At 45.3% G+C, this 72,089-nt stretch overlaps 1 protein-coding gene across 1 annotated transcript; it reads right to left on the bottom strand.

Annotated features, from left to right (window-relative positions):
• Positions 1 to 18,495: 18,495 nt before the first annotated feature.
• Positions 18,496 to 71,405, bottom strand: ca12 (carbonic anhydrase 12). Its single transcript, XM_090230811.1, has 9 exons — positions 71,159 to 71,405; positions 67,213 to 67,233; positions 40,104 to 40,283; positions 35,645 to 35,787; positions 29,136 to 29,231; positions 28,666 to 28,729; positions 25,589 to 25,746; positions 24,591 to 24,717; positions 18,496 to 21,095 (listed from the first exon to the last, which is right to left on the bottom strand). The coding sequence occupies exons 1-9, from the start codon at positions 71,226 to 71,228 to the stop codon at positions 20,233 to 20,235; spliced, it is 1,722 nt and encodes a 573-aa protein (XP_090086937.1). The 5' UTR covers positions 71,229 to 71,405; the 3' UTR covers positions 18,496 to 20,232.
• Between the last annotated feature and the right edge of the window lie 684 nt (positions 71,406 to 72,089).

Raw genomic sequence — 72,089 nt, 5'->3', positions numbered from 1 at the left:
TAGGAAATTTGTAAAACAATTGAAATGTTACGTCTATTTCCTCAACTCACTTTTGACATCTTAACAGACAGCAGAGCAGAGACAGGATGGCAACCAGCCCCAGTCCTGACGCCATCAGGATGGACAGCAGCACACCTGCAGGGAGAAAACACCAGCACCACTTCACCACAGCATACACACAACGTGGCCAGTTAGACCATGACATTGGAGAGAGGGTGCTTGACAACCCACCAGTTAACTAATGTCACGTCCTGACCATAGAAAGACTGTATTTTCTATGGTAGAGTAGGTCAGGGCGTGACTAAAGGGGTTAGTCTAGTTTATATTTTCTATGTGGGGTTCTAGGTTTAATTTTCTATGTTGGTGATTTGTATGATTCCCAATTAGAGGCAGCTGGTAATCGTTGTCTCTAATTGGGGATCATACTTAAATTTCATTTTTCCCACCTGTGGGTTATGGGATGTTTGGAGTTAGTGCACATAGCACCTCAGCAGTCACAGTTTGTTCGTTTATTGTTTTTTGTTTTAAATTTGCCTAATAATTCAGTGTGTGGTTTCCCTAATAATTCAGTGTGTGGTTTCCCTAATAGTTTCCCTAATAATTCAGTGTGTGGTTTCCCTAATAGTTTCCCTAATAATTCAGTGTGTGGTTTCCCTAATAGTTTCCCTAATAATTCAGTGTGTGGTTTCCCTAATAGTTTCCCTAATAATTCAGTGTGTGGTTTCCCTAATAGTTTCCCTAATAATTCAGTGTGTGGTTTCCCTAATAGTTTCCCTAATAATTCAGTGTGTGGTTTCCCTAATAGTTTCCCTAATAATTCAGTGTGTGGTTTCCCTAATAGTTTCCCTAATAATTCAGTGTGTGGTTTCCCTAATAGTTTCCCTAATAATTCAGTGTGTGGTTTCCCTAATAGTTTCCCTAATAATTCAGTGTGTGGTTTCCCTAATAGTTTCCCTAATAATTCAGTGTGTGGTTTCCCTAATAGTTTCCCTAATAATTCAGTGTGTGGTTTCCCTAATAGTTTCCCTAATAATTCAGTGTGTGGTTTCCCTAATAGTTTCCCTAATAATTCAGTGTGTGGTTTCCCTAATAGTTTCCCTAATAATTCAGTGTGTGGTTTCCCTAATAGTTTCCCTAATAATTCAGTGTGTGGTTTCCCTAATAGTTTCCCTAATAATTCAGTGTGTGGTTTCCCTAATAGTTTCCCTAATAATTCAGTGTGTGGTTTCCCTAATAGTTTCCCTAATAATTCAGTGTGTGGTTTCCCTAATAGTTTCCCTAATAATTCAGTGTGTGGTTTCCCTAATAGTTTCCCTAATAATTCAGTGTGTGGTTTCCCTAATAGTTTCCCTAATAATTCAGTGTGTGGTTTCCCTAATAGTTTCCCTAATAATTCAGTGTGTGGAACTCATTTCGCGCTGCGTCTTGGTCTGACCATTATTACGAACATCGCGACAGCTAAACAGAAGCATGGCATGGTTACTTGTATGTTTTGTTTTACTCCATGTGTAACTCTGTGTCGTTGTATGTGTCAAACTGCTTTGCTTTATCTTGTCCAGGTCACAGTTGTAAATGAGAACTTGTTCTCAACTAGCCTACCTGGCTAAATAAAGATGAAATAAAAAAATTATTAGCTTATGCCAAAAAATGACATCTCTAAGTACAGAGCTTTCATTTTTTTAAACATTTTTTTAAAACATTTTTTTATATAGCCCTTCGTACATCAGCTGATATCTCAAAGTGCTGTACAGAAACTCAGCCTAAAACCCCAAACAGCAAGCAATGCATAAAACATAAACATAACATCATCACATAAAACACGATGTTGTTTAACGTAGCCTAGTTCCAGATCTGTTTGTGCTGTTTTGTCAACTCCTCATTGTCGTGGTCATTGTCACGCCATGCTATGTCTTAAAGACATAGTGGCTTGACTTGAGCTACGGGTCAGAGAGACGGGTCAGAGAGACGGGTCAGAGCGACGTGCATCTCATGCATCATCTATGTGTTAGTTACTCATTAGTTAGAATAAGAATGTCAGACGTCAGCATGAGAAAACACACAACAGAGAGAAACATACACACTCACTCATGCAGACACACACACACACACACAAATAACATACCGAGGCTCATCCAAGCGAGGTCATCTTCTAGGTAATGGTGGAGAAAGGAAAGAGTAGAACAGAAATAACCTTTAGACCCAGAAGAGCAGTATGAAAACAGACAGAAATAACCTTTAGACCCAGAAGAGCAGTATGAAAACAGACATAAATAACCTTTAGACCCAGAAGAGCAGTATGAAACAGACATAAATAACCTTTAGACCCAGAAGAGCAGTATGAAACAGACAGAAATAACCTGTCTATATAAGGTCCACAGTTGACAGTGCATGTTAGAGCAAAATTCTTAAATGGAAGAAGTTTAGAACCACTAAGACTCTTCTTAGAGCTGGCCGCCCGGCCAAACTGAGCAAACGGGAGAGAAGGGCCTTGGTCAGGGAGGTCACTCTGACTGAGCTCCAGAGTTCCACTGTGGAGATAGGAGAATCTTCTTGAAGGACAACCATCTCTTCAGCACTCCACCAATCAGGCCAAAGGCACCTAAACGACTCTCAGACCATGAGAAACAAGATTCTTTGGTCTGATGAAACCAAGATTTAGCTCTTTGGCCTGTCTGAATGCCAAGCGTCATGTCTGGAGGAAACCTGGCACCATCCCTACGGTGAAGCATGGTGGTGGCAGCATCACACCATGGGGGATGTTTCTCAGCGGCAAGGACTAGGAGACTAGTCAAGATTGAGGGAAAGATCCTTGATGAAAACCTGTTCCAGAGCGCTCAGGACCTCAGACTGGGGCGAAGGTTCACCTTCCAACAGTACAATGATCCTAAGCACACAGCCAAGACAATGCAGGAGTGGCTTCAGGACAAGTCTCTGAATGTCCTTGAGTGGCCCAGACAGACCCAGGACTTGAAATTGATCAAATATCTCTGGAGGGACCTGAAAGTAACTGTGCAGCAACACTCCCCATTCATCCTGACAGAGCTTGAGAGGATCTGCAGAGAAGAATGGGAGAAACTCCCCAAATACAGACGTGCCAAGCTCGTAGCGTCATACCCAAGAAGTCTCAGACAATCGTGGAGATGGATGGATATAAATTCCTAGACACAATGAAACGACAGCACATACATTATCCCAACATGGTGTCAGCTTGTCACATGACCACAGCATATGTAATAGGGTTCTTTTGTGGGGTTTTTTGTATCTCCAAAAGAGATGACACATTTCTGTCAGCATTACATACATTCTGGCAGGACTGTAGTAAATCGTATGGATTATTTTGAATTGCAGTAGTTTATGTTTAAAGTTGTAGGAGCAGGAATGAACATTTCTACAGATCTGTGGTTCTCCTCAATTTCTTACTTTAGATTTGTTTCCCCTTTTTCCTTATTGGTTCTGAACTATCGAGTTGAGTTTCAAATTAATCCTTGATATAATTTAGCAATCAACTTATTTGGCGTTGCAGCTACTTTCAGTATGTTTTCAGTGCTAGATGCTTTAGGTTCATCCAGATTCTGTTGAAGAGATTTAATAAGATTTCTTAGAATGTAAAGAAATGGGTATTGTAGTGAGCCATCACAATGTGTGTGCTGAACATTCATGATGCCACGTTGGAACCAGGACTTAAAGGTGATGTCATTACCTTTAATGTGGGGTTGTTCTAAGTAGGGGTGCCACATTAGGTAGTCCAAGACCTCCAGCTTTATAGGGGAAGTGTAAAACAGTCAGCTTTATAGGGGAAGTGTAAAACAGTCAGCTTTATAGGGGAAGTGTAAAACAGTCAGCTTTATAGGGGAAGTGTGAAACAGTCAGCTTTATAGGGGAAGTGTAAAACAGTCAGCTTTATAGGGGAAGTGTAAAACAGTCAGCTTTATAGGGGAAGTGTAAAACAGTCAGCTTTATAGGGGAAGTGTAAAACAGTCAGCTTTATAGGGGAAGTGTGAAACAGTCAGCTTTATAGGGGAAGTGTGAAACAGTCAGCTTTATAGGGGAAGTGTGAAACAGTCAGCTTTATGGGGAAGTGTAAAACAGTCAGCTTTATAGGGGAAGTGTGAAACAGTCAGCTTTATAGGGGAAGTGTGAAACAGTCAGCTTTATAGGGGAAGTGTGAAACAGTCAGCTTTATAGGGGAAGTGTAAAACAGTCAGCTTTATAGGGGAAGTGTAAAACAGTCAGCTTTATAGGGGAAGTGTGAAACAGTCAGCTTTATAGGGGAAGTGTGAAACAGTCAGCTTTATAGGGGAAGTGTGAAACAGTCAGCTTTATAGGGGAAGTGTGAAACAGTCAATTTGACTCTTTCCATTCCCAAAAAAGTTGAGGCCATTTATTTGATAAAAAAGTTGAAGGGAATTGAAACGGTCTTGTTATACAGTAAATGCACAAACCTTGGTAATATATTAATTTTGATCATGTTGACCCTACCTAACATTGAAATAGGGAGAGTTCTCAGTCTCTGAACATCGGATTAATTCCTATCTATTAAAAAAAAGTAGTTGATTTTATAGGCCCTCTCCAAATTGCATGGTATCAATATAGCCAGGTATTTCATACGTATGTCTTTGTCCATTTCCACTGAAATCTGCTTTCCAAGCTTGAAAATTCCTAATTCTCCTTATTTACAGTGAATCCTGATATAGCACCATATGTGTCTAACAGTTACAAAATAAATGACAGAGAACGTTTTGGTTCAAATAAATGATTATTGATGCTAAGGGTTCTGAATACAATACCACATGTTGTTCTCCACCAATTTCTATTCCCCAGATTGAGCCACGAGTTCTGATTATTGATGCTATGGGTTCTAAAGCAAATAAATAACTGGACAGAGGGCATCCATGTCTAGTCCCTCTTGTTAACTGAAATAGATCAGGGATTTGTTCATTTGGTTTTATAGCCACTTTGGGGGGATTTATACAATAGCTCAATCCAGGAAATAAATACAAGACCAAAACCAAAACTTTTTAAGACAGCCATCAAATATGCCTATTCCACCCTATGGAAAAAAATTTCAATATCTAATAATACTGCCACTTTGGGAACGTTCCAGTTCCTGGTATGATGGATTATATCTTTAAAAAATTGGCATAGATTGTCTGAAGACATCCTGTTCCATATAAACCCTGTTTGATCTGAGTGGATCAACTTTTGTATTACTGTTTCTATGTGAAAAGCCAAATACCTTAGCAATGATTTTGTAATCCACATTCAACAGTGATACTGGGAGGAAGGATCCTTGTCTTTCTTTTGAAGTAGAGTCGATTGTAGCCAAACATAGTGACTGGGGAAGTACATTTTTCTCTACAGCTGCTGTGAGCGTAAGTAACATGGGCTTTAGTCATATAGGACGAAACTGTCAATAACAGGTTCCAAAATTGGGGAACGCGCGATGCCGTTGGGGGTATGCCAGATAAAAATGTGATTCACATTTAAAAACATATCTATATATTTTTATTTTGCATTTTTTGTTTACAAAAATATTTCTTCACATTTACAAACAGTCCATTTATATTTTCCAGTGGGGATATACATCTGGGTGAGTTTTTTTTCCTCGCCCGAGTAGCCTCGTTTCACTGACAAAAATACAATGAAACCATCTAGTGTTCAGTGAAATAACAACACAATGCCAAATACAGGAAGCCTAGTCAAATAATTAACATCCAATCACATTAACCATTACTCTCTCGCGGGAATTCCACTAACAGCCAAACGTAGCTGCTGTTCATGTTGGTATCTGTACTGATGGGGCAAAAGCCATGACAGGGAGACATAGTGGAGTGGTAACGTGTGTGCAAGCAATTGCTCCCGATGCCAGTTGGGTACACTGCAGCATCCACCGAGAGAATCTTGCTGCCAAGGGAATGCCTGACAGCTTGAAAGACGTTTTGGACACTACAGTGAAAATGGTTAACTTTGTTAAAGCAAGGCCCCTGAACTCTCATGTATTTTCTGCACTATGCAATAATATGGGCAGCGACCATGTAACGCTTTTACAAGGGGCAAAGGGGCAAAGTATTGACACTTTTTTTTAATTGAGAGACGAGCTTAAAGTTTTCTTTGCTGAACATAATTTTCACTTGTCTGACCGCTTGCATGATGACGAGTTTCTCACAGGACTGGCCTATCTGGGCAATCACCTGAATAATCTGAATCTAGGATTACAGGGACTCTCCGCAACTATATTCAATGTGTAGGACAAAATTGAGGCTATGATTTAGAAGTTGGAGCTCCTCTCTGTCTGCATTAACAAGGACAACACACGTCTTTCCATCATTGCATGATTTTTTTGTGTGCAAATCAATTCAAGCTATTCGTTATCCCTTTCCTGCCCTGCCTCCAGTACATTTAGCGATATCTGAACAAGAGAACCTTGTCAAAATTGCAACAAGTGGTTCTGTGAAAATTTTCTTTAATCAGAAGCCACTGCCAGATTTCTGGATTGGGCTGCGCTCAGAGTATCCTGCCTTGGTAAATCGCACTGTTAAGAGGGGTACTATGGAGGGGTACTATGACCCTGGTGCTAGAGGGAGGGGGTATGCTGACCCTGGTGCTAGAGGGATGGGGTATGCTGACCCTGGTGCTAGAGGGAGGGGGTATGCTGACCCTGGTGCTAGGGGGAGGGGGTATGCTGACCCTGGTGCTAGAGGGAGGGGGTATGCTGACCCTGGTGCTAGAGGGGGGGTACGCTGACCCTGGTGCTAGAGGGGGGGTACGCTGACCCTGGTGCTAGAGGGGGGGGTACGCTGACCCTGGTGCTAGAGGGGGTACGCTGACCCTGGTGCTAGAGGGGGGGGGGGGGGTACTCTGACCCTGGTGCTAGAGGGGGGGGGGGACGCTGACCCTGGTGCTAGAGGGGGGGTACGCTGACCCTGGTGCTAGAGGGGGTACGCTGACCCTGGTGCTAGAGGGAGGGGGTACTCTGACCCTGGTGCTAGAGGGGGGGGGACGCTGACCCTGGTGCTAGAGGGGGTACGCTGACCCTGGTGCTAGAGGGGGGAGGTACACTGACCCTGGTGCTAGAGGTAGAGGGTACTCTGACCCTGGTGCTAGAGGGGGGGGGGGTACTCTGACCCTGGTGCTAGAGGGGGGAGGTACGCTGACCCTGGTGCTAGAGGGGGTACGCTGACCCTGGTGCTAGAGGGGGTACGCTGACCCTGGTACTAGAGGGGGTACGCTGACCCTGGTGCTAGAGGGGGGGGGGGGGTACGCTGACCCTGGTACTAGAGTGGGTATGCTGACCCTGGTGCTAGAGGGGTTATGCAGCTGGAGGTTGAATGTTTGAAGGGGTACGGGACTATAACACTGGTCTAGAACACTCCACTGGGAATTCATCATTACCAGGACATTTCCCAATTTGCAGATTATTGATGGCTTCCAACAATTAATTATGTAAATTGTCTAAATCCTCCTTTAAACTCCTTTAAACTTTTTTTTCCTCTGGTTTATACAGTTTGTGATACATTTCAGAAGGATCCACCATTATGTTAGCATCTGGGGTTTTAATAGTGTGGATGGTACGTTCCTCTTCCTCTTCCTCTTCCTTAATTTGCTAAGCATTTTCCCTGCTCTTTCACCCTGCTCAGCATATTCTTGTTTGGATTTCAATGCAGCAATCTCTGCTGGGTCAGGTTGTCCGTCAGGGTGTCAACATTTCAATCTCTGCTGGGTCAGGTTTTCAGTCAGGGTGTCAACATTTCAATCTCTGCTGGGTTAGGTTTTCAGTCAGTATGTCAACATTTCAATCTCTGCTGGGTCAGGTTGTCCGTCAGGGTGTCAACATTTCAATCTCTGCTGGGTCAGGTTTTCAGTCGGGGTGTCAACATTTCAATCTCTGCTGGGTCAGGTTGTCCGTCAGGGTGTCAACATTTCAATCTCTGCTGGGTCAGGTTGTCCGTCAGGGTGTCAACATTTCAATCTCTGCTGGGTCAGGTTGTCCGTCAGGGTGTCAACATTTCAATCTCTGCTGGGTCAGGTTGTCCGTCAGGGTGTCAACATTTCAATCTCTGCTGGGTCAGGTTTTCAGTCGGGGTGTCAACATTTCAATCTCTGCTGGGTCAGGTTGTCCGTCAGGGTGTCAACATTTCAACCTCTGCAAATCAGGGGTTTAATTGTGTTATAGTCGAGCTTCAAAGTGTTCCTTACAACTGGCCCTCATTGGTTTAAAACGTATCCTTACAACTGGCCCTCATTGGTTTAAAACGTATCCTTACAACTGGCCCTTATTGGTTTAAAACGTATCCTTACAACTGGCCCTTATTGGTTTAAAACGTATCCTTACAACTGGCCCTTATTGGTTTAAAACGTATCCTTACAACTGGCCCTTATTGGTTTAAAACGTATCCTTACAACTGGCCCTTATTGGTTTAAAACATATCCTTACAACTGGCCCTTATTGGTTTAAAACGTATCCTTACAACTGGCCCTTATTGGTTTAAAACGTATCCTTACAACTGGCCCTTATTGGTTTAAAACGTATCCTTACAACTGGCCCTTATTGGTTTAAAACGTATCCTTACAACTGGCCCTTATTGGTTTAAAACGTATCCTTACAACTGGCCCTTATTGGTTTAAAACGTATCCTTACAACTGGCCCTTATTGGTTTAAAACGTATCCTTACAACTGGCCCTTATTGGTTTAAAACGTATCCTTACAACTGGCCCTTATTGGTTTAAAACGTATCCTTACAACTGGCCCTCATTGGTTTAAAACGTATCCTTACAACTGGCCCTCATTGGTTTAAAACGTATCCTTACAACTGAGCCTCATTGGCTTAAAACGTATCCTTACAACTTCTTCAATACTTCCTGTGTACTCTATTAACTTCCCCTAAAGAGATGACAAAATCTCCAACCGGTCATAACTTCCCCCCTCATAGAACAGTGTCATCGTCATAATAAAAATTAAACTCTGAAAATATGTGTATTTATTTTACCTTTATTTAACGAGGCAAGTCAGTTAAGAACAAATTCTTATTTACAATGACAACCTACCTCGGCCAAACCTGGACGGCGCCAGACCAATTGTGCGCCGCCCAATGGGACTCCTGATCATGAACAGTTGTGATACAGCCCAGGATTGAACACCTCTAGCACTGCAATGCAGTGCCTTAGACCGCTGCGCCACTCAAAGAACCCTAATCATCAGGAAATGTCTCTGGTTTTTAATGTGTTGAGATTCCACTCTGTTGCTTGTGTTTAGCCTCTAAGTCTGGTATCAGAGATTAGCTATCAACACTCTTAGAAAAAAGGGTTCCAAAAGGGATCTTCGACTGTCTCCTAGGAAAACCGTTTTTTTGGTTCCAGGTAGAACTTATTTGAGTTCCATGTAGAACCCTCTGTTATCCAACGGGGACAGCTGAAGAACTCTTTTAGGTTCTCTTATGTTCACATTTTGCTAAAAATGGATTACATTAGATTTTTCCCCCCTACAGATCTACACAACCTTCTCCATATTTTCAAAGTTAAAGAAAGTTATAGAAAAATGTTTCAAATAAAAAATATATATATATTTTTTTGTCTTGATTGCATGTCTTCACACTCAGAGTTAATACATGGTTTAAGCATTGGCAGCCATTACAGCTGGGAATCATTTGGAATAACATTCTACCAACTTTGCACAGCTCAAGGCAACATACAGAGTCTTCAGAGAGTATTCACACCCCTTGATTTATTCCACATGTTGTTGTGTTACAGCTGAATTCACAATGGATTATATCGATTTTTTTTCCTCAAAATTGATTGAAAATGAAATACAGAAAAATCGAATTTATATAAGTACTCACACCACTGAGTCAATACTTTGTAGAAGCACCTTTAGCAGTGATTACAGCCGTGAGTCTTTCTGGGTAAGTCTCTAATAGTGATTACAGCTGTGAGTCTTTCTGGGTAAGTCTCTAAGAGTGATTACAGCTGTGAGTCTTTCTGGGTAAGTCTCTAAGAGTGATTACAGCTGTGAGTCTTTCTGGGTAAGTCTCTAAGAGTGATTACAGCTGTGAGTCTTTCTAAGTATGTCTATAGGAGTGATTACAGCTGTGAGTCTTTCTAGGTAAGTCTCTAAGAGTGATTACAGCTGTGAGTCTTTCTGGGTAAGTCTCTAAGAGTGATTACAGCTGTGAGTCTTTCTGGGTAAGTCTCTAAGAGTGATTACAGCTGTGAGTCTTTCTAAGTATGTCTATAGGAGTGATTACAGCTGTGAGTCTTTCTGGGTAAGTCTCTAAGAGTGATTACAGCTGTGAGTCTTTCTAGGTAAGTCTCTAAGAGTGATTACAGCTGTGAGTCTTTCTGGGTAAGTCTCTAAGAGCTTTGCACACCTGGATTGTACAAAATTTGCACATTATTCTTTTTAAAATTCTTCAAGCTCTGTCAAGTTGGTTGTTGATCATTGCTAGACAGCCATTTTCAAGTCTTGCCATGTCTTGTCTTGCCTTGATTTTCAAGCCGATTTAAATCAAAACTATAATTAGGTCACTCAGGAACATTCAATGTTTTCTTGGTAAGCAAACAATGTAGATTTTGCCTTGATTTGTAGGTTGTTGTCCTGCTGAAAGGTGTATTTGTCTCCCAGTGTCTATTGGAAAGCTGAACTGAACCAGGTTTTACTCTAGGATTTTGCCTGTGCTTATAGCTGTATTCCCTTTATTTTTATCCTAAGAAAAGCTCTAGTCCTTACTGATGACAAGCATACCCATAACATGATGCAGCCACCACCATCTCGAAAAGATGAAGAGTGGTACTCAGTGATGTGCTGGATTTGCCCCAAACATAACCCTTTGTATTCAGTACAAAAAGTTAATTTCCTTGCCACATTTTTAGCTGTATTACTTAAGTGCCTTGTTGCAAAGTTACTTTAACTCGACCTCCATGTACATATTACCTCAATTACCTCGACTAACCGATACCCCTTCACAATGACTCTGTACCGGTACCCCCTGTATATAGCCTCCACATTGACTCTGTACCGTAACACCCTGTATATAGCCTCCACATTGACTCAGTACCATAACACCCTGTATATAGCCTCCACATTGACTCAGTACCATAACACCCTGTATATAGCCTCCACATTGACTCTGTACCGTAATACCCTGTATATAGCCTCCACATTGACTCTGTACCGTAACACCCTGTATATAGCCTCCACATTGACTCTGTACCGTAACACCCTGTATATAGCCTCCACATTGACTCAGTACCATAACACCCTGTATATAGCCTCCACATTGACTCTGTACCGTAACACCCTGTATATAGCCTCCACATTGACTCTGTACCGGTGCCCCCTGTATATAGCCTCCACATTGACTCAGTACCGGTACCCCCTGTATATAGCCTCCACATTGACTCAGTACCGGTGCCCCCTGTATATAGCCTCCACATTGACTCTGTACCGGTGCCCCCTGTATATAGCCTCCACATTGACTCTGTACCGGTACTCCCTGTATATAGCCTCCACATTGACTCTGTACCGTAACACCCTGTATATAGTCTCCACATTGACTCTGTACCGGTACCCCCTGTATATAGCCTTCACATTGACTCTGTACCGGTACCCCCTGTATATAGCCTCCACATTGACTCTGTACCGGTGCCCCCTGTATATAGTCTCCACATTGACTCTGTACCGGTACCCCCTGTATATAGCCTCCACATTGACTCTGTACCGGTACCTCCTGTATACAGCCTCCACATTGACTCTGTACCGTAATACCCTGTATATAGTCTCCACATTGACTCTGTACCGGTACTCCCTGTATATAGCCTCCACATTGACTCTGTACCGTAACACCCTGTATATAGTCTCCACATTGACTCTGTACCGGTACCCCCTGTATATAGCCTTCACATTGACTCTGTACCGGTACCCCCTGTATATAGCCTCCACATTGACTCTGTACCGGTGCCCCCTGTATATAGTCTCCACATTGACTCTGTACCGGTACTCCCTGTATATAGCCTCCACATTGACTCTGTACCGGTACCCCCTGTATATAGCCTCCACATTGACTCTGTACCGGTACTCCCTGTATATAGCCTCCACATTGACTCTGTACCGGTACCCCCTGTATATAGCCTCCACATTGAGTCTGTACCGGTACCCCCTGTGTATAGCCTCCACATTGACTCTGTACCGTAATACCCTGTATATAGCCTCCACATTGACTCTGTACCGGTACCCCCTGTATATAGCCTCCACATTGACTCTGTACCGTAATACCCTGTATATAGCCTCCACATTGACTCTCTACCGTAATACCCTGTATATAGTCTCCACATTGACTCTGTACCGGTACCCCCTGTATATAGCCTCCACATTGACTCTGTACCGTAATACCCTGTATATAGCCTCCACATTGACTCTCTACCGTAATACCCTGTATATAGTCTCCACATTGACTCTGTACCGGTACCCCCTGTATATAGCCTTCACATTGACTCTGTACCGGTACCCCCTGTATATAGCCTCCACATTGACTCTTTACCGTAATACCCTGTATATAGCCTCCACATTGACTCTCTACCGTAATACCCTGTGTATAGCCTCCACATTGACTCTGTACTGGTACCCCCTGTATATAGCCTCCACATTGACTCTGTACCGTAATACCCTGTATATAGCCTCCACATTGACTCTGTACTGGTATACCCTGTATATAGCCTCCACATTGACTCTGTACCGGTACCCCCTGTATATAGCCTCCACATTGACTCTGTACCGTAATACCCTGTATATAGCCTCCACATTGACTCTGTACCGTAATACCCTGTATATAGCCTCCACAATGACTCTGTACCGGTACCCCCTGTATATAGCCTCCACATTGACTCTGTACCGGTACCCCCTGTATATAGCCTCCACATTGACTCTGTACTGGTATACCCTGTATATAGCCTCCACATTGACTCTGTACTGGTATACCCTGTATATAGCCTCCACATTGACTCTGTACCGGTACCCCCTGTATATAGTCTCCACATTGACTCTGTACTGGTATCCCCTGTATATAGCCTCCACATTGACTCTGTACCGGTACCCCCTGTATATAGCCTCTACACTGACTCTGTACCGGTACCCCCTGTGTATAGCCTCCACATTGACTCAGTACCGGTAGCCCCTGTATATAGCCTCCACATTGACTCTGTACCGTAATACCCTGTATATAGCCTCCACATTGACTCTGTACCATAACACCCTGTATATAGTCTCCACATTGACTCTGTACCATAACACCCTGTATATAGCCTCCACATTGACTCTGTACCGGTACCCCCTGTATATAGCCTCCACATTGACTCTGTACCGGTACCCCCTGTGTATAGCCTCCACATTGACTCAGTACCATAACACCCTATATGTAGCCTCCACATTGACTCTGTACCGTAACACCCTGTATATAGCCTCCACATTGACTCTGTACCGTAACACCCTGTATATAGCCTCCACATTGACTCAGTACCATAACACCCTGTATATAGCCTCCACATTGACTCTGTACCGGTGCCCCCTGTATATAGCCTCCACATTGACTCTGTACCGGTACTCCCTGTATATAGCCTCCACATTGACTCTGTACCGGTACCCCCTGTATATAGCCTCCACATTGACTCTGTACCGGTACTCCCTGTATATAGCCTCCACATTGACTCTGTACCGGTACCCCCTGTATATAGCCTCCACATTGACTCTGTACCGGTACCCCCTGTGTATAGCCTCCACATTGACTCTGTACCGGTACCCCCTGTATATAGCCTCCACATTGACTCTGTCCCGGTACCCCCTGTATATAGCCTCCACATTGACTCTGTACCAGTACCCCCTGTATATAGCCTCCACATTGACTCTGTCCCGGTACCCCCTGTATATAGCCTCCACATTGACTCTGTACCAGTACCCCCTGTATATAGCCTCCACATTGACTCTGTACCGGTGCCCCCTGTATATAGCCTCCACATTGACTCTGTACCGGTACCCCCTGTATATAGCCTCCACATTGACTCTGTACCGTAATACCCTGTATATAGCCTCCACATTGACTCTCTACCGTAATACCCTGTGTATAGCCTCCACATTGACTCTCTACCGTAATACCCTGTGTATAGCCTCCACATTGACTCTGTACCGTAATACCCTGTATATAGCCTCCACATTGACTCTGTACTGGTATACCCTGTATATAGCCTCCACATTGACTCTGTACCGGTACCCCCTGTATATAGCCTCCACATTGACTCTGTACCGTAATACCCTGTATATAGCCTCCACATTGACTCTGTACCGTAATACCCTGTATATAGCCTCCACATTGACTCTGTACCGGTACCCCCTGTATATAGCCTCCACATTGACTCTGTACCGGTACCCCCTGTATATAGCCTCCACATTGACTCTGTACTGGTATACCCTGTATATAGCCTCCACATTGACTCTGTACTGGTATACCCTGTATATAGCCTCCACATTGACTCTGTACCGGTACCCCCTGTATATAGTCTCCACATTGACTCTGTACTGGTATCCCCTGTATATAGCCTCCACATTGACTCTGTACCGGTACCCCCTGTATATAGCCTCTACACTGACTCTGTACCGGTACCCCCTGTGTATAGCCTCCACATTGACTCAGTACCGGTAGCCCCTGTATATAGCCTCCACATTGACTCTGTACCGTAATACCCTGTATATAGCCTCCACATTGACTCTGTACCATAACACCCTGTATATAGTCTCCACATTGACTCTGTACCATAACACCCTGTATATAGCCTCCACATTGACTCTGTACCGGTACCCCCTGTATATAGCCTCCACATTGACTCTGTACCGGTACCCCCTGTGTATAGCCTCCACATTGACTCAGTACCATAACACCCTATATGTAGCCTCCACATTGACTCTGTACCGTAATACCCTGTATATAGCCTCCACATTGACTCAGTACCATAACACCCTGTATATAGCCTCCACATTGACTCTGTACCGATACCCCCTGTATATAGCCTCCACATTGACTCTGTACCGGTACCCCCTGTGTATAGCCTCCACATTGACTCAGTACCATAACACCCTGTATATAGCCTCCACATTGACTCTGTACCGGTACCCCCTGTATATAGCCTCCACATTGACTCTGTACCGTAACACCCTGTATATAGCCTCCACATTGACTCTGAACCGGTATCCCCTGTATATAGCCTCCACATTGACTCTGTACCAGTACCCCCTGTATATAGCCTCCACATTGACTCTGTACCGTAACACCCTGTATATAGCCTCCACATTGACTCTGTACCAGTACCCCCTGTATATAGCCTCCACATTGACTCTGAACCGGTATCCCCTGTATATAGCCTCCACATTGACTCTGTACCAGTACCCCCTGTATATAGCCTCCACATTGACTCTGTACCAGTACCCCCTGTATATAGCCTCCACATTGACTCTGAACCGGTATCCCCTGTATATAGCCTCCACATTGACTCTGTACCAGTACCCCCTGTATATAGCCTCCACATTGACTCTGTACCGGTATCCCCTGTATATAGCCTCCACATTGACTCTGTACCAGTACCCCCTGTATATAGCCTCCACATTGACTCTGAACCGGTATCCCCTGTATATAGCCTCCACATTGACTCTGTACCAGTACCCCCTGTATATAGCCTCCACATTGACTCTGTACCAGTACCCCCTGTATATAGCCTCCACATTGACTCTGTACCAGTACCCCCTGTATATAGCCTCCACATTGACTCTGTACCGTAACACCCTGTATATAGCCTCCATATTGACTCTGTACCGTAACACCCTGTATATAGCCTCCACATTGACTCTGTACCGGTACCCCCTGTATATAGCCTCCACATTGACTCTGTACCGGTACTCCCTGTATATAGCCTCCATATTGACTCTGTACCGTAAAACCCTGTATATAGCCTCCACATTGACTCTGTACCGGTACCCCCTGTATATAGCCTCTACATTGACTCTGTACCGGTACCCCCTGTATATAGCCTCCACATTGACTCAGTACCGGTAGCCCCTGTATATAGCCTCTACATTGACTCTGTACCGGTACCCCCTGTATATAGCCTCCACATTGACTCAGTACCGGTAGCCCCTGTATATAGCCTCCACATTGACTCTGTACCGTAATACCCTGTATATAGCCTCCACATTGACTCTGTACCGTAATACCCTGTATATAGCCTCCACATTGACTCTGTACCGTAATACCCTGTATATAGTCTCCACATTGACTCTGTACCGTAACACCCTGTATATAGCCTCCACATTGACTCTGTACCGTAATACCCTGTATATAGCCTCCACATTGACTCTGTACCGTAATACCCTGTATATAGCCTCCACATTGACTCTGTACCGGTACCCCCTGTATATAGCCTCCTCATTGACTCTGTACCGGTACCCCCTGTATATAGCCTCCACATTGACTCTGTACCGGTACCCCCTGTATATAGCCTCCACATTGACTCTGTACCGGTACCCCCTGTATATAGCCTCCACATTGACTCTGTACCAGTACCCCCTGTATATAGCCTCCACATTGACTCTGTACCGTAATACCCTGTATATAGCCTCTACATTGACTCTGTACCGGTAGCCCCTGTATATAGCCTCCACATTGACTCTGTACCGGTAGCCCCTGTATATAGCCTCCACATTGACTCTGTACCGGTACCCCCTGTATATAGCCTCCACATTGACTCAGTACCGTACCCCCCTGTATATAGCCTCCACATTGACTCTGTACCGGTACCCCCCTGTATATAGCATCCACATTGACTCTGTACCGGTACCCCCTGTATATAGCCTCCACATTGACTCTGTACCGTAATACCCTGTATATAGCCTCCACATTGACTCTGTACCGGTACCCCCTGTATATAGCCTCCACATTGACTCTGTACCGGTACCCCCTGTATATAGCCTCCACATTGACTCTGTACCGTAATACCCTGTATATAGCCTCCACATTGACTCTGTACTGGTATACCCTGTATATAGCCTCCACATTGACTCTGTACCGGTACCCCTGTATATAGCCTCCACATTGACTCTGTACCGGTACCCCCTGTATAAAGCCTCGCTATTGTTATTTTACTGATGCTGTTTAATTATTTGTTACTTTTATTTTCTATTTTTTACTTATCTATTTTTTACTTAATGTTTTTTTCCCTTAATAACTTCTTAAAGCATTAGATTTGATTTGAAACAGGATACATGTTTGGAATATTTGTATTCTGTACAGGCTTCCTTCTTTTCACTCTGTCATTTAGGTTAGTATTGTGGAGTAACCACAATGTTGTTGATCCAGTCTCCTATCACAGCCATTAAACTGTGTACCTGTTTTAAAATCAACATTGGTCTCATTGTGAAATCCTTCAGCTCCGGCAACTGAGTTAAATAAACATTTTATTTGTCCCATTTTATTTATTTTATTTCACTTTTATTTAACCAGGTAAGCTAGTTGAGAACAAGTTCTCATTTGTAACTGCGACCTGGCCAAGATAAATGCGCCAAATACAACAGGTATACAACCTTATCGTGAAATGTGAAATGCTTACTGACAAGCCCTCAACCCACAATAATGCAGTTCAAGAAATAGAGTTAAGAAAATATTTACTAAATAAAATAAAGTTAAAAAAAAAATCAAAAGTAACACAATAAAATAACAATAATGAGGCTTTATACATGGGGTACCGGTACAGAGTGAATGTGGAGGCTTTATACAGGGGGTACCGGTACAGAGTGAATGTGGAGGCTATATACATGGGCTACCGGTACAGAGTCAATGTGGAGGCTATATACAGGGGGTACCGGTACAGAGTGAATGTGGAGGCTATATACATGGGCTACCGGTACAGAGTCAATGTGGAGGCTATATACAGGGGGTACCGGTACAGAGTGAATGTGGAGGCTATATACAGAGGGTACCGGTACAGAGTCAATGTGGAGGCTATATACAGAAGGTACCGGTACAGAGTCAATGTGGAGGCTTTATACATGGGGTACCGGTACAGAGTGAATGTGGAGGCTATATACATGGGCTACCGGTACAGAGTCAATGTGGAGGCTATATACAGGGGGTACCGGTACAGAGTGAATGTGGAGGCTATATACATGGGCTACCGGTACAGAGTCAATGTGGAGGCTATATACAGGGGGTACCGGTACAGAGTCAATGTGGAGGCTATATACAGGGGGTACCGGTACAGAGTCAATGTGGAGGCTATATACAGGGGGTACCGGTACAGAGTGAATGTGGAGGCTTTATACAGGGGGTACCGGTACAGAGTGAATGTGGAGGCTTTATACAGGGGGTACCGGTACAGAGTGAATGTGGAGGCTATATACAGGGGGTACCGGTACAGAGTGAATGTGCCGGGGTACAGGTTATTCGAGGTAATTTGTACATGTAGGTAGGGGTGAAGTGAATATGCATAGATAGTAAACAGCGAGTAGCAGCAGTGTAAAAACAAGGGGGGGGGTGGGGGGTCAATGTAAATAGTATGGGTGGCCATTTTATGAATTGTTCAGCAGTCTTATGGCTTGGGGGTAGAAGCTGTTAAGGAACCTCTTGGTCCTAGACTTGGTACTCTGGTACCGCTTGCTGTGCGGTAGCAGAGAGAACAGGCTATGACTTGGGGGTAGAAGCTGTTAAGGAACCTCTTGGTCCTAGACTTGGTACTCTGGTACCGCTTGCTGTGCGGTAGCAGAGAGAACAGGCTATGACTTGGGGGTAGAAGCTGTTAAGGAGCCTCTTGGTCCTAGACTTGGCGCTCCTGTACTGCTTGATGTGCGGTAGTCTATGACTTGGGTAACCGGAGTCTTTGACAATTTTTTGGGCCTTCCTCTGACACCAGCTAGTATATACAGTACCAGTCAAAAGTTTGGACACACCTACTCATTCATGGGATTTTCTTTATTTTGACTATTTTCTACATTGTAGAATAATAGTGAAGACAACAAAATTATAAAATAAGACTAAGAATAATTTTAGATTCTTCAAAGTAGCCACTCTTTGCCTTGTTGACAGCTTTGCACACTCTTGGCATTCTCTCAACCAGCTTCATGAGGTAGTCATTCAAAAATCATGTTAACCACTATTATTGAACACAGAGTGAGTCCATGCAATTTCGACCCCATCTCTTGCCAGCAGCATACCACCCTGCAGTCTTGCTTCTTGAAGCTAAGCAGGGTTGGTCCTGGTCAGTGCCTGGGACTGGGAGACCAGATGCTGCTGGAAGTGGTGTTGGAGGGCCAGTAGGAGGCACTCTTTCCTCTGGTCTAAAAAAGATATCCCAATTCCCCTGGGAAGTGATTGCCCTGTGTAGGGTGCTGTCTTTTGGATGGGACGTTAAACGGGGTGTCCTGACTCTCTGAGGTCACTAAAGATCCCATGGCACTTATTGTATGAGAAGGGGTGTTAACCCCGGTGTCCTGGCTAAATTCACAATCTGACCATCATGGTCACCTAATTATCCCCGGTTCATTTATCCCTGTAACTATTCCCCCAGGTTGTTGCTGTAAATTATGCAATTTGTTAAGCACATCTTTACTCCTGAACTTATTTAGGCTTGCCATAACAAAAGGGGTTGAATACTTAATGACTCGAGACATTTCAGCTTAAAAAAATGTGGGATACAAAAATTCCACTTTGCCGTTATGTGGTATTGTGTGTAGATCGGTAAAACAAAACATGAACGTAATACATTTTAAATGCTGTAACACAACAAAATGGGGTGTGAATATATTCTTAGAGGTTTGACATGCTGCCCAAACAGTTGTGCTGGTTGGTAGAATCATATTCAAATTTATTCACACCTGTGATTTCTGCCAAATATGTGTCCCCACCAAGTATGGGGTGTGAAGACATACACAATCAATACGTCCTCATTTTGTATTTCTTAGTCATTTTGAACATTTTCTATCATTTTTATTTCACTTTCAAAAATGTGGAGAAGGTTGTGTAGATCGATAGGTGAAAAAAAATCCCTTGAATCCCGTTTTAGATACAATTTTAAGGAAAAAAAATTGAAGACAGCACAAAGGTTGTGTCATTTTTTCACTCGCGACTGTAGATTGAGCTGAGGGCGAGGCTGATGGTGGTTACACTCGTTATAAATTCAGGGTCTAAAGGTTACACATCTGGCTGGACTCTAGTCCTCCCACTCCATAGGCTGGAGCCATGGGATTGGCTGATTGGGTTTCTTAGGCACGGCAGCAGGGGCAGGAGCGAAGCCTGTTTGGTGCTTGGAGAGAGTGTTGGTCTGCTGCTGTGCTGTGGAGCCCCTCTGCCCTGTCTCCCCCAAGGCCTTGACAATGGCCTGGTCCAGCTCCAGGGCCTCATCTGTGGCTGATCTCCCCCGGAGGAGCTGTCTGATGGTGAACAGAGCCAGGTCAGACTTACAGCCCAGGTAGCTGCGCAGGTTGAGCTCTGGGAACAGAGTTTCTCTGAGAGCCTGGACCAGCTGGGTGTCTGTATGGGTAGGGGATCTCCCTCTGCTCAGCTGGCGAGACACGTCCTGCTCCAAGGAGACGTAACACAGCATGTCCTCGCTCAGACCTGACTTCCACACAGGTTGCCTGTTCTGTTGGTTCTTCCAGGAAGATGGGACTAATCTGGCAGCTCCTGCCCCCCCGGATGGCACCTTATTGGGCTTCGAGCGCTGCTGCTGGAGGCTGTTCTGGGTCTGAGACCCGGTGTTCTGGTAGTGCTTGGACCCAATATGGCTCTGAGTCCAGACTTTCTGGTAGTTTTTGAGGTCATTCCACTTCTTGCCCGGTGCTCTGGGCTTCTTGGGCAACAGCTTGTTAAGCCCATCCTGGTCTACCAGGTCTGCCAGATCTCCATCTAACAGCTGGTTGAGCCCATCCTGGTCTGCCAGATCTCCATCTAACAGCTGGTTGAGCCCATCCTGGTCTGCCAGGTCTGCCAGGTCTCCATCTAACAGCTGGTTGATGACCTGCCTCCTCAGGAACGGAGAGGTGACCGTCTGAGTAGCACCCTGTAGTCCTCTGCCTGAATCAGATGCAGAGCCAAGTACAATAGAGTTTAAGTCCCAGAGGGACATGTCCTATACGGTGTGGCGTTGGCCTGGTGCATGCATCGGCATGGCCAATTGGGAGACATCGAAAGTAAGATTCAGATTCCCCTTCTGAAGGCAGACGGGCCCCCCACCCCCACCCCCCCAGGCAAGCTAGAGGAAGAGGACATGCAGCACTGCCATGCCAAAGAGGAGCCATACTCAAGAGAGTCCTGCTATTATAAAGAAGCGTACAGCCGTTGGAAATAGAAAGTGAATTTGAGGAGATGAGAACAACATGCAGATTCCTGTCATACTGTCAAGACCACAGAGCAGAGCATGGTATGTCATACAGACTGTATTATGGTATGTGGATCTATAGTGTGTGGTGAACCGCCACAGAAGAGAGGGCTGGCAAGTCACATTTATGAGCTAAGGGAGAGCATCTCATTTCATCCCGTTCTGAAGCGGTAGCGTTTACTTTCTACAGACATGAAGCCCCGTCTTTTAAAAGCTCGTTGATGACGTCAGAGAGAAAGTCAGGAAGAAAGTGGAGAATAATAAATGATCAACTTGAAAAGTGAAAGCCGGGAAAAGCATCCAAGAGGACAGAGAAGCACCAAGCAGACACCCAGAAACCATAACCAGGTGATAGCAGACGAGCTACAGACAGGTTGACAGCCCTGGTCTCTACCCCACAGATCTCATCCACCCACACCAACCCTAGTTCATCCCACCCTAATCTAACACCAACCCTAGTTCATCCCACCCTAATCTAACACCGACCCCAGTTCATAACCACCCTAATCTAACACCGACCCCAGTTCATCCCTCCCTAATCTAACACCAACCCCAGGTCATCCCTCCCTAATCTAACACCAACCCCAGGTCATCCCTCCCTAATCTAACACCAACCCCAGTTCATACCACCCAGCACCAACCCCAGTTCATCCCTCCCTAATCTAACACCAACCCCAGTTCATCCCTCCCTAATCTAACACCAACCCCAGTTCATCCCTCCCTAATCTAACACCAACCCCAGTTCATCCCTCCCTAATCTAACACCAACCCCAGTTCATCCCTCCCTAATCTAACACCAACCCTAGTTCATCCCTCCCTAATTTAACACCAACCCTAGTTCATCCCTCCCTAATCTAACACCAACCCCAGTTCATACCACCTAGCACCAACCCCAGTTCATCCCTCCCTAATCTAACACCAACCCCAGTTCATCCCTCCCTAATCTAACACCAACCCCAGTTCATCCCTCCCTAATCTAACACCAACCCCAGTTCATCCCTCCCTAATCTAACACCAACCCCAGTTCATCCCTCCCTAATCTAACACCAACCCTAGTTCATCCCTCCCTAATTTAACACCAACCCTAGTTCATCCCTCCCTAATCTAACACCAACCCCAGTTCATCCCTCCCTAATCTAACACCAACCCCAGTTCATCCCTCCCTAATCTAACACCAACCCCAGTTCATCCCTCCCTAATCTAACACCAACCCCAGTTCATCCCTCCCTAATCTAACACCAAACCCAGTTCATCCCTCCCTAATCTAACACCAACCCCAGTTCATCCCTCCCTAATCTAACACCAACCCCAGTTCATCCCTCCCTAATCTAACACCAAACCCAGTTCATCCCTCCCTAATCTAACACCAACCCCAGTTCATCCATTAAAGCAAAAACATTAGGTAGTTGATACCAGATGACCTTGACAGCCCTCGACCCCACAGAAATCAACCCCCAGCCCCAGGCCCCACCCCAATCTCAAGCCCCCCAGCCACAGGGCCCACCCCAATCTCAAGCCCCCCATCCACAGGGCCCACCCCAATCTCAAGCCCCCCAGCCACAGGGCCCACCCCAGTCGACCCCAGCCAACCCCTTTAAAGCTGCTTTTTAAAGTGCTGCAGAAAAAGAAGAAGCTTCGCCATTCATCATTCAGGCTGACTTTAATCATCATGCTCCAATAATAGATCTAACCCATTGGGCCAGTTTCCCGGAAAAAGATTAAGCCTAGCCCTGGACCAAAAATACTTTTCAATAGAGATTCTTAAATCCATCGAGAATGCTTATTAGTCCAGGACTAGGCTTAATCTGTGTCCTGGAAACTAGCCCATAGAGTATTAATAGTACTGTGGTGGTATTGTAGTAGTAATGTGGTAGTACAATAGTATCACTGTGGTAGGACTGTAGTAGTACTGTGGTAGTGCTGTGGAGGTACTGTGGTAGTGCTGTGGAGGTACTGTAGTAGTAATATTCTAGTACTGTAGCAGTACTGTGGTAGTACCGTTCTAGTACTGTAGTAGTACTGTATTAGTACTGTGGTAGTACTGTGGTAGTACTGTACTAGTACTGTGGTAGTACTGTAGTAGTACTGTGATAGTACTGTACTAGTACCGTGGTAGTGCTGTGGTAGGACTGTTCTAGTACTGTAGTAGTACTGTGGTAGTACTGTGGTAGTACTGTGGTATGGCTGTGGTAGTACTGTAGTAGTACCGTGGTAGTGCTGTGGTAATACTGTGGTAGTGCTGTGGAGGTACTGTAGTAGTAATATTCTAGTACTGTAGCAGTACTGTGGTAGTGCTGCGGTAGTACTGTGGTAGTACTGTGGCAGTACTGTGGTATGGCTGTGGTAGTACTGTAGTAGTACCGTGGTAGTGCTGTGGAGGTACTGTAGTAGTAATATTCCAGTACTGTAGCAGTACTGTGGTAGTACTGTACTAGTACTGTGGTAGTACTGTAGTAGTACTGTATTAGTACTGTGGTAGTGCTGTAGTAGTACTGTAGTAGTACTGTGATAGTACTGTGGTAGTACTGTGGTAGTGCTGTGGTAGTGCTGTGGTAGGACTGTGGTAGTGCTGTGGTAGTACTGTGGTAGGACTGTTCTAGTACTGTGATAGTACTGTGGTAGTACTGTACTAGTACTGTGGTAGTGCTGTTGTAGTACTGTACCAGTACTGTGGTAGTACCGTTCTAGTACTGTAGTAGTACTGTATTAGTACTGTGGTAGTGCTGTGGTAGTACTGTGGCAGTACTGTGGTATGACTGTGGTAATACTGTGGTAGTGCTGTGGTAGTACTGTGGTAGCGCTGTGGTAGTACTGTAGTAGCACTGTGGTACTACTGTAGTAGTACTGTGGTAATACTGTGGTAGTACTGTGATAGTACTGTGGTAAAACTGTGGTAGTACTGTGGGGTAGTACTGTAGTAGCACTGTGATAGTACTGTGGTTGTACTGTAGTAGTACTGTGATTGTACTAGTACTGTGGTAGTACTGTGGTAGTGCTGTTGTAGTACTGTACCAGCACTGTGGTAGTACCGTTCTAGTACTGTAGTAGTACTGTGATAGTACTGTGATAGTGCTGTGGTAGTGCTGTGGTAGGGCTGTGGTAGTACTGTAGTAGTACTGTGGTAGTACTGTGGGGTAGTACTGTAGTAGTACTGGGGTAATAATGTGGTAGGAGTGTAGCACCATACTCACCCCCCTGGAAAGAGCAGAGCACAACTCTGTTGTCCGTGTACTGTGGTTTCCTGTAGTTGCTGTTCATGGCCACTGGGGCCGACTCCTGTTGGTGGGAGGAGTAGATGGCCGTTGCTAGGGCCAGAAACTAAGGGGACAACAAAACAAAACATCTCAGTCACACAGCGACGTTTCAGACAGAGACAGAAACTAAGGGTAACTAAGAGACATTTGGTTTATTGTGGTTTCAGATACAGTTATAAATCCATATATGTAATTGTTTTATGTTGCAGGGATAGTCGATAAAATGAACAAGCGTGACTGACATCAAACCAAGGCCCTTACTAGCAGAAATCTTCAGTAAGGGCATTAAGATGCTTTTGATGTAACTCTGACCCCGATGTTAAAACCCTCAGTGGAGGAGACTAGATAGGCCGGCTCCAGTGTGAAACTAAACCGGTCTGAGTGAGATGGACTAACCTGTTTGAGTGAGATGGACTAACCTGTTTGAATGAGATGGACTAACCTGTTTGAATGAGATGGACTAACCTGTCTGAATGAGATGGACTAAACTGTCTGAATGAGATGGACTAACCTGTTTGAGTGAGATGGACTAACCTGTTTGAATGAGATGGACTAACCTGTTTGAATGAGATGGACTAACCTGTTTGAGTGAGCTGGACTAACCTGTTTGAGTGAGCTGGACTAACCTGTTTGAATGAGATGGACTAACCTGTTTGAGTGAGCTGGACTAACCTGTTTGAGTGAGATGGACTAACCTGTTTGAGTGAGATGGACTAACCTGTTTGAATGAGATGGACTAACCTGTTTGAGTGAGATGGACTAACCTGTTTGATTAAGATGGACTAAGATGGACTAACCTGTTTGAGTGAGATGGACTAACCTGTTTGAATGAGATGGACTAACCTGTTTGAGTGAGATGGACTAACCTGTTTGAATGAGATGGACTAACCTGTTTGAGTGAGATGGACTAACCTGTTTGAGTGAACTGGACTAACCTGTTTGAGTGAGATGGTGACAGGGTTTTTGAACACAGTCCAAAGCACGCTGGGATAGCAGGGGGGAGTGGTCAACGAGCCATCATAACGGTAATATTCATCCAAGAGTACAGGCAGCAGACTGCGGATGTTGAAGGCTGGGACCTGCACCCTCTGATCTACAGTGGGGCAAAAAAGTATTTAGTCAGCCACCAATTGTGCAATTGTGCAAAATCCAGAAAATCACATTGTAGGATTTTTAATGAATTTATTTGCAAATTATGGTGGAAAATAAGTATTTGGTCACCTACAAACAAGCAAGATTTCTGGCTCTCACAGACCTGTACCTTCTTCTTTAAGAGGCTGCTCTGTCCTCCACTCATTACTTGTATTAATGGCACCTGTTTTAACTTGTTATCAGTATAAAATACACCTGTCCACAACCTCAAACAGTCACACTCCAAACTCCACTATGGCCAAGACCAAAGAGCTGTCAAAGGACACCAGAAACAAAATTGTAGACCTGCACCAGGCTGGGAAGACTGAATCTGCAATAGGTAAGCAGCTTGGTTTGAAGAAATCAACTGTGGGAGCAATTATTAGGAAATGGAAGACATACAAGACCACAGATAATCTCCCTCGATCTGGGGCTCCACGCAAGATCTCACCCCGTGGGGTCAAAATGATCCCAAAATGAACGGTGAGCAAAAATCTCAGAACCACACGGGGGGGCCTAGTGAATGACCTGCAGAGAGTTGGGACCAAAGTAACAAAGCCTACCATCAGTAACACAGTACGCAGCCAGGGACTCAAATCCTGCAGTGCCAGACGTGTTCCCCTGCTTAAGCCAGTACATGTCCAGGCCCATCTAAAGTTTGCTAGAGAGCATTTGGATGATCCAGAAGAAGATTGGGAGAATGTCAGTGTAACAGTATAACTTTCGCCCATACCCGGGCGCGAACCAGGGACCCTCTGCACACATCAACAACAGTCACCCACGAAGCATCGTTACCCATCGCTCCACAAAAGCCGCGGCCCTTGCAGAGCAAGGGGAACTACTACTTCAAGGTCTCAGAGCAAGTGACGTCACCGATTGAAACGCTATTTAGCACGCACCGCTAACTAAACTAGCCGTTTCACATCCGTTACACTCACCCCCCTTTTGACCTCCTCCTTTTCCTCAGCAACCAGTGATCCGGGTCAACAGCATCAATGTAACAGTATAACTTTAGACCGTCCCCTCACCCATACCCGGGCTCCTCTGCACACATCAACAACAGTCACCCTCGAAGCATCGTTACCCATCGCTCCACAAAAGCCACGGCCCTTGCAGAGCAAGGGGAACCACTACTTCAAGGTCTCAGAGAAAGTGACGTCACTGATTGAAACGCTATTTAGCGCGCACCACCAATAACTAAGCTAGCAGTTTCACATCCGTTACATCAGATGAAACCAAAATATAACTTTTTGGTAAAAACTCAACTCGTCGTGTTTGGAGGACAAAGAATGCTGAGTTGCATCCAAAGAACACCATACCTACTGTGAAGCATGGGGGTGGAAACATCATGCTTTGGGGCTGTTTTTCTGCAAAGGGACCAGGACGACTGATCCGTGTAAAGGAAAGAATGAATGGGGCCAGCCCCAAAACATCACTGCTCTAGAGGAGATCTGCATGGAGGAATGGACCAAAATACCAGCAACAGTGTGAAAACCTTGTGAAAAAACGTTTGACCTCTGTCATTGCCAACAAAGGGTATATAACAAAGTACTGAGATAAACTTTTGTTATTGACCAAATACTTATTTTCCACCATAATATGCAAATAAATTCATTAAAAATCCTACAATGTGATTTTCTGGATTTTTTTTCTCATTTTGTCTGTCATAGTTGAAGTGTACCTATGATTAAAATTACAGGCCTCTCATCTTTTTAAGTGGGAGAACTTGCACAATTGGTGGCTGACTAAATACTTTTTTGCCCCACTGTACATGTTCCAATAGAAAGGAATTAAATGGAACATAATAGAATGGAATAGGATGGAATGGAATAGGATGGAATAGAATTGGATAGAATGGAATGTAATAGGATGGAATATAATTGGATAGAATGGAATGGAATAGGATGGAATAGGATGGAATAGAATTGGATAGAATGGAATGTAATAGGATGGAATAGAATTGGATAGAATGGAATGGAATAGGATGGAATAGAATTGGATAGAATGGAATGGAATAGGATGGAATAGAATTGGATAGATTGGAATGGAATAGGATGGAATAGAATTGGATAGAATGGAATGGAATGGGATGGAATAGAATTGGATAGAATGGAATATAATTGAATGGAATAGGATGGAATGGAATGGAATGGAATAGGATGGAATATAATGGAATAGGATGGAATGGAATAGGATGGAATGGAATGGAATAGGATGGAATGGAATGGAATAGAATGGAATGGAATAGAATGGAATGGAATGGATAAGGATGGAATATAATGGAATGGAATAGGATGGAAGGGAATAGGATGGAATGGAATGGAATAGAATGGAATGGAATGGATAAGGATGGAATATAATGGAATGGAATAGGATGGAATGGAATGGAATAGGATGGAATGGAATAGGATGGAATGGAATGGAATAGAATGGAATGGAATAGAATGGAATGGAATGGATAAGGATGGAATATAATGGAATAGAATGGAATGGAATAGGATGGAATGGAATGGAATGGAATAGGATGGAATGGAATGGAATAGGATGGAATGGAATAGGATGGAATGGAATAGGATGGAATGGAATAGGATGGAATGGAATGGAATAGGATGGAATGGAATGGAATAGAATGGAATGGAATGGAATAGGATGGAATGGAATAGGATGGAATGGAATGGAATAGAATGGAATCGAATAGGATGGAATGGAATAGGATGGAATGGAATGGAATGGATAAGGATGGAATATAATATAATTGAATGGAATGGAATAGGATGGAATATAATTTAATGTAGTGGAAAATGATGGAATATAATAGAATTGAATGGAATAGAACAGAATGGAATAGAATATAATGGAACTAATGTAGTCTAAAACGCACCTCTGTATTTAATACCATTGATGTACTTGAGGAACTGAGCGAACGCTGGGTTGAATTCCCCGACCTGCAGCAGAGGCACAGTTAGTTAGTGATGCTCACTAATAGACAGTCCCAAATCACTCCCTGTCCCTCCAACTGGCACTATCCCCTTGATGTTTGCAGACTTGTAAGGTGTAAGAATCCAATAATTATGACCAAGGGGAAAGGGTAAGGAGCAATTTTGGGACTGTCTGAGAGTCTGTAGTGAGTCTCTCCTCTCCTCTCCTCTCCTCACAATCTCCACTCTTCTCTTCTCCTCTCTTCTTCTCTCCTCTCCTCTCCTCTTCGCTCTTCTCCTCATCTCCCCTCCCCTCCTCTCATCCTGCTACTCTCCTCTCTCCTCCTCATCTTCTCTTCTCCTTTCGTCCCTCCTCTCCTCCACTTACCTCCCCTCTCCTCGATGCCCCTACCTCTACCTCTACCCTACTCACCTCTATCAGAACTCCCAGTACAGCCAGGCCGTCTGACTTGTCTGCTGCCACAGAGATGTTGGGGTACTTGTCTGAGTTGAAGAGCACCATATGCATCTGAGGAGAGACATTGGGAGAGATAAGTCAGGATACCCTGTAGCTACAAACACTTATGTTACCATCAGTCACAGGGTAGTGTAATTATATATACCCTAACTCTATCTAGTCTAGTTTATCAGGGTAATGTCAGTAGGTATAAATCGATGAACCTAGCCTGGCATGCAGGTGATGGCCCATACATCTGCACTATATACAATGCATTCAGAAAGCATTCAGACCCCTTGACTTTTTCCACATTTTGATACGTTGCAGCCTTATTCTAAAATGTATTAAATTGTTAGTTTCCCTTATAAATCTACAAACAATACCCCACAATTAAAAAAGCAAAAATAGTTTTTTTAAAATGTATATACATTTTTTTTTACAAAAATTACATATCATATTTACATATGTTTTCAGACCCTTTACTCAGTACTTTGTTGAAGCACATTTGGCAGTGATTACAGCCTTCTTGGGTACGACGCTACAAGCTTGGCACTCCTGTATTTGGGGAGTTTCTCCCATTCTTCTCTGCAGATCCTCTCCAACTCTGTGTGTCGCTGCACAGCTATTTTTGGGTCTCTCCAGAGATGTTCGATCTGGTTCAAGTCTGGGCTCAGGCTGGGCCACTCAAGGACATTCAGAGTCCTGAAGCCACTCCTGCATTGTCTTGGCTGTGTGCTTAGGGTTGTTGTGCTGTTGGAAGTTGAACCTTCGCCCCAGTCTGAGGTCTTGAGCGCTCTGTAGCAGGTTTTCATCAAGGATCTCTGTGTACTTTGCTCTGTTCATCTTTCTCTCGATCTTGACTAGTCTCCCAGTCCCTGCCGCTGAGAAACATCCCCCATTGTGTGATGCTGCCACCACCATGCTTCACAGTGGGGATGGTGCCAGGTTTCCTCCAGATGTGACACTTGGCATTCAGGCCAAAGAGTTCAAACTTGGTTTCATCAAACCAGAGAATCTTGTTTCTCATGGTCTGAGAATCTTTAGGAGCTTTTTGGCAAACTCCAAGTGGGCTGTCATGTGCCTTTTACTGAAGAATGGCTTCCGTCTGGCCAATCTACCATAAAGGCCTGATTTGGTGGAGTGCTGCAGAGATGGTTGTCCTTCTGGAAGGCTCTCCCACTTCCACAGAGGAACTCTGGAGCTCTGTCAGAGTGACCATCGGGTTCTTGGTCACCTCCCTGGCCAAGGCCTTTGTCCCCTGATTGCTCAGTTTGGCCGGGCGGCCAGCTCTAGGAAGAGTCTTGGTGGTTCCAAACACTGTGTTCTTGGGGACCTTCAATGCTGCAGAAATGCATCGGAAATGCAACTGCTTCTGGATGCAACGTCAGCACAAGAACTGTTCGTAGGGAGCTTCATGAAATGGGTTTCCATGGCCGAGCAGCCGCACACAAGCCTAAGATCACCATGTGCAATGCCAAGCGTCGGCTGGAGTGGTGTACATTTTGCCGCCATTGGTCTCTGGAGCAGTGGAAAGCCTTCCCAGAAGAGTAGGGGATGTTATAGCAGCAAAGGAGGGACCAACTCCATATTAATGCCCTTGATTTTAGAATGAGATGTTTAACGAGCAGGTGTCCACATACTGTTGGTCATGTAGTGAATCTTCTCCTTCCTCACTATAAATAGTCTTGGAGAGAACTATCCATCTTCTCCTTCTCAACTAGTACCTCTTTCCTGCAGACCATCAACATAGTCTTGGAGAGGACTATCCATCCATCTTCTCCTTCTCAACTAGTACCTCTTCCCTGCAGACCATCATCATAGTCTTGGAGAGGAACTGTGAGATTCAGGTTAAGGTTAGGGACAGTTTGGTTCAGGTTAGGGACAGTGAGGTTAAGGTTCAGGTTGGAGCATCAGCATTTGTAGGTTCGATTACAGGCTCAATATGGCCAGAAACAAAGATTTTTTTTCTGAAACACGTCAGTCTATTCTTGTTCTGAAAAATGAAGGCTATTCCATGAAAGAAACTACCAATAAACGGAAGATCTCGTACTACTCTCTTCACAGAGCAGAGCAAACTGTCTCTAACCAGAATAGAAAGAGGAGTGGGAGGCCCCGGTGCACAACTGAGCCAGAGGACAAGTACATTAGAGTGTCTAGTTTGAGAAACAGCCGTTTCCAGCTAGAATAGTCATTTACAACATTAACAATGTCCACACTGTTATTGTAATTAACACAAAATGTTTTCTAAGTGACCCCAAACTTTTGAACTGTAGTGTAGGTAGGGGTAAAGTGATAGTCAATCAGGACAGATAATAAACAGAGTAGAAGCAGCGTATGTGAAGTGTGTGTGTGTGTGTGTGTGAGTGTGTGTGTGTGTGTGGAGTCAATATGCATGTGTGTGTGTGCTTTGTGTGTGTAAATGTATGTAGTGTGTGTAGTATGTGTCAGTGTGTGGGTAGAGTCCAGTCGGTGTGTGGGGGTAGAGTCCAGTCGGTGTGTGGGGGTAGAGTCCAGTCGGTGTGTGGGGGTAGAGTCCAGTCGGTGTGTGGGGGTAGAGTCCATTCGGTGTGTGGGGGTAGAGTCCAGTCGGTGTGTGGGGGTAGAGTCCAGTCGGTGTGTGGGGGTAGAGTCCAGTCGGTGTGTGGGGGTAGAGTCCAGTCGGTGTGTGCGGGTAGAGTCCAGTCGGTGTGTGGGGGTAGAGCCCAGTCGGCGTGTGGGGGTAGAGCCCAGTCGGCGTGTGGGGGTAGAGTCCAGTCGGCGTGTGGGGGTAGAGCCCAGTCGGCGTGTGGGGGTAGAGCCCAGTCGGCGTGTGGGGGTAGAGCCCAGTCGGCGTGTGGGGGTAGAGCCCAGTCGGCGTGCGGGTAGAGCCCAGTCGGCGTGCGGGTAGAGCCCAGTCGGTGTGTGGGGGTAGAGCCCAGTCGGCGTGTGGGGGTAGAGCCCAGTCGGTGTGTGGGGGTAGAGCCCAGTCGGCGTGTGGGGGTAGAGCCCAGTCGGCGTGTGGGGGTAGAGCCCAGTCGGCGTGTGGGGGTAGAGCCCAGTCGGCGTGTGGGGGTAGAGCCCAGTCGGCGTGTGGGGGAAGAGCCCAGTTGGCGTGTGGGGGTAGAGCCCAGTCGGTGTGTGGGGGTAGAGCCCAGTCGGCGTGTGGGGGTAGAGCCCAGTCGGCGTGTGGGGGTAGTCCAGTCAGTAGAAATAGTCTGGGTAGCCATTTGACGAACTGTTCAGCATTTGGCTTGGGGGTAGAAGCTGTTCAGGAGCCTTTTGGTTCCAAAAGGTTGAGAATACCTCTAGATTTTTGTAGCTTTCCTAACTACGTGACACAATATGCTAATTCACAAACAGTAGTTAACGAGATGTCATGAGAAACCACCAGTTCTGTAGTTACTCATCTGATTCACATTTGGAGGTCCTACCTCCATTCCCTTATTTCTAATTACATTGCATTTAGACATGACAATGAAAAGCAAACATTTTAAAAATACTTCACAGTGAACCCGCCCATTGCAGTCTCTCATTTTCCACCAAAGATTAACTGAATCATAAAAGAGTTCTACATTCTGTTATTCATGGTTCTCATCTACAGACATTATGTCATTCATGGTTCTCATCTACAGACATTCTGTCATTCATGGTTCTCATCTACAGGCATTCTGTCATTCGTGGTTCTCATCTACATACATTCTGTCATTCATGGTTCTCATCTACAGACATTCTGTCATTCATGGTTCTCATCTACAGACATTCTGTCATTCATGGTTCTCATCTACAGACATTCTGTCATTCATGGTTCTCATCTACAGACATTCTGTCATTCACGGTTCTCATCTACAGACATTCTGTCATTCATGGTTCTCATCTACAGACATTCTGTCATTCGTGGTTCTCATCTACAGACATTCTGTCATTCGTGGTTCTCATCTACAGACATTCTGTCATTCATGGTTCTCATCTATAGACATTCTGTCATTCGTGGTTCTCATCTACAGACATTCTGTCATTCGTGGTTCTCATCTACAGACATTCTGTCATTCATGGTTCTCATCTACAGACATTCTGTCATTCATGGTTCTCATCTACAGACATTCTGTCATTCATGGTTCTCATCTACAGACATTCTGTCATTCATGATTCTCATCTACAGACATTCTGTCATTCGTGGTTCTCATCTACAGACATTCTGTCAATCATGGTTCTCATCTACAGACATTCTGTCATTCATGGTTCTCATCTACAGACATTCTGTCATTCATGGTTCTCATCTACAGACATTATGTCATTCATGGTTCTCTGTCTTGAACCACAGAGCTAGACGATACATCTTCTAATGGTTCTCTGTCTTGAACCACAGAGCTAGACGATACATCTTCTGATGGTTCTCTGTCTTGAACCACAGAGCTAGACGATACATCTTCTCATGGTTCTCTGTCTTGAACCACAGAGCTAGACGATACATCTTCTCATGGTTCTCTGTCTTGAACCACAGAGCTAGACGATACATCTTCTCATGGTTCTCTGTCTTGAACCACAGAGCTAGACGATACATCTTCTCATGGTTCTGTCTTGAACCACAGAGCTAGACGATACATCTTCTCATGGTTCTCTGTCTTGAACCACAGAGCTAGATGATACATCTTCTCATGGTTCTCTGTCTTGAACCACAGAGCTAGACGATACATCTTCTCATGGTTCTCTGTCTTGAACCACAGAGCTAGACGATACATCTTCTCATGGTTCTGTCTTGAACCACAGAGCTAGACGATACTTCTTCTAATGGTTCTCTGTCTTGAACCACAGAGCTAGACGATACATCTTCTCATGGTTCTCTGTCTTGAACCACAGAGCTAGACGATACATCTTCTCATGCATATTGTTTCTCCCTGTTTACTGTTTATTTAAATTGTAATGTTCTGAGAGTCTAAAACCAGAACGGAGCACAGATTCCTTCACCGGAATCGAGATATAGATAGTGATGATGTCATCCAAACCACACAGACCAGACTCTAACTGAGTGTTCAATTATACTATAAAATGGAAGATGCACAATAAGCTGGTTTTCTAACTGTTGAATGGGGAAAGGGTGTGTTCCTCAAAATGCACAGCTGACTACCACTTGGGCCACTTGATGTTGAGAGAAATAGGACAGAGATTTACAGACAGACAGGCGGTCAGCTCTCTGAAACTCCCTCAACTGTAGTCTGGACAGAAGGCCAGTGTGTGTGTTGCCCTGTGTTAAGTATATTATGGGAAGACTTCAAAGGGCTGACCAGGGTGTGTGTGTGTGTGTGTGTGTGTGTGTGTGTGTGTGTGTGTGTGTGTGTGTGTGTGTGTGTGTGTGTGTGTGTGTGTGTGTGTGTGTGTGTGTGTGTGTGTGTGTGTGTGTGTGTGTGTGTGTGTGTGTGTGTGTGTGTGAGGGTGTGTGTGAGGGTGTGTGTGCTGTGAGGGTGTGTGTGTGTGTGTGACCCTGTGTTAAGTATATTATGGGAAGACTTCAAAGGTCTGACCAGGGTGTGTGTGTTGTGTGTGTGTGAGGGTGTGTGTGTTGTGAGGGGGTGTGTGTGTGTTGTGAGTGGTGGTGTTAATGGCTCCAGTCTCTGTACCAATTAAATGTCACCAGCTGAAGTCACTGGCTTTCACATAATTAGTCTGAGCCATCAAACTTCTATAACTTATCCAGAACGCTGAAGGCCACTTGCTGGTCAACTTTCCAAAGGTCCCCCGTGTCACCCCGCTCCTCTGCAAACTCCACTGGCTTCCAGTCGAAGCCCACATCCACTTCCAGACCATGGTACATGCCTACGGAGCAGCAAGAGGCGCGGCCCTTCCCTACCTGCAGGCTATGCTCAAACCCTACACCCCAACCAGAGCCCTCCCCCCCAACCAGAGGTGGCTCCCTCTCAACCCAGTCCAAGCTCTCATTTATCCTGCCACCCCAATGGTGGAACCATCTTCCCCCTGAAGCTAGGAAAGCAGAGTCCCTTCCCATCTTCTGAAAGCATCTGAAACCTCTTCAACGTGTATCTTAAATAAGATCTCAGTCAGTCTTATCCCCTGTAGGTCACTAAACCAACTGGACATCTACCCCAGCTGTAGGTCTCTACCCCAGCTGTAGGTCTGTCCCAGCTGTAGGTCTATACCCAAGCTGTAGGTCTGTCCCAGTTGTAGGTCTCTACCCCAGTTGTAGGTCTGTCCCAGCTGTAGGTCTCTGTGTAACAGTGAGTTAGTGTGTTAGTGTGTAGCAGTGAGTTAGTGTGTTAGTGTGTAGCAGTGTGTGGCAGTGTGTTAGTGTGTAACAGTGTGTTAGTGTGTTAGTGTGTAGCAGTGTGTGTTAGTGTGTAACAGTGTGTTAGTGTGTTAGTGTGTAGCAGTGTGTGGCAGTGTGTTAGTGTGTAACAGTGTGTAGCAGTGTGTAACAGTGTGTTAGTGTGTAACAGTGTGTTAGTGTGTAACAGTGTGTTAGTGTGTAACAGTGTGTTAGTGTGTTAGGTTACCTCGGCAGCAAACTGCCTGCCGTTGACGGTGTGTTCTGATCCGACAGGCAGGTGTTCTGAGCCCCAGTGGAAGTGGAGTTGAGCAGCAGTGTAACGGTGAGGCAGGCTGGACAGATACATCCTCCTGGGTAGGGACAGCTGAACTGGAGAGAGAGAGAGAAATGAACTCTCTTTAGAGATGTACTCTAGAGACAGCTGAACTGGAGAGAGAGAAATTAACTCTTTAGACTCTCTAGAGACAGCTGAACTGGAGAGAGAGAGAGAAATTAACTCTCTTTAGACTCTCTAGAGACAGCTGAACTGGAGAGAGAGAGAGAGAAATGAACTCTTTAGACTCTCTAGAGACAGCTGAACTGGAGAGAGAAAGAGATTAACTCTCTTTAGAGATGTACTCTAGAGACAGCTGAACTGGAGAGAGAGAGAGAAATTAACTCTCTTTAGACTCTCTAGAGACAGCTGAACTGGAGAGAGAGAGAGAAATTAACTCTTTAGACTCTCTAGAGACAGCTGAACTGGAGAGAGAAAGAGATTAACTCTCTTTAGAGATGTACTCTAGAGACAGCTGAACTGGAGAGAGAGAGAGAAATTAACTATCTTTAGAGATGTACTCTAGAGACAGCTGAACTGGAGAGAGAGAGAGAGATTAACTCTCTTTAGAGATGTACTCTAGAGACAGCTAAACTGGAGATAGAGAGAGAAATGAACTCTCTTTAGACTCTCTAGAGACAGCTGAACTGGAGAGAGAGAGAAATGAACTCTCTTTAGACTCGCTAGAGACAGCTGAACTGGAGAGAGAGAGAGATTAACTCTCTAGAGACAGCTATACATTCACGCCTTTAGACCATTCAATCCCAACCTTATCCTTTACAGGGAGCTTTCGAGAACCACAACCTGTACATTGCACCATAAACCTATGGCAGCTACGCCAGAGGCAGAGATGTAAACATGCCGAGAACAATAACACATTTTTCAGCAGCATATCTCATCCAAGTTTAAGTGACTTTTTAAAAGTCAGAGTCAGCTGGAGATGTCTGAATCCCTGACTAAAGATGCAGAGCAACCTGTTCTCTGCTGTCAAACGTTCGTCTGATAATTAGCTTGGTGAAGGATGATGATGATGATGATGATGATGATGTAACAATGTCTCCGGCTGTGTTGGTCGTCAGGACAACAAGACATCGCATTACACTAACCGTCAGTGACATCGGAGTAGTTTAAAGGCTAATCGGCCTAATCCTAAATGCCACCCTATTTACTATGTAGGCATGGAATGGCACTATGCAGGGATGGAATAGCACTATGTAGGCATGGAATAGCACTAAGTAGGCATGGAATGGCACTATGCAGGGATGGAATAGCACTATGTAGGCATGGAATGGCACTATGCAGGGATGGAATAGCACTATGTAGGCATGGCATAGCACTATGTAGGCATGGAATGGCACTATGCAGGGATGGAATAACACTATGTAGGCATGGAATAGCACTATGTATGCATGTAATGGCACTATGTAGGCATGGAATGGCACTATGCAGGGATGGAATAGCACTATGTAGGCATGGAATAGCACTATGTATGCATGTAATGGCACTATGTAGGCATGGAATGGCACTATGTAGGAATGTAATATCACTATGTAGGCATGTAATGGCACTATGTAGGTATGGAATGGCACTATGTAGGCATGGAATAGCACTATGTAGGCATGGAATAGTGCTATGTAGGCATGGCATGGCACTATGTAGGCATGGAATAGGACTATGTAGGCATGGAATAGCACTATGTAGGCATGGAATAGCACTATGTAGGTATGGAATGGTACTATGTAGGAATGTAATATCACTATGTAGGCATGGAATAACACTATGTAGGCATGGAACGGCACTATGTAGGCATGGAATAACACTATGTAGGCATGGAACGGCACTATGTAGGCATGGAATAACACTATGTAGGCATGAAACAGCACTATGTAGGTATGGAATAGGACTATGTAGGCATGTAATAGGACTATGTAGGAATGGAATGGCACTATGTAGGAATGTAATATCACTATGTAGGCATGTAATAGCACTATGTAGGCATGTAATAGCACTATGTAGGCATAGGATGGCACTATGTAGGCATGGAATAACACTATGTAGGCATGGAACGACACTGTAGGCATGGAACAACACTATGTAGGCATGGAATAACACTATGTAGGCATGGAATAGCACTATGTAGGACGTAGGGTGTCATTAGAGATATTTATCGCCTACCTCCTCATGCCTTTTGCACACACTGTATATAGACTTTCTTTTTTCTACTGTGTCATTGACTTGTTTATTGTGTTATTGGCTTGTTTATTGTTTATTCCATGTGTAACTCTGTGTTGCTGTTTGTGTCACACTGCTTTGCTTTATCTTGGCCAGGTTGCAGTTGTAAATGACAACTTGTTCTCAACTGGCCTACCTGGTTAAATAAAGGTGAAATAAAATAAAATAAAAATAAATAGTTCCACTATATAGGAGATAGGGTGTCATTAGAGATATATAGAAGATAGGGTGTCATTAGAGATATATAGGAGATAGGGTGTCATTAGAGATACAGCTCCACTATATAGGAGATAGGGTGTCATTAGGGTGTTATTAGAGATACAGCTCCACTATATAGGAGATAGGGTGTCATTAGAGATATATAGGAGATAGGGTGCCATTAGATACAGCTCCACTATATAGGAGATAGGGTGTCATTAGAGATATATAGGAGATAGGGTGTCATTAGAGATATATAGGAGATAGGGTGCCATTAGAGATACAGCTCCACTATATAGGAGATAGGGTGTCATTAGAGATATATAGGAGATAGGGTGTTATTAGAGATACAGCTCCACTATATAGGAGATAGGGTGTCATTAGATACAGCTCCACTATATAGGAGATATGGTGTCATTAGAGATATATAGGAGATAGGGTGTCATTAGAGATACAGCTCCACTATATAGGAGATAGGGTGTCATTAGAGATACAGCTCCACTATATAGGAGATAGGGTGTCATTAGGGTGTTATTAGAGATACAGCTCCACTATATAGGAGATAGGGTGTCATTAGAGATATATAGGAGATAGGGTGCCATTAGATACAGCTCCACTATATAGGAGATAGGGTGTCATTAGAGATATATAGGAGATAGGGTGTCATTAGAGATATATAGGAGATAGGGTGCCATTAGAGATACAGCTCCACTATATAGGAGATAGGGTGTCATTAGAGATATATAGGAGATAGGGTGCCATTAGAGATACAGCTCCACTATATAGGAGATAGGGTGCCATTAGATACAGCTTCACTATATAGGAGATAGGGTGTCATTAGAGATATAGAGGAGATAGGGTGTCATTAGAGATATATAGGAGATAGGGTGTCATTAGAGATATATAGGAGATAGGGTGTCATTAGAGATATATAGGAGATAGGGTGTCATTAGAGATACAGATCCACTCTGTAGGAGATAGGGTGTCATTAGAGATATATAGGAGATAGGGTGTCATTAGAGATATATAGGAGATAGGGTGTCATTAGAGATATATAGGAGATAGGGTGTCATTAGAGATACAGCTCCACTCTGTAGGAGATAGGGTGTCATTAGAGATATATAGGAGATAGGGTGTCATTAGAGATATATAGGAGATAGGGTGTCATTAGAGATACAGCTCCACTCTGTAGGAGATAGGGTGTCATTAGAGATATATAGGAGATAGGGTGTCATTAGAGATACAGCTCTATTCTGCACTCATCATCATTTGGCTGCAGAACGTTGGACCAGCCTTAGGCCACTGTTTCACCACCTATCATCAACCAATAAGGACCAGAGAGGTGATTATGCTAGCATGTCTAATAGGGGTTTCTATGCTGTTGGCTAAACGGCAATGTCAGTGTGAGTGGTCAGTATGTTTGAGACTTGCTGACACTGCTATCGCCATCCCTGCATCCCATAATGATACGGGTCCTGACAGTGGCAGGTATCTGCGTCATCCAGCCTTGTGATCACTAAACAGCCGTGGGGTTTAACGAACATACAATTTAAGTTGCCTCTGTAAAATAAAGAATTGTGTTATATTTTCAGAAGGCTGTTTTAAGACGAGTTATTCTATCTAAGAGCATGTTTACAAAGAATTTAAAAATAACACTGGGGATTGTTGTCATGTGATTATGTTAGATTACTGTGGCCGATCCAGTCAGAGGATAATCCATAATTTTCCTCAAACTGACCCAGGTCACTAAGAAGAAGAGAGTGTTTTATACTACCAATGTCAGGTATGCTCGTTCAATGTCATATGTGTGCTACGTTGTGGGTATGGCACACATATGACATGGTTCTGGCACCAGGATCAGCCTGCTCAGTCGCAGCAGGACCCACAACATCAAGACATCTAAAGCCTGTAAAGATGACATCATCTTCCACGCTTCACTCACTGGAGTGTCCATTGTTCCCGAGGGTCAGCTGCTCATTGGCTGAGAGGTTGTAGTTCTGGAGCTCGATTGGACGTAGTGTGGGGTCAAACCTCAGCAGCTGGGTCTGGATGTCTATGGGTGACTGGAATGTTCCGCCACAGAATGGGTAGTGCTTGGACCAGTGGTGCTCACCGTCGGGACCTAAATAACATATAACTATAGTATATAATACGATATAACACAGTGAAACAATATAAAACAGAACCCCACAGAATGAGTAGTGCTTGGACCAGTGGTGCTCACCATCTCGTCCTAGAGAAGGTAACAGTTTAATCAATTCAATTTGACCAATTTAAATCAATACAACTTAATTTGTCCCTTAAGGCAATTCCATCCCTACATGATGCAAACTGTTTTATCAGATGACATCACAACCCAGGAGGTCTCTCTGGTGACATCACAGCCCAAGAGGTATCTCTGGTGACATCACCGCCCAGGAGGTATCTCAGGTGCCATCACCGCCCAGGAGGTATCTCAGGTGCCATCACAGCCCAGGAGTTATCACAGGTGCCATCACAGCACAGGAGGTATCTCAGGTGCCAACACAGCCCAGGAGTTATCTCAGGTGCCATCACAGCCCAGGAGTTATCACAGGTGCCATCACAGCACAGGAGGTATCTCAGGTGCCAACACATCCCAGGAGTTATCTCAGGTGCCATCACAGCCCAGGAGGTATCTCAGGTGCCATCACAGCCCAGGAGTTATCACAGGTGCCATCACAGCACAGGAGGTATCTCAGGTGCCATCACAGCCCAGGAGGTAGCCCAGGAGGTATCTCAGGTGCCATCACAGCCCAGGAGGTATCACAGGTGACATCACCGCCCAGGTGCTATCTCAAGGTATCTCAAGTGTATGTAGTGTACATGACCAATACATACATGTGAAATATTGTACAACAGGTGTATCTCAAACCCAGGTGCTTCAAATCAGCTTCAGTCCAAGTCAGCCTTGGACCTGACCGGTGCTGAACAATCTCTCATGGACAGATTCTGAAAGTTACCGAAAAATCTGTCGGGACGGAACAGGAAGTGTAGGATAACGAGCAGCAGTAATTTAGATATTTGGTAGCATTTTTCAAAGGGGGAGGGGACATTTGGGCCGTAACCTGCAGAGTGAGAGGGTGGAGCTCCTCATCTTGGTTCCGAGTGGTATACTGATATAGTGGTATACTGATATAGTGATATACTGGTATAGTGATATACTGGTATAGTGATATAGTGGTATAGTGGTATGGTGGTATAGCCATATACTGGTATACTGATATAGTGATATAGTGATATACTAATATAGTGATATACTAATATAGTGATATAGTGATATAGATAGTGGTATAGTGGTATAGCCATATACTGGTATACTGATATAGTGATATAGTGATATACTAATATAGTGGTATACTGATATAGTGATATAGTGATATACTAATATAGTGATATACTAATATAATGATATAGTGTTATAGTGGTATAGTGGTATAGCGGTATAGTAGTATAGTGGTATAGTGGTATAGTGATATAGTGGTATAGTGGTATAGTGATATAGTGATATACTAATATAGTGATATACTAATATAATGATATAGTGTTATAGTGGTATAGTGGTATAGTGATTTAGTGGTATAGTGATATAGTGTTATAGTGGTATAGTGATATAGTGGTATAGTGATATAGTGTTATAGTGGTATAGTGGTATAGTGGTATAGTGATATAGTGTTATAGTGGTATAGTGGTATAGTAGTATAGTGGTATAGTGATATAGTGTTATAGTGGTATAGTGGTATAGTAGTATAGTGGTATAGTGGTATAGTGGTATAGTGATATAGTGTTATAGTGGTATAGTGGTATAGTAGTATAGTGGTATAGTGGTATAGTGGTATAGTGATATAGTGTTATAGTGGTATAGTGGTATAGTAGTATAGTGGTATAGTGGTATAGTGATATAGTGTTATAGTGGTATAGTGGTATAGTGGTATAGTGGTATAGTGGTATAGTGGTATAGTGGTATAGTGATATAGTGGTATAGTGGTATAGTGGTATAGTGGTATAGTGGTATAGTGGTATAGTGGTATAGTGGTATAGTGGTATAGTGGTATAGTAGTATAGTGGTATAGTGGTATAGTGTTATAGTGGTATAGTGGTATAGTGTTATAGTGGTATAGTGGTATAGTGGTATAGTGGTATAGTAGTATAGTGGTATAGTGGTATAGTGTTATAGTGGTATAGTAGTATAGTGGTATAGTGGTATAGTGTTATAGTGGTATAGTGGTATAGTGGTATAGTGGTATAGTGATATAGTAGTATAGTGGTATAGTAGTATAGTGGTATAGTGGTATAGTGATATAGATAGTGGTATAGTGGTATAGTGTTATAGTGGTATAGTGGTATAGTGATATAGTGATATAGATAGTGGTATAGTAGTATAGTGGTATAGTGGTATAGTGTTATAGTGGTATAGTGGTATAGTGGTATAGTGGTATAGTGGTATAGTGGTATAGTGGTATAGTGGTATAGTGTTATAGTGGTATAGTGGTATAGTGGTATAGTGGTATAGTGGTATAGTGGTATAGTGGTATAGTGATATAGTGGTATAGTGGTATAGTGGTATAGTGGTATAGTGGTATAGTGTTATAGTGGTATAGTGGTATAGTGGTATAGTGGTATAGTGGTATAGTGGTATAGTGGTATAGTAGTATAGTGGTATAGTGGTATAGTGGTATAGTGGTATAGTGGTATAGTAGTATAGTGGTATAGTGGTATAGTGTTATAGTGGTATAGTGGTATAGTGGTATAGTGGTATAGTGGTATAGTAGTATAGTGGTATAGTGGTATAGTGGTATAGTAGTATAGTGGTATAGTGGTATAGTGGTATAGTGGTATAGTGGTATAGTGGTATAGTGGTATAGATGTATAGTGGTATAGTGGTATAGTGGTATAGTGGTATAGTGGTATAGTGGTATAGTGGTATAGTGTTATAGTGATATAGTGTTATAGTGTTATAGTGGTATAGTGTTATAGTGGTATAGTGGTATAGTGGTACTGTGAGATATCTTGTACTGTAATAACCCTTCTTGGAGGCACATGATGACGTAACAGAACCGAACTGAGTCAAGCAGCAAAACCCCTTGAACAACAATATATATATATATATACATACAAACTGGCCCTGTCACAAATACTGATGTCAGACGTAACATGGTTGCTTATGTTTCCACTTGCCACTGCAGAAATATGTATTCAATGTTTATATATTCCGATTGGTTGGTTCAATTAAGATAGCAATAAGGTGTATTGCCATTGGCTACGCTTGCAGACAAGGGCAGATGGCAAATGTCAATTCTCCCCAGTTTGATCATTTATGCAAGAGGTAGATCACGTTCTGAAATACTGTATTCTATTCATATAGTTCACAATGTACATGTCCTGGTGTATATATGAAAGGGAAAGGGGGGAGACCTAATCAGCTCGGGCGTTGTGGACGGGGGTTAAGGGAAGGGAAGGGGAGACCTAGTCAGCTCGGGCGTTGTGGACGGGGGTTAAGGGAAGGGAAAGGGGGGAGACTTAGTCAGCTCGGGCGTTGTGGACGGGGGTTAAGGGAAGGGAAGGGGGAGATCTAGTCAGCTCGGGCGTTGTGGACGGGGGTTAAGGGAAGGGAAAGGGGAGATCTAGTCAGCTCGGGCGTTGTGGACGGGGGTTAAGGGAAGGGAAAGGGGGAGACCTAATCAGCTCGGGCGTTGTGGACGGGGGTTAAGGGAAGGGAAGGGGAGACCTAGTCAGCTCGGGCGTTGTGGACGGGGGTTAAGGGAAGGGAAAGGGGAGATCTAATCAGCTCGGGCGTTGTGGACGGGGGTTAAGGGAAGGGAAAGGGGGAGACCTAGTCAGCTCGGGCGTTGTGGACGGGGGTTAAGGGAAGGGAAAGGGGGGAGACTTAGTCAGCTCGGGCGTTGTGGACGGGGGTTAAGGGAAGGGAAAGGGGGAGACCTAGTCAGCTCGGGCGTTGTGGACGGGGGTTAAGGGAAGGGAAGGGGGAGATCTAGTCAGCTCGGGCGTTGTGGACGGGGGTTAAGGGAAGGGAAAGGGGGAGACCTAGTCAGTTGACAACTGAATGCATTCAACTGAAATGTGTCTTCCCCTATATGTGTATGGTATTGGGGCTTTCAGGGTCCGGGACAGGTGATAGGACTGGGACCGGGACAGGGGATGGGACCGGGACAGGGGATAGGACCGGGACCGGGACAGGGGATAGGACTGGGTCCGGGACAGGGGCCGGGACAGGGGATAGGACCGGGACCGGGACAGGGGCCGGGATAGGGACTGGGGCAGGGGCAGGGACAGGGACAGGGACAGGGGCAGGGGCAGGGACAGGGACAGGGACAGGGGCAGGGACAGGGACAGGGACATGGGCAGGGACTGGGGCAGGGACTGGGGCAGGGACAGGGACAGGGGCAGGGGCAGGGGCAGGGACATGGGCAGGGACTGGGGACAGGGTACAGGGGCTGGGGATCTCCATTGGTTTACTCCCTCATCTGATTGTCTTAAATCAACAAGCATTGGTCTGAACTTAATCCAACTGATTTCTGGTAGACTGGTAGACTGGCAGCCAGACTGACTGGTAGACTGGCAGCCAGACTGACTGGTAGACTGGCAGCCAGACAGACTGGTAGACTGGCAGCCAGACTGACTGGTAGACTGGCAGCCAGACTGACTGCTAGACTGGCAGACAGACTGACTGGTAGACTGGCAGCCAGACTGACTGGTAGACTGGCAGCCAGACTGACTGGTAGACTGGCAGCCAGACAGACTGGTAGACTGGCAGCCAGACTGGATGGTAGACTGGCAGACAGACTGGCTGGTAGACTGGCAGCCAGACTGACTGGTAGACTGGCAGCCAGACTGACTGGTAGACTGGCAGCCAGACAGACTGGTAGACTGGCAGCCAGACTGACTGGTAGACTGGCAGCCAGACTGACTGGTAGACTGGCAGCCAGACTGACTGGTAGACTGGCAGCCAGACAGACTGGTAGACTGGCAGCCAGACTGACTGGTAGACTGGCAGCCAGACTGACTGGTAGACTGGCAGCCAGACTGACTGGTAGACTGGCAGCCAGACTGACTGGTAGACTGGCAGCCAGACAGACTGGTAGACTGGCAGCCAGACTGGATGGTAGACTGGCAGACAGACTGGCTGGTAGACTGGCAGCCAGACTGACTGGTAGACTGGCAGCCAGACTGACTGGTAGACTGGCAGCCAGACAGACTGGTAGACTGGCAGCCAGACTGACTGGTAGACTGGCAGCCAGACTGACTGGTAGACTGGCAGCCAGACTGACTGGTAGACTGGCAGCCAGACAGACTGGTAGACTGGCAGCCAGACTGACTGGTAGACTGGCAGCCAGACTGACTGGTAGACTGGCAGCCAGACTGACTGGTAGACTGGCAGCCAGACTGACTGGTAGACTGGCAGCCAGACAGACTGGTAGACTGGCAGCCAGACTGACTGGCAGCCAGACAGACTGGTAGACTGGCAGCCAGACAGACTGGTAGACTGGCAGCCAGACAGACTGGTAGACTGGCAGCCAGACTGACTGGTAGACTGGCAGCCAGACTGACTGGTAGACTGGCAGCCAGACAGACTGGTAGACTGGCAGCCAGACTGACTGGTAGACTGGCAGCCAGACTGACTGACTCACCTTCAGACGAATTAGAAACAAATGCTTCCATAAAAAGGTCTAATCATTTCATTAATTCCGTGTCTGACCCTCGTAGCGATCCAGCTACACTGTGGAAGGCTATTAAATCACTACAAAGAAGCAGCCAAAGAAATCAAATCATTTTTTGAGGGGGAATGCATACCAGCATAGCCACTGCACAACGCAACACTAAACAATACATTCATTGGACTATAACGTTAACAAACGGTGCCCACAAACTGTTAGGGCCGACATAAAGCTGTCCCAACAGCAGAGCTTTCTTTTCAGCACTGTGGAATGAATCCTTACCACCGCTATACCTGGTTATCAGCTGAGCCTTGTCTGGCAGCGACACAGTTCATTCAGCCTCATTTTACTGCCTTTATTAAATAACATAGCTGATATGGCTGACTTGCTTAAACAAATGTGGTTTCTACTGACAATTGAGATGTACAAACTATGGCATAAGGGGACGACAAGCGGATAAGAGGTCATCCGTAATTTCTATTAAGACATTAATGAGCGAGCTAGGACGGACGTAGTCAATATAACTATTTGTTCAGCACCTGAAATGTACAGCGACAGAATTCAGGCCGTTCTTACAGTGTTCTCCCTGTACACCAAGTCAGAACCGTATGATAAATAAAGGGGGCATATAAGCAGACAATGAAAGCTCTTACAATATTCAATGATTGCATTTCTCTAAAACAGGCTAAACTGTGCACCATCAGGTCAGAACAGTAGGCTAAGTTATGAGGGAGGAAAGGGACCAAATTATTAGGGTGAGGCACATGGGCGACTAACAGCTTACTACACAACATACACTTAGTGTACGTGTGGTGCCAGGACAACAACCTCTCTCTCAATGTGATCAAGACAAAGGAGATGATTGTGGACTACAGGAAAAAGAGGACTGAGCACGCCCCCATTCTCATCGACGGGGCTGTAGTGGAACAGGTTGAGAGCTTCAAGTTCCTTGGTGTCCACATCACCAACAAACTAACATGTTCCAGGCACACCAAGACAGTCCTGAAGAGGTCACAACAAAACCTATTCCCCCTCAGGAGACTGAAAAGATTTCAGATCCTCAAAATGTTTAACAGCTACACCATTGAGAGAATCCTGACTGGTTGCATCACTGCCTGGTATGGCAAATGCTCGGCCTCCGACCGCAAGGCACTACAGAGGGTAGTGCGAACGGCCCAGTACATCACTGGGGCCAAGCTTCCTGCCATCCAGGACCTCTATACCAGGCGGTGTCAGAGGAAGACCCTAAAAATTGGCAAAGACTCCAGCCACCCTAGGCAGACTGTTCTCTGTGCTATCGCACGGCATGCGGTACCGGAGCACCAAGTCTAGGTTCAAGAGGCTTCTCAACAGCTTCTACCCCCAAGCCATAAGACTCTAGTCAAATGGCTACCCAGACTACTCAGATTGCCCCCCCCCCTCTCCACACCACTGCCCCTCTCTGTCACTTTAATTAACTCTACCTACATGTACATACTACCTCAACTAACCGTTGCCTCCGCACATTGACTCTGTAGCGGTACCCCCTGTATATAGCCTCCACATTGACTCTGTACCATAACACCCTGTATATAGCCTCCACATTGACTCTGTACCGGTACCCCTTGTATATAGCCTCCACATTGACTCGGTACCGGTACCCCCTGTATATAGCCTCCACATTGACTCTGTACCGGTACCCCCTGTATATAGCCTCCACATTGACTCTGTACCGGTACCCCCTGTATATAGCCTCCACATTGACTCGGTACCGGTACCCCCTGTATATAGCCTCCACATTGACTCTGTACCGTAACACCCTGTATATAGCCTCCACATTGACTCGGTATGCCATCACACAGCAGCAAGATTTGTGACCTGTTGCCACAAGAAAAGGGCAACCAGTGAAGAACAAACACCATTATAAATACAACCCATATTTATGCTTATTTATTTTCCCTTGTGTACCTTGTGTAACCATTTGTACATCGTTACAACACTGTATGTATATATGTATAATATGACATTTGTAATGTCTTTATTGTTTTGAAACTTCTGTATGTGTAATGTTTACTGTTAATTTTTATTGTTTATTTCACTTTTGTATATTATCTACCTCACTTGCTTTGGCAATGTTAACACATGTTTCCCATGCCAATAAAGCCCCTTGAATTGGAGAGAGAGCGAGAGAGAGAGCGAGAGAGAGAGAGATACAGAGAGAGAGATACAGAGAGAGAGATACAGAGATACAGAGAGAGAGAGGAAGATGACCCCAGGACAGTGAAATCTCTTATGTCATCATCATGTTATCCTTGTATATTCAATGGTCACCAATCACCATCACATTGGCCTGGATGAGTAGTCAAAACCCCTATGTCTCCATCCCAAATTGCCGGGAGGAGCAGTGTTGTCAGTATGACTAAGCAGCTGTAACAGTCAGCAGATGATGCTTCTAGCCCTGCAGGTATTCAGCAACTGAGAGCAGGGAGCTGGGAGAGGGGACTACAGAGAGACATGAGGAGCAGGGAGCTGGGAGAGGGGACTACAGAGGGAACAGGCAGCTGGGAGAGGGGACTACATAGGGAACAGGGAGCTGGGAGAGGGGACTACAGAGGGACATGAGGAGCAGGGAGTGGGGACTACAGAGGCACATGGGGAGCAGGCAGCTGGGAGAGGGGACTACATAGGGGGACATGAGGAGCAGGCAGCTGGGAGAGGGGACTACAAAGGGACATGAGGAGCAGGCAGCTGGGAGAGGGGACTACAGAGGGACATGAGGAGCAGGCAGCTGGGAGAGGGGACTACAGAGGGACATGGGGAGCAGGCAGCTGGGAGAGGGGACTACAGAGGGAACAGGGAGCTGGGAGAGGGGACTACAGAGGGACATGAGCAGGGAGCTGGGAGAGGGGACTACAGAGGGAACAGGGAGCTGGGAGAGGGGACTACAGAGGGACATGAGGTGGGAGAGGGGACTACAGAGGGAACAGGGAGCTGGGAGAGGGGACTACAGAGGGACATGAGGAGCAGAGAGCTGGGAGAGGGGACTACAGAGGGAACAGGGAGCTGGGAGAGGGGACTACAGAGGGACATGAGGTGGGAGAGGGGACTACAGAGGGAACAGGGAGCTGGGAGAGGGGACTACAGAGGGACATGAGGTGGGAGAGGGGACTACAGAGGGAACAGGGAGCTGGGAGAGGGGACTACAGAGGGACATGAGGTGGGAGAGGGGACTACAGAGGGACATTAGGAGCAGGGAGCTGGGAGGGGGGACTATAGAGGGACATGGGGAGCAGGGAGCTGGGAGAGGGGACTACAGAGGGACATGAGGAGCAGGCAGCTGGGAGAGGGGACTACAGAGGGACATGGGGAGCAGGCAGCTGGGAGAGGGGACTACAGAGGGAACAGGGAGCTGGGAGGGGGGACTACAGAGGGACATGAGGTGGGAGAGGGGACTACAGAGGGAACAGGGAGCTGGGAGAGGGGACTACAGAGGGAACAGGGAGCTGGGAGAGGGGACTACAGAGGGACATGAGGTGGGAGAGGGGACTACAGAGGGAACAGGGAGCTGGGAGAGGGGACTACAGAGGGACATGAGGAGCAGGGAGCTGGGTGAGGGGACTATAGAGGGACATGGGGAGCAGGGAGCTGGGAGAGGGGACTACAGAGGGAACAGGGAGCTGGGAGAGGGGACTACAGAGGGAACAGGGAGCTGGGAGAGGGGATTACAGAGGGACATAACCACCAGGCTGCATTAAAGACCCCATCGTCTGGGTTAACCACCAGGCTGCATTAAAGACCCCATCGTCTGGGTTAACCACCAGGCTGCATTAAAGACCCCATCGTCTGGGTTAACCACCACGCTGCATTAAAGACCCCATCGTCTGGGTTAACCACCACGCTGCATTAAAGACCCCATCGTCTGGGTTAACCACCAGGCTGCATTAAAGACCCCATCGTCTGGGTTAACCACCAGGCTGCATTAAAGACCCCATCGTCTGGGTTAACCACCAGGCTGCATTAAAGACCCCATTGTCTGGGTTAACCACCAGGCTGCATTAAAGACCCCATCGTCTGGGTTAACCACCACGCTGCATTAAAGACCCCATCGTCTGGGTTAACCACCACGCTGCATTAAAGACCCCATCGTCTGGGTTAACCACCAGGCTGCATTAAAGACCCCATCGTCTGGGTTAACCACCAGGCTGCATTAAAGACCCCATCGTCTGGGTTAACCACCAGGCTGCATTAAAGACCCCATCGTCTGGGTTAACCACCAGGCTGCATTAAAGACCCCATCGTCTGGGTTAACCAACAGGCTGCATTAAAGACCCCATCGTCTGGGTTAACCACCAGGCTGCATTAAAGACCCCATCGTCTGGGTTAACCACCAGGCTGCATTAAAGACCCCATCGTCTGGGTTAACCAACAGGCTGCATTAAAGACCCCATCGTCTGGGTTAACCACCAGGCTGCATTAAAGACCCCATCGTCTGGGTTAACCACCAGGCTGCATTAAAGACCCCATCGTCTGGGTTAACCACCAGGCTGCATTAAAGACCCCATCGTCTGGGTTAACCACCAGGCTGCATTAAAGACCCCATTGTCTGGGTTAACCACCAGGCTGCATTAAAGACCCCATCGTCTGGGTTAACCACCAGGCTGCATTAAAGACCCCATCGTCTGGGTTAACCACCAGGCTGCATTAAAGACCCCATCGTCTGGGTTAACCACAAGGTGTCACGCCCTAATCTGTTTCACCTGTTTCTGTTATCAGCAGGTGTCGCTTATTTTCCCCAGTGTAATTATCCCTGCGTTTCCTGTCCGTCTGTGCCAGTTCGTCTTGTATGTTTAGTTAAGTCAACCAGCATGTTTTTCCCGTTCTCCTCTTGCTATTCTCTTTTTGATAGTCTCCCCGGTTTTGACCCCTGCCTTACTCTGGACTACTTTCCCACCTGACTGACCATCCTGCCTGCCCTGACCTTGGTTCTGCCTGCCTGCCCTGACCTGGATTCTGCCTGCCCTGACCTTGGTTCTGCCTGCCCTGACCTTGGTTCTGCCTGTCCTGACCTGGATTCTGTCTGTCCTGACCTTGGTTCTGCCTGCCCTGCCCTGACCTTGGTTCTGCCTGCCTGCCCGTTCTGCCTGCCTGCCCTGCCCTTGGTTCTGCCTGCCTGCCCTGGCCTTGGTTCTGCCTGCCCTGACCTTGGTTCTGCCTACCCTGACCTTGGTTCTGCCTGTCCTGACCTGGATTCTGTCTTTCCTGACCTTGGTTCTGCCTGCCTGCCCTGACCTTGGTTCTGCCTGCCTGCCCTGACCTTGGTTCTGCCTGCCTGCCCTGACCTTGGTTCTGCCTGCCTGCCCTGACCTTGGTTCTGCCTGCCTGCCCTGACCTTGGTTCTGCCTGCCTGCCCTGACCTTTTTGAGTCTCCGGTATCCGAGTTAAAGGCGGCCAGCAAACTGCTTGACTTACGTCAAAACTCCCGTCCCTTCCCTCGCCCCGTCCATATGACTGTGCCATTGATCTTCTCCCAGGCCCTAGACCACCTCGGCGTATGTTGTATTCTCTGTCTGAACCAGAGACATAAGCTATGGAGGAGTACAGAGAGGAGACTCTGGCCACTGGGGCCGTCCGTCCGTCTGCATCTCCTGCCGGTGCAGGGTTTTGCTTTGTGGAGAAGGACAAGGCCCGTGCATTGACTACCGGGAACTTAACGATATCACTGTCAAAAACCGTTATCCCCTACCTCTCCTCAGCGTTTAAACCTCTCCAAGGGGCCACCATATTTTCCAAGTTGGACCTTCAAAATGCCTACCACCTGGTTTGGATACGCGAGGGGGATGAGTGGAAGACAGCCTTCAACACAGCCAGTGGACATTATGGGGTACCAGGTCATGCCATTTGGACTCGCCAACACCCCCACTGTCTTCCAGGCATCGGTCAATGATGTGCTTCGGAACATGCTAAACCGGTTTGTGTTCGTCTATCTGGATCACATCCTGTTTTTCCCCCCGATCCGCCGGAGAACATCAATGTCAGACAGGTCCTTCAGCGCCTCAGGTCCTTCAGTGCCTCAGGTCCTTCAGTACCTCAGGTCCTTCAGCGCCTCAGGTCCTTCAGTGCCTCAGGTCCTTCAGCGCCTCAGGTCCTTCAGCGCCTCAGGTCCTTCAGTGCCTTAGGTCCTTCAGTGCCTCAGGTCCTTCAGTGCCTCAGGTCCTCAGGTCCTTCAGTACCTCAGGTTCTTCAGTGCCTCAGGTCCTTCAGTACCTCAGGTCCTTCAGTGCCTCAGGTCCTCAGGTCATTCAGCGCCTCAGGTCCTTCAGCGCCTCAGGTCCTTCAGCGCCTCAGGTCCTTCAGCGCCTCAGGTCCTTCAGCGCCTCAGGTCCTTCAGTGCCTCAGGTCCTTCCTCCTGGAGAACCAACTGTTTGTGAAAGCTGAGAAGTGTGAGTTCCACCGCTCTTCTATCACCTTTCTGGGATATGTCATTGCTGAGGGCAATGTTCAGATGGATCCTGGAAAGGTGAAAGCAGTGGTGGATTGGCCTCAACTAATGTCCATTGTGCAGTTGCAACGGTTTATTGGTTTTGCAAACTTCTACCACCGTTTCATTCGGGATTACAGCACCCTGGCGGCCCCCCTCTCGGCACTCACCTCCCCCAAGGTACTGTTGAAATGGTCTCCAGCTGTCGACAAAGCTTTTGTGGACCTGAAGCATCGGTCCACAAAAGCACCCATCCTCATCCATCCGTGTCAATTTGTGGTGGAAGTGGATGCTTCTGATGTTGGAGTGGGGGCCATCCTGTCCCAGCGATCTGCACAAGACCAAAAGCTTCATCCATGTGCCTTTCTGTCCCATCGTCTCAATCTTGCTGAGAGGAACTACGATGTTGGCAACAGAGAACTCCTGGCAGTGAAGATGGCATTGGAGGAGTGGAGGCACTGGCTGGAAGGAGCAGAACAGCCATTCCTGGTCTGGCTTGACCATAAAAACCTGGAACATCTCCGTTCAACCAAGCACCACAACTCAAGGCAGGCCCGGTGGGCCCTCCTGTTTACCAGATTCAACTTAATCATTTCCTACCGTCCTGGGTCTAAAAATGTGAAGCCTGATGCTCTCTCCTGCCTATACAGTTCCTCTGCCACACCCTCGACCTCTGAAACCATTCTCCCTACCTTATGCTTTGCTGCCACTGTGGATTGGGGTATTGAGAACCTGGTTCGAGAGGAGCAACGCTCCCAACCTGGACCTGAAGGGGGCCCGGCTAACCGTCTGTTTGTCTCTAACCCAGTCCAGTCCCGGGTCCTGGAATGGGCTCATTCCTCCAGGCTGACCTGTCATCCAGGGTCCCGACGTACACTAGCCTTCCTTTGACAACGTTTCTGGTGGCCCACAATGGTCCCTGACGTCTCTGCCTTCGTCACTGCATGCACTCTGTGTGCTCAAAACAAGACTCCGTGACAAGCTCCTTCTGGCCTCATGCAGTCACTACCGTTTCCTCATCGTCACCTGGTCTCATATATCTCTGGACTCCCTCCGTCTGATGGCAACACTGTTATTCTGATGGTAGTCAACCGGTTCTCCAAGACTGCCCATTTCATCCCTCTCCCCAAACTACCTTCTGCCAAGGAGATGGCCCAGCTTATGGTGCAGCATGTCTTCCGGATCCATGGACACCCGGTAGACATGGTCTCTGATCGGGGTCCTCAGTTCTCGTCTCAGTTCTGGAAGGCATTCTGCACCCTTATTGGGTCGTTGGCTAGCCTGTCATCCGGATTCCATCCCCAAACTAATGGTCAGTCGGAGTGAGCCAACCAAGACCTGGAGCCAGGGAGGCTGTCGACGTACCTGGAGAAGAGCCAGGGAGGCTGTCGACGTACCTGGGGAAGAGCCAGGGAGGCTGTCGACATACCTGGGGAAGAGCCAGGGAGGCTGTCGACGTACCTGGGGAAGAGCCAGGGAGGCTGTCGACGTACCTGGGGAAGAGCCAGGGAGGCTGTCGACGTACCTGGGGAAGAGCCAGGGAGGCTGTCAACGTACCTGGGGAAGAGCCAGGGAGGCTGTCGACGTACCTGGGGAAGACGTACCTCAACATTCTACATGTCCATCACACCAGCCATCGAAAAAATCATCCTGGAGATGACACATTTGGAGGGTTTGTGTAAATATGGAGACAACTGGAAAAGGATGGATGAGATTGACCTGCGTGTCTACATAGGTCTGCTAATCTTAGCGGGTGTGTATAGGTCTCGAGGCGAGGCTACATAGGGCTGCTAATCTTAGCAGGTGTGTATAGGTCCCGAGGCGAGGCTACATAGGGCTGCTAATCTTAGCAGGTGTGTATAGGTCCCGAGGCGAGGCTACATAGGGCTGCTAATCTTAGCGGGTGTGTATAGGTCCTGAGGCGAGGCTACATAGGGCTGCTAATCTTAGCGGGTGTGTATAGGTCCCGAGGCGAGGCTACATAGGGCTGCTAATCTTAGCGGGTGTGTATTGTTCCCGAGGCGAGGCTACATAGGGCTACTAATCTTAGCGGGTGTGCATTGGCCCCGAGGCGAGGCTACATAGGGCTGCTAATCTTAGCGGGTGTGTATTGTTCCCGAGGCGAGGCTACATAGGGCTACTAATCTTAGCGGGTGTGTATTGGCCCCGAGGCGAGGCTACATAGGGCTGCTAATCTGAGCGGGTGTGTATTGTTCCCGAGGCGAGGCTACATAGGGCTGCTAATCTTAGCGGGTGTGTATAGGCCCCGAAGCGAGGCTACATAGGTCTGCTAATCTTACCGGGTGTGTATAGGGTGTGTATAGGTCCCGAGGCGAGGCTACATAGGGCTAATATATCACTATGTTGAATTCCTCATTGTACAGTATATAAGAATATATCACTATGTTGAATTCCTCATTGTACAGTATATAAGAATATGTCACTATGTTGAATTCCTCATTGTACAGTATATAAGAATATGTCACTATGTTGAATTCCTCATTGTACAGTATATAAGAATATGTCACTATGTTGAATTCCTCATTGTACAGTATATAAGAATATGTCACTATGTTGAATTCCTCATTGTACAGTATATAAGAATATGTCACTATGTTGAATTCCTCATTGTACAGTATATAAGAATATATCACTATGTTGAATTCCTCATTGTACAGTATATAAGAATATGTCACTATGTTGAATTCCTCATTGTACAGTATATAAGAATATGTCACTATGTTGAATTCCTCATTGTACAGTATATAAGAATATGTCACTATGTTGCCAAAAATAGTTAAAGACTGTTATTGTTTCCCTTCAATAAAATACATTCAATACATTCTTTATTATTTTGGTCAGGCCAGGGTGTGACATGGGTGATTTATGTGTCTTGTCTAGGGGTTTATTAGATTGATGGGGTTGTGTTTAGTATAGTAGTCTAGGTAAGTCTATGGTTGCCTAGAGTGGTTCTCAATCAGAGGCAGGTGGTTGTCGTTGTCTCTGATTGGGAACCATATTTAGGCAGCCATATTCTTTAGGTATTTTGTGGGTGATTGTTCCTGTCTCTGTGTTTGTTGCACCAGATAGGGCTGTTTCGGTTTTTCACGTTTATTGTTTTTGTGTATTGTTCGTATTTTCATCTTTATTAAAGATGTTTATAAATATCCACGCTGCATTTTGGTCCTCCTCTCTTTCACCAGAAGAAAACCGTAACATGAATGCAGTCTTTCTGCACTGTGAAGAGGGAAAACCCAGATGTTCACAACGTTTGTGATGAATGACAGGTTGTTTCTTCAAGCAAAATACATTTGGGGTTTAAAATGAATTAATTCAATTATTTAAAACTCAATTAAGCTGCTTTATTTTAGGGGTTTAGTGAAGGCGGATCTTCTTTTTTTTTTACCCTTAGGACGAGTGGAGTATACAGAATGTTAAGACTACACAATGTCCACTACTAATCTAAATTATCTCCATGTCCACTGCTAATCTGGAAGATGAGTTGAGTTATGAACTGCAGCTGAGGTATCTAAATTATCTCCATGTCCACTGCTAATCTGGAAGGGTCACCTGTGACTACAGGGTGGAGGACTAACAAATTATATCTGAAATGTGGGAATGTATCGAAATGAATTAGCATTACATTACAACACCACCCTGTTGAAAATGCTTCTCTCAGGAAGTTAGAATAGGAAGTGTTTTTCCTGGGTGCCACTGTCTGACAGTCAGCTGATTGGTGAATAGAGTTAACAGACAGACAGCAGACAGGTCTCTCATTTAAAATGAATTAAAAGAACCTCACTGTCTGCTGATCGGACATAGTTGTATAAACTTGGTTATAAAGATAGCTGCACCCTGTCGTTAATGTTTCTCTTAGGAAGTGTTTTTCCGTGTTGGTTTTACAGGGTGTGATAAGTCAGCAAAAGAAATCTGACAGAAATACACACAGACAGACAGAAAGACAGACAGGCGGTGTCTCTGTCATTAATGAGCTGTCACTGGGTGGGGGACAAACACATTTCATACCAAACCCATCTAAATATGAATCAGGCGTAAGTCGTGAATTAACAGGATGGTCCAGCTACCCACAGACCTCCATAAAATCACAATCATTTCCTCCATTCACTATAAACATTAGACTCAAAATACAGAACAGAAATATGAACTCATTGTCATAACAAATCTGGGTTTATTCCAGAGATATAAACTCATTGCCATAACAAATCTGGGTTTATTCCAGAAATATAAACTCATTGCCATAACAAATCTGGGTTTATTCCAGAAATATAAACTCATTGCCATAACAAATCTGGGTTTATTCCAGAGAATAATGACAAAGTACTGTAGTATCATGTATATGTAACAAAACAGCAGTAAGTACTGTGGTAAAATGTATATGTATGATACGTAGAGTAGTAGATATATTAATAATTATATGTAGATCAGTAGATATATTAATAATTATATGTAGATCAGTAGATATATAAATAATGATATGTAGATAAGCAGATATATTAATAATGATATGTAGATCAGTAGATATATAAATAATGTAGATCAGTAGATATATTAATAATGTAGATCAGTAGATATATTAATAATGATATGTAGATCAGTAGATATATAAATAATGATATGTAGATCAGTAGATATATAAATAATGATATGTAGATCAGTAGATATATTAATAATGATATGTAGATCAGTAGATATATTAATAATGATATGTAGATCAGCAGATATATTAATAATGATATGTAGATCAGTAGATATATTAATAATGATATGTAGATCAGTAGATATATTAATAATGATATGTAGATCAGTAGATATATTAATAATGATAAGTAGATCAGTAGGTATATCAGAGTGATCTCAATAATCCAGAAAATAAACTATAGTTAAGAAGTGGAAATCTACCAGCCCTCCGTCGTTAACACAATAGAAAGGTCAAATGTTTAATTATCTAAATGTTGAAAGTGTGTGGAGGACGGAGAGAAACAACATGGGGGAGTTTGAAACCATGTGGGGGAGAGTGATGCGGACGCTGGGGGAAGGGGAGGGGGATACCTAGTCAGTTGCACAGCTGACTAACCCAGTGTAAACAGTGGTAACAGTGTATTTTTAGGCAGGGAGGCACCCAATAATCGACAACTCCATCAGGCTATGTCACCAGGACCACAGTCTGAGACAGGTCCATTAGGCTATGTCACCAGGACCACAGTCTGAGACAGGTCCATTAGGCTATGTCACCAGAACCACAGTCTGAGACAGGTCCATTAGTCTATGTCACTAGGACCACAGTCTGAGACAGGTCCATTAGTCTATGTCACCAGGACCACAGTCTGAGACAGGTCCATTAGGCTATGTCACCAGAACCACAGTCTGAGACAGGTCCATTAGGCTATGTCACTAGGACCACAGTCTGAGACAGGTCCATTAGGCTATGTCACCAGGACCACAGTCTGAGACAGGTCCATTAGGCTATGTCACTAGGACCACAGTCTGAGACAGGTCCATTAGTCTATGTCACTAGGACCACAGTCTGAGACAGGTCCATTAGTCTATGTCACCAGGACCACAGTCTGAGACAGGTCCATTAGGTTATGTCACCAGGACCACAGTCTGAGACAGGTCCATTAGGCTATGTCACCAGGACCACAGTCTGAGACAGGTCCATTAGGCTATGTCACCAGGACCACAGTCTGAGACAGGTCCATTAGGCTATGTCACTAGGACCACAGTCTGAGACAGGTCCATTAGGCTATGTCACCAGGACCACAGTCTGAGACAGGTCCATTAGGCTATGTCACCAGGACCACAGTCTGAGACAGGTCCATTAGGCTATGTCACCAGGACCACAGTCTGAGACAGGTGAAGCAGACAGTCAAAACAATAATCTAGTCTGGTACACTGTAAAAAACAACATCACAATCATCTTGCAGCTGGTTGCCTTTCAATTGCGTAAATACTTTTGCTCCTCTAATAGAGGGACAACATACAAAAAGTACTGTAATTGATAAACCATTCACCTGTTATGGATAAAAATAGGCAACATGAAAGGCAACATGAATTTGTAATTTTACTCAACGAGCTTTTTCAAATTCAGCTCACTTCGAGCTAACTTTGTTGAGAGAACAAACATTTACTCATTAGCTCAATTTCTTGTCCTTCTGAAGTCTACCCAACTCACAGGATAACGCTTATTAATCAATGGTTAAGGTGGCTTTTTTCCAGTGAAGGCAAATATGAATTTGTATTTTGACTCGTGTTTTTATGCATTCAGCTCATTAACCACATTTACATCCAAAGTTTGTGATGGAAACTTTCGGTACAATTTTATAAACGCCGACAGATAATGCATTTTTCTTCATAATGGTTGTCAAGGTTGTGCGCTACTGGTAAGGAGTCGGGTGCAGGAGAGCAGTGAGTTGTGATCAGGCGCACTTTATTTGGCAGAAGCACAAAAGACAGACGCAACTGCGTCAAAAAAAAATCCCCAGTCAATGGCAAAAGTGAATAAACACGAAAACACTCACAATAATGCAAATGTATGGCAATAAACATACTACGGGTCAAAACACGATACCGGGGAAACAACCAGTCTGGCGCGTAACACTAAACACAATACCCGGGGAAACAACCAGTCTGGCGCGTAACACTAAACACGATACCCGGGGAAACAACCAGTCTGGAGCATAACACTAAACACGATACCCGGGGAACCAACCAGTCTGGCGCGTAACACTAAACACGATACCCGGGGAACCAACCAGTCTGGCTCATAACACTAAACACGATACCCGGGGAACCAACCAGTCTGGCTCGTAACACTAAACACGATACCCGGGGAACCAACCAGTCTGGCTCGTAACACTAAACACGATACCCGGGGAACCAACCAGTCTGGCTCGTAACACTAAACACGATACCCGGGGAACCAACCAGTCTGGAGCATAACACTAAACACGATACCCGGGGAACCAACCAGTCTGGCGCATAACACTAAACACGATACCCGGGGAAACAACCAGTCTGGAGCATAACACTAAACACGATACCCGGGGAAACAACCAGTCTGGCGCGTAACACTAAACACGATACCCGGGGAACCAACCAGTCTGGAGCATAACACTAAACACGATACCCGGGGAACCAACCAGTCTGGAGCATAACACTAAACACGATACCCGGGGAACCAACCAGTCTGGAGCATAACACTAAACACGATACCCCGGGAACCAACCAGTCTGGAGCATAACACTAAACACGATACCCGGGGAACCAACCAGTCTGGAGCATAACACTAAACACGATACCCGGGGAACCAACCAGTCTGGAGCATAACACTAAACACGATACCCGGGGAACCAACCAGTCTGGAGCATAACACTAAACACGATACCCGGGGAACCAACCAGTCTGGAGCATAACACTAAACACGATACCCGGGGAACCAACCAGTCTGGAGCATAACACTAAACACGATACCCGGGGAACCAACCAGTCTGGAGCATAACACTAAACACGATACCCGGGGAACCAACCAGTCTGGAGCATAACACTAAACACGATACCCGGGGAACCAACCAGTCTGGCTCGTAACACTAAACACAATACCCGGGGAACCAACCAGTCTGGCTCATAACACTAAACACGATACCCGGGGAACCAACCAGTCTGGCTCATAACACTAAACACGATACCCGGGGAACCAACCAGTCTGGAGCATAACACTAAACACGATACCCGGGGAACCAACCAGTCTGGCTCATAACACTAAACACGATACCCGGGGAACCAACCAGTCTGGAGCATAACACTAAACACGATACCCGGGGAACCAACCAGTCTGGCTCATAACACTAAACACGATACCCGGGGAACCAACCAGTCTGGAGCATAACACTAAACACGATACCCGGGGAACCAACCAGTCTGGCTCGTAACACTAAACACAATACCCGGGGAACCAACCAGTCTGGCTCATAACACTAAACACATTACAAAACAATTCCACACAAAGACATGGGGGGAACAGAGGAATATATATATATGCAGTGTGATTAGGGAATGTTAACCAGGTGTGCGGGGAACAAGACAAAACAAATGGAACAATGAAAAATAATAACCATCATATTGAAGTAAACCTGGAGTCAGGAGAAGATATGTTGTGTGGTCCTCCCACTACGACTCTGGAAACTATATAGTTTATTAGGCCACAGATGAAATAAGTGATGATGAACTTCACAGGATGGTGAAAGTGCCTGGTGACGAGCTTGATGCTGCTCCCCAATAAATATCGAGGGTTTTATTCTGGTGACATGATGATCGATGCTTGACTGCTGTTTGACAAACAAAAATAATGCTGCTCTTATCCATAATACATCTTCATTTAGACTGACACATCTCTCATAAACTATACATTATAATGTAGATTATATCTCATAAACTATACATTATAATGTGGATTATATCCACATTATATCCACAAACCATATATATGGTTTATTCCAGAGAATAATGACAAAGTACTGTAGTATCATGTATATGTAACAAAACAGCAGTAAGTACTGTGGTAAAATGTATATGTATGATACGTAGAGTAGTAGATATATTAATAATTATATGTAGATCAGTAGATATATTAATAATTATATGTAGATCAGTAGATATATAAATAATGATATGTAGATAAGCAGATATATTAATAATGATATGTAGATCAGTAGATATATAAATAATGTAGATCAGTAGATATATTAATAATGATATGTAGATCAGTAGATATATAAATAATGATATGTAGATCAGTAGATATATAAATAATGATATGTAGATCAGTAGATATATTAATAATGATATGTAGATCAGTAGATATATTAATAATGATATGTAGATCAGCAGATATATTAATAATGATATGTAGATCAGTAGATATATTAATAATGATATGTAGATCAGTAGATATATTAATAATGATAAGTAGATCAGTAGGTATATCAGAGTGATCTCAATAATCCAGAAAATAAACTATAGTTAAGAAGTGGAAATCTACCAGCCCTCCGTCGTTAACACAATAGAAAGGTCAAATGTTTAATTATCTAAATGTTGAAAGTGTGTGGAGGACGGAGAGAAACAACATGGGGGAGTTTGAAACCATGTGGGGGAGAGTGATGCGGACGCTGGGGGAAGGGGAGGGGGATACCTAGTCAGTTGCACAGCTGACTAACCCAGTGTAAACAGTGGTAACAGTGTATTTTTAGGCAGGGAGGCACCCAATAATCGACAACTCCATCAGGCTATGTCACCAGGACCACAGTCTGAGACAGGTCCATTAGGCTATGTCACCAGGACCACAGTCTGAGACAGGTCCATTAGGCTATGTCACCAGAACCACAGTCTGAGACAGGTCCATTAGTCTATGTCACTAGGACCACAGTCTGAGACAGGTCCATTAGTCTATGTCACCAGGACCACAGTCTGAGACAGGTCCATTAGGCTATGTCACCAGAACCACAGTCTGAGACAGGTCCATTAGGCTATGTCACTAGGACCACAGTCTGAGACAGGTCCATTAGGCTATGTCACCAGGACCACAGTCTGAGACAGGTCCATTAGGCTATGTCACTAGGACCACAGTCTGAGACAGGTCCATTAGTCTATGTCACTAGGACCACAGTCTGAGACAGGTCCATTAGTCTATGTCACCAGGACCACAGTCTGAGACAGGTCCATTAGGTTATGTCACCAGGACCACAGTCTGAGACAGGTCCATTAGGCTATGTCACCAGGACCACAGTCTGAGACAGGTCCATTAGGCTATGTCACCAGGACCACAGTCTGAGACAGGTCCATTAGGCTATGTCACTAGGACCACAGTCTGAGACAGGTCCATTAGGCTATGTCACCAGGACCACAGTCTGAGACAGGTCCATTAGGCTATGTCACCAGGACCACAGTCTGAGACAGGTCCATTAGGCTATGTCACCAGGACCACAGTCTGAGACAGGTGAAGCAGACAGTCAAAACAATAATCTAGTCTGGTACACTGTAAAAAACAACATCACAATCATCTTGCAGCTGGTTGCCTTTCAATTGCGTAAATACTTTTGCTCCTCTAATAGAGGGACAACATACAAAAAGTACTGTAATTGATAAACCGTTCACCTGTTATGGATAAAAATAGGCAACATGAAAGGCAACATGAATTTGTAATTTTACTCAACGAGCTTTTTCAAATTCAGCTCACTTCGAGCTAACTTTGTTGAGAGAACAAACATTTACTCATTAGCTCAATTTCTTGTCCTTCTGAAGTCTACCCAACTCACAGGATAACGCTTATTAATCAATGGTTAAGGTGGCTTTTTTCCAGTGAAGGCAAATATGAATTTGTATTTTGACTCGTGTTTTTATGCATTCAGCTCATTAACCACATTTACATCCAAAGTTTGTGATGGAAACTTTCGGTACAATTTTATAAACGCCGACAGATAATGCATTTTTCTTCATAATGGTTGTCAAGGTTGTGCGCTACTGGTAAGGAGTCGGGTGCAGGAGAGCAGTGAGTTGTGATCAGGCGCACTTTATTTGGCAGAAGCACAAAAGACAGACGCAACTGCGTCAAAAAAAAATCCCCAGTCAATGGCAAAAGTGAATAAACACGAAAACACTCACAATAATGCAAATGTATGGCAATAAACATACTACGGGTCAAAACACGATACCGGGGAAACAACCAGTCTGGCGCGTAACACTAAACACAATACCCGGGGAAACAACCAGTCTGGCGCGTAACACTAAACACGATACCCGGGGAAACAACCAGTCTGGAGCATAACACTAAACACGATACCCGGGGAACCAACCAGTCTGGCGCGTAACACTAAACACGATACCCGGGGAACCAACCAGTCTGGCTCATAACACTAAACACGATACCCGGGGAACCAACCAGTCTGGCTCGTAACACTAAACACGATACCCGGGGAACCAACCAGTCTGGCTCGTAACACTAAACACGATACCCGGGGAACCAACCAGTCTGGCTCGTAACACTAAACACGATACCCGGGGAACCAACCAGTCTGGAGCATAACACTAAACACGATACCCGGGGAACCAACCAGTCTGGCGCATAACACTAAACACGATACCCGGGGAAACAACCAGTCTGGAGCATAACACTAAACACGATACCCGGGGAAACAACCAGTCTGGCGCGTAACACTAAACACGATACCCGGGGAACCAACCAGTCTGGAGCATAACACTAAACACGATACCCGGGGAACCAACCAGTCTGGAGCATAACACTAAACACGATACCCGGGGAACCAACCAGTCTGGAGCATAACACTAAACACGATACCCCGGGAACCAACCAGTCTGGAGCATAACACTAAACACGATACCCGGGGAACCAACCAGTCTGGAGCATAACACTAAACACGATACCGGGGAAACAACCAGTCTGGAGCATAACACTAAACACGATACCCGGGGAACCAACCAGTCTGGAGCATAACACTAAACACGATACCCGGGGAACCAACCAGTCTGGAGCATAACACTAAACACGATACCCGGGGAACCAACCAGTCTGGAGCATAACACTAAACACGATACCGGGGAAACAACCAGTCTGGCGCGTAACACTAAACACGATACCCGGGGAACCAACCAGTCTGGAGCATAACACTAAACACGATACCCGGGGAACCAACCAGTCTGGAGCATAACACTAAACACGATACCCGGGGAACCAACCAGTCTGGAGCATAACACTAAACACGATACCCGGGGAACCAACCAGTCTGGAGCATAACACTAAACACGATACCCGGGGAACCAACCAGTCTGGCTCGTAACACTAAACACGATACCCGGGGAACCAACCAGTCTGGAGCATAACACTAAACACGATACCCGGGGAACCAACCAGTCTGGAGCATAACACTAAACACGATACCCGGGGAACCAACCAGTCTGGAGCATAACACTAAACACGATACCCGGGGAACCAACCAGTCTGGAGCATAACACTAAACACGATACCCGGGGAAACAACCAGTCTGGAGCATAACACTAAACACGATACCCGGGGAACCAACCAGTCTGGAGCATAACACTAAACACGATACCCGGGGAACCAACCAGTCTGGAGCATAACACTAAACACGATACCCGGGGAACCAACCAGTCTGGCTCGTAACACTAAACACAATACCCGGGGAACCAACCAGTCTGGCTCATAACACTAAACACGATACCCGGGGAACCAACCAGTCTGGCTCATAACACTAAACACGATACCCGGGGAACCAACCAGTCTGGAGCATAACACTAAACACGATACCCGGGGAACCAACCAGTCTGGCTCATAACACTAAACACGATACCCGGGGAACCAACCAGTCTGGCTCGTAACACTAAACACGATACCCGGGGAACCAACCAGTCTGGAGCATAACACTAAACACGATACCCGGGGAACCAACCAGTCTGGCTCGTAACACTAAACACAATACCCGGGGAACCAACCAGTCTGGCTCATAACACTAAACACATTACAAAACAATTCCACACAAAGACATGGGGGGAACAGAGGAATATATATATATGCAGTGTGATTAGGGAATGTTAACCAGGTGTGCGGGGAACAAGACAAAACAAATGGAACAATGAAAAATAATAACCATCATATTGAAGTAAACCTGGAGTCAGGAGAAGATATGTTGTGTGGTCCTCCCACTACGACTCTGGAAACTATATAGTTTATTAGGCCACAGATGAAATAAGTGATGATGAACTTCACAGGATGGTGAAAGTGCCTGGTGACGAGCTTGATGCTGCTCCCCAATAAATATCGAGGGTTTTATTCTGGTGACATGATGATCGATGCTTGACTGCTGTTTGACAAACAAAAATAATGTTGCTCTTATCCATAATACATCTTCATTTAGACTGACACATCTCTCATAAACTATACATTATAATGTAGATTATATCTCATAAACTATACATTATAATGTGGATTATATCTCATAAACTATACATTATAATGTGGATTATATCTCATAAACTATACATTATAATGTTGATTATATCTCATAAACTATACATTATAATGTTGCTCTTATCCATATTACATCTTCATTTAGACTGACCTACCTTTACTTCAGGTAGGTACATTTGGCTAGAGACCACATGTCAAGACCAGAGTAGGTACATTTGGCTAGGGACCACATGTCAAGACCAGAGTAGGTACATTTGGCTAGAGACCACATGTCAAGACCAGAGTAGATACATTTCCTACTTAACACAACAGTTTTTGTGACAAAACTATCGATAGAGTTGAAAATGCAATAAAAATACTTTAACCTTGACATTTTTATTTGGTACATTAAAAATGTGTGTTCACTTGGTGGGGAAAAAAATGAATATGAACATGAATAGAACATGTTTCTTACAGGGCACAGGGCAAATAATATTTTTGCAGGAATCTCCTTGCGAATGATTTTGCCGAAGATTGTATCACCGCCGGGCTGGGCAACCTGAGCTTTTGCTATTTTGCTAGCCGAGAAGAGATCAACATCCGACGAGCTTCTCCTTCACGTCTCTATGGATAAGTGATAAAGTAAAATGTGGGTGCATTACATCATCACGCACTGATTTTTATCTGCAATAAGTCAGTTTGGTGGAAAATGTGCCTATTTTATTTATGTAGATTTTAGAATATTTGCATGAAAATCTGTCGCCATGGAAACCTCGCTACTGAGGGCAAAGTTTGTTGAGTGAAGAAACATTCACATATTAGCTCAATTTATTACGTCAAATGTTATCTTCAGGCCTCTCTACATCACCATGTTATCTCTACATCACCATGTTATCTCTACACACCATGTTATCTTCAGGCCTCTCTACACACCATGTTATCTCTACACCAACATGTTATCTTCAGGCCTCTCTACACCCCCATGTTATCTCTACATTCACATATTATCTCTACACCACCATGTTATCTCTACCACCACCATGTTATCTTCAGGCCTCTCTACACCAACATGTTATCTCTACATTCACATATTATCTCTACACCACCATGTTATCTCTACCACCACCATGTTATCTTCAGGCCTCTCTACACCAACATGTTATCTCTACATCACCATGTTATCTCTACATTCACATATTATCTCTACATCCCCATATTATCTCTACATCCCCATGTTATCTCTACATCACCATGTTAACTCTACACCAACATGTTATCTCTACATCCCCATGTTATCTCTACACACCATGTTATCTCTACATTCACATATTATCTCTACCACCAACATGTTATCTCTACATCCCCATGTTATCTCTACACCACCATGTTATCTCTACACCACCATGTTATCTCTACATCACCATGTTATCTCTACATTCACATATTATCTCTACATCCCCATGTTATCTATACATCCCCATATTATCTCTACCACCACCATATTATCTCTACATCACCATGTTATCTCTACATTCACATATTATCTCTACCACCACCATGTTAACTCTACACTAACATATTATCTCTACATCCCCATGTTATCTCTACACCACCATGTTATCTCTACACACCATGTTATCTCTACATCACCATGTTATCTCTACACCAACATGTTTTCTCTACATCACCATGTTATCTCTACATCCCCATGTTATCTCTACACCAACATGTTATCTCTACATCACCATGTTATCTCTTCATCACCATGTTATCTCTACATTCCCATGTTATCCCTACACCGCCATGTTATCTCTACATTCACATATTATCTCTACATTCCGATGTTATCTTCAGACCTCTCTACATCACACAGTTATTAGCCATAAATAAAGAATCCACTTACCAGTGTATGCCCATTTAGCACCTGAAACAGAAACAGAAAAATTAACATAATTATAATATTTATTCCTTCATCGTTATATGATAAGATATTCGTCTGATCTGATGTAACTGCCAAAATAATGGAAACACTTGAGTAAATGACGGTTCTGGCAGCTCTGTTATGGTGTAGGGTGCATTTTCCTGACATGGTTTAGGTCTACTCAACCCCTTAGAGGGCAAGGTAAACAGCCATTCTGAGGGATCAACTCCTATGGTGAATCATTTATATCCTGATGGGAGAGGCATCTTCCAGGATGACAAGGCCCCAATCCACAGCACATGACTGGTCACTGAATGCTTTGATGAGCATGAGAACTATGTAAACCAACCCAATTGAACGCTTATGGGAGATTCTGGAGCGGCGCCTGGGAAAGCATTTTCCACCAACATCAACAAAACACCAAATTATGGATTTTCTTCTGGAAAAATGGAGTCGCAATCCTCCAATAGAGTCAACATCAAGGTGATGGGTTCAATTCCCACAGGGACCACAGATTCCTACAAAAAAATGTATGAATCCCACTAAACAATACTGAAGACTGAAGGATAAGTAAGAATACTGAAGGCTATTAAAGGAAGCTGAAGGCTACTGAAGGCTGCTGAAGGCTACTGAAGGCTGCTGAAGGCTACTGAAGGCTGCTGAAGGATACTGAAGGCTGCTGAAGGAGGCTGAAGGCTGCTGAAAGATGCTAAAGGATACTGAAGGCTGCTGAAGGCTGCTGAAAGATGCTAAAGGATACTGAAGGCTGCTGAAGGCTGCTGAAGGCTACTGAAGGAGGCTGAAGGCTGCTGAAGGCTGCTGAAGGCTGCTGAAGGCTACTGAAGGCTGCTGAAGGATACTGAAGGCTGAAGGATAAGTAAGAATACTGAAGGCTATTAAAGGAAGCTGAAGGCTACTGAAGGCTGCTGAAGGCTACTGAAGGCTGCTGAAGGATACTGAAGGCTGCTGAAGGAGTCTGAAGGCTGCTGAAGGCTGCTGAAAGATGCTAAAGGATACTGAAGGCTGCTGAAGGCTGCTGAAGGCTACTGAAGGAGGCTGAAGGCTGCTGAAGGCTGCTGAAGGATGCTGAAGGCTACTGAAGGCTACTGAAGGAGGCTGAAGGCTGCTGAAGGTTGCTGAAGGCTACTGAAGGAGGCTGAAGGCTACTGAAGGCTACTGAAGGCTGCTGAAGCAGGCTGAAGTATACTGAAGGATGCTGAAGGATGCTGAAGGCTACTGAAGGCTACTGACGGCTGCTGAAGGCTGCTGAAGGCTACTGACAGCTGCTGAAGGCTGCTGAAGCAGGCTGAAGGATACTGAAGGATGCTGAAGGATGCTGAAGGCTACTGAAGCAGGCTGAAGGCTACTGAAGGCTGCTGAAGGCTACTGAAGGAGGCTGAAGGCTACTGAAGGATTCTGAAGGATACTGAAGGATGCTGAAGGATGCTGAAGGCTACTGAAGGCTACTGACGGCTGCTGCAGGCTGCTGAAGGCTACTGAAGGCTGCTGACAGCTGCTGAAGGCTGCTGAAGCAGGCTGAAGGATACTGAAGGATGCTGAAGGATGCTGAAGGCTACTGAAGCAGGCTGAAGGCTACTGAAGGCTGCTGAAGGCTACTGAAGGAGGCTGAAGGCTACTGAATGAGGCTGAAGGCTGCGGAAGGTTACTGAAGGCTGCTGAAGGCTACTGAAGGATGCTGACGGATACTGAAGGATGCTGAAGGATACTGAATGCTACTGAATGATGCTGAAGGCTACTGAAGGATGCTGAATGCTACTGAATGCTACTGGAGGCTACTGAAGGATGCTGAAGGATACTGAAGGATGCTGAAGGCTACTGAATGCTATTGGAGGCTACTGAAGGATGCTGAAGGATGCTGAAGGCTACTGAATGATGCTGAAAGCTACTGAAGGATGCTGAAGGATACTGAAGGATGCTGAAGGCTACTGAATGCTACTGGAGGCTACTGAAGGACGCTGAAGGATGCTGAAGGCTACTGAATGATGCTGACAGCTACTGAATGATGCTGAAGGCTACTGAAGGATGCGGAAGGCTACTGAATGCTACAGGAGGCTACTGAAGGATTCTGAAGGCTACTGAATGCTACTGGAGGCTACTGAAGGATGCTGAAGGTTACTGAAGGATGCTGAAGGCTACTGAATGATATTGGAAGCTACTGAAGGATGTTGAAGGCTACTGAATGATGCTGAAGGCTACTGAAGGATACTGAAGGATGCTGAAGGCTACTGAATGCTACTGGAGGCTACTGAAGGATGCTGAAGGCTACTGAATGATGCTGACGGCTACTGAAGGATGCTGAAGGATACTGAAGGATTCTGAAGGCTACTGAATGCTACTGGAGGCTGCTGAAGGATGCTGAAGGCTACTGAATGATGCTGAAGGCTACTGAAGGATGCTGAAGGCTACTGAATGCTACTGGAGGCTACTGAAGGATGCTGAAGGCTACTGAATGCTACTGGAGGCTACTGAATGATGCTGAAGGCTACTGGAGGCTACTGAAGGATGCTGAAGGCTACTGAAGGATGCTGAAGGCTACTGAAGGATGCTGAAGGACACTGAAGGATGCTGAATGATACTGAAGGATACTGAATGATGCTGAAGGCTACTGAAGGATGCTGAAGGCTACTGACGGAGGCTGAATGATACTGAAGGCTACTGGAGGAGGCTGAATGATGCTGAAGGCTACTGAAGGAGGCTGAAGGCTACTGACGGAGGCTGAATGATGCTGAAGGCTACTGAAGGAGGCTGAAGGCTACTGAAGGCTTCTGAAGGCTACTGAAGGAGGCTGAAGGCTACTGAAGGCTGCTGAAGGATGCTGAAGGCTAGTGAAGGATGCTGAAGGATGCTGAAGGCTACTGAAGGCTGCTGAAGCAGGGTGAAGGCTACTGAAGGATGCTGAAGGCTACTGGAGGATGCTGAAGGCTACTGAATGGATGCTAAATGATGCTGAATGATGCTGAAGGCTACTGAAGGCTACTGGAGGCTACTGTTGTTTGGATAAAAGTGTCTGCCTGCTGAATTATTCCAAGACAAGGTTCTTTCCATTGGATAAAACCTGGTTCTTCCCATTGGCTAAAACGTACTGCCCCTATCTTCCCATTGGCTAAAACCTATTGCTCTGGTCTTCCCACTGGCTAAAACCTGCTGCTCTGGTCTTCCCATTGGCTAAAACCTGCTGCTCTGGTCTTCCCATTGGCTAAAACCTGCTGCTCTGGTCTTCCCATTGGCTAAAACCTGCTGCTCTGGGCCGTACCGGTCAGTTTCAGTACCAAGCAGACCAACTGACTCAAACACTAGCCTATTATCATCTGACGGACCCAAACAGAGTAACTACTGTATCATCAGCTGAACAAGATTCAACATGCTCAAAGATGAAATTATAGGAATTACACCTGCCTTCAGGCACCTCAGCTCACCTACATCTCTCACCATCTGTTTCCATCAGTACTGTGCCATGCGAATAAGGGCGTGAAAGACAATGCCACATAACTGCTATTGATTATTCATAGTTTATCAATATCTCAATTTAAGATAAATACTTTCTGATTATAACCACTCAAACCGAAGTTCATAGTGTTTTTTTAGATGAAGGTACAATCTGACATCATGAAACATTGATATATTTCTTGTGATCCTATAGGTTAACAGAGTCAATCAGGTACATCTTTCCTATTTGTTTTAAACATGAATGCATATGATAACAACAACAATACTACAGCCGTAGCCGTGTTACACTGCATATGAGCTGCATAAAAGTTCCTCATTGGAGTTGGACCAATTTAATCAAGTCTACAACATCCTAAAAACGTTAAGCCAAGTTCAGGTTTATCATCTTTTTATTTTTACCATGCAAGTCCGGACAACAGAGTCCCCACAGCAATCAGAAGAGACGAGAGGTTATTCTTACCATGCAGTCCGGACAACAGAGTCCCCACAGCAATCAGAAGAGACGAGAGGTTCTGTGTATGGGTCTGCATCGTTGTGTCTCTACAAAGGTGCACTTCAGAAGAACACCACAGGAACAATCGTGGAGCAGACGCTTGAGATGCACCGACTTTTATGGAAGTCCGTCGGCTTCGTTATAGCGCCCCGCCATGACGTCAGAGCCACAGCAACATCGTCGTCGTGCCCCCGTCCCTCGTCCCCTGTGACAGGTCAGAATCAGCAACGACCGCAACTGGTAATCATGCACACTCAACACTTTGCGCAATGTGGAAAACGTCAGCAAAATCTGAAGACACACTAGCCATTACAGGACGTCAGAATCATAGCGCAGATGCATTGAGATTTCTCCAACATGCAGCGGACACGTCTACGGGTGGAATTATGGAGATGTGGGGCTCTCCAAGTTGTCACGAGAATTCCAGCGCTTCAGAATTCCAGAAACTCCCACAGCATACAGAACAGTGGCATGACATACAGGCTATGCACCTCTCTCAAAATATGATGCACTTCAGTATTGTATTGCGATACCAGTCGTTGAATAGCCTACCATATGCACTCAAAGTAAGATTTCATTACGGATAATTCTGTTTAAATATATTAAATTAATTATTGTACAAATATATATATATATTTTATAATAGAATATGAGAAATCTATACTTTATTGGCCACTTTGTTAGAAGAGATTTGTCTGCCTTTCCCCCAATGCCAACAGATACACACATATGCTGCAACGGTGCCTTGGTCCTCAAGGGCACAACAGATATTGAACCTGGGATCAGAGCATCATGGTCTGGGACGATAGTCTCCACTTACAGTACGTCCCTGGTCTGGGACGATAGTCTCCACTTACAGTACGTCCCTGGTCTGGGACGATAGTCTCCACTCACAGTA

The sequence above is a fragment of the Oncorhynchus mykiss genome, chromosome 4 (assembly GCF_057628025.1).
Source record: "Oncorhynchus mykiss isolate SJ-2025 chromosome 4, ASM5762802v1, whole genome shotgun sequence".
Classification (NCBI taxonomy): Eukaryota; Metazoa; Chordata; class Actinopteri; order Salmoniformes; family Salmonidae; genus Oncorhynchus; species Oncorhynchus mykiss.
Note: the sequence above shows the minus strand (reverse complement) of the source record. Positions and strands in the feature narration are given on the sequence as shown.

Excerpts from the sequence above, each read along its gene's own strand:
- ca12 (XM_090230811.1), bottom strand. The coding sequence starts at position 71,228 with ATGCAGACCCATACACAGAACCTCTCGTCTCTTCTGATTGCTGTGGGG. Across the intron at positions 40,284-67,212 it reads TGCTAAATGGGCATACACTG|GTCCCGACGGTGAGCACCAC; the intron begins GTAAGTGGATTC and ends TATGTTATTTAG. Across the intron at positions 28,730-29,135 it reads TACTGGGAGTTCTGATAGAG|GTCGGGGAATTCAACCCAGC; the intron begins GTGAGTAGGGTA and ends CCTCTGCTGCAG.